General features: G+C 38.2%; 2 protein-coding genes and 2 long non-coding RNA genes across 7 annotated transcripts in view; 1 reads left to right on the top strand and 3 right to left on the bottom strand.

The window, feature by feature from the left end:
- Positions 1–34867: 34867 nt before the first annotated feature.
- Positions 34868–38377, bottom strand: LOC133538030 (uncharacterized). Its single transcript, XR_009802918.1, has 3 exons — positions 38271–38377; positions 38015–38171; positions 34868–37847 (listed from the first exon to the last, which is right to left on the bottom strand). It is a non-coding gene; the product is annotated as an uncharacterized LOC133538030 (long non-coding RNA).
- LOC133538031 (uncharacterized) lies at positions 38121–50665 on the top strand. Its single transcript, XR_009802919.1, has 3 exons — positions 38121–38391; positions 49670–49793; positions 49869–50665. It is a non-coding gene; the product is annotated as an uncharacterized LOC133538031 (long non-coding RNA).
- On the bottom strand, positions 44600–58944 carry LOC133538028 (junctional adhesion molecule 2A-like). 4 transcript variants are annotated; one of them, XM_061879271.1, is made up of 10 exons: positions 58789–58944; positions 56720–56785; positions 53251–53361; positions 53021–53170; positions 50059–50240; positions 49837–49945; positions 49662–49769; positions 47600–47621; positions 47479–47527; positions 44600–47406 (listed from the first exon to the last, which is right to left on the bottom strand). In XM_061879271.1, exons 1-10 carry the CDS (start codon positions 58841–58843, stop codon positions 47368–47370), a joined length of 891 nt encoding a protein of 296 aa, XP_061735255.1. In that variant the 5' UTR covers positions 58844–58944; the 3' UTR covers positions 44600–47367. The 4 variants fall into 4 exon arrangements, with proteins under 4 accessions (XP_061735255.1, XP_061735257.1, XP_061735256.1 ...); XM_061879273.1 differs by having other exon boundaries at positions 47479–47524; XM_061879272.1 differs by having other exon boundaries at positions 47600–47618.
- A 10826-nt stretch (positions 58945–69770) lies between these two features.
- The window catches only part of grk1a (G protein-coupled receptor kinase 1 a), an 18000-nt gene continuing 15681 nt past the window's right edge, over positions 69771–72089 (bottom strand). Inside the window, exon 7 of the mRNA XM_061879263.1 lies at positions 69771–71386. Within this exon, the coding sequence (XP_061735247.1) occupies positions 71097–71386 (290 nt within the window). The 3' untranslated portion in view covers positions 69771–71096. The remainder of the gene's footprint in view (positions 71387–72089) is intronic.

The raw sequence follows: 72089 nt of genomic DNA, 5'->3' as shown, positions 1-72089 counted from the left end.
AATTTTATGCTTTTACTTGTAATTGTATTGAGTTTGTGGACCCCAGGAAGACTAGTGGGTTGTTGTGGCAACCAGCTAATGGGGATCCTTAATAAAAATCAAAAATCAACAAATGTAACCCTAACCCTAACCCTTATATGTTCCCCTAGTGTCCAAATAAGTCTTAATTAAGTATTTGTTACTTGGAAAATGTTCCCCATACTAAATTGTTACCCACATTTCAATTGTGATTCAATCAAGGTTAATTTGGAGATTAGTTTCTCCTACATATCTCAGAAAAGCATCCCACAGTTCTTGAAACTTTCCAGAACAACCATTCAATGTCAGCCTAGTCTTCAACATGAAAATATAGAACATCTTTAATCCAGCGGTTGTGGCAAGGAGGCGCTGTCACCTTTTAATTTAACAGAATGAGTCTTCTAGCCAACAAAGTAGTGAAGGCTACAATATTATTTTTGGATTTGCTCAGGGTAGATGACTGAGGTTCTACCCCAAATAGTCCACTTAGAGGATTTGGTTGAATCCTTTCGCTGGTGACCACAGACAAAGTGCCAAAAGTCTCCGTCCAATAGCTGTTCAGAGATGGACAGAGCCAAAACATATGTATTTAATTAGCTGGAGCCTGTTGATACTGATCACATAACACAGATATTCCATCATATATCTTCCCCAATCAGACCTTGGTCTTAACAAGTGTGATGTATTAGCTTGCATTGGATGAGGCTGGGTCCAGCACAAATAGAAAACTTATGAACCCGACTTTTAAGATAGTCACTCCAAAATCCTGCTCTCATTGTGACGTACTTGAATTTAGGGATTCAGGATGTAAAAGAAAAATGTGGTTTTAAATGTGTGTAATTGATCCCTTTAAAGTTGAACGCGGTGTCAAAAACACATCTAAAACTGTGTCAGTGGGTAAATCTGAAAACCTAGGGAACGTATTATGGACAAAACTGCGTATCTGTAGATATCTAAAAAAGTGTGGCTCTGGGAGTGAAAATATATCACAAAGTTGAGGGTAAGAAGCAAAATGATTGTCAGTGTATAAATATTTATTGTTGTTGATCCCTAGACATGACCACCTTAAAAAGGTACTATCAACAATAGAGGTAAGGAACGCATGGTTAGCAGTGATGGGTGCAATTATAAAAAATAGTCTGTGAACCAAAATAGAGCTTGAACTGAAGTCATAGTATGAATTAAGTTTTTAACGATTAGATTTTTCGTAGAAGCTGAAGTAGAAGATTGGATGAGAGAGTGAACCAGAGCCCTAAGATATATGTCCTGGGTCTTCCCCGTGGCCTCCTACCGGTTGGACGTGCCCTAAACACCTCCCTCGGGAGGCGTTCGGGTGGCATCCTGACCAGATGACTCCTCTCTGAGCTGCCACCTTACCGTGGTAGAGGAGTTTGCGTGTCCCAATGATCCTAGGAGCTATGTTGTCTGGGGGCTTTAAGCCCCCTGGTAGGGTCTCCCAAGGCAAACTGGTCCTAGGTGAGGGACCAGACAAAGAACAGCTCGAAAACCTCTATGAAAAGTAAAAACAAAGGACCCAGATTTCCCTTGCCCGGACGCGGGTCACCGGGGTCCCCCTCTGGAGCCAGGCCCGGAGGTGGGGCACGATGGCGAGCGCCTGGTGGCCGGGCCTGTACCCATGAGGCCCGGCCGGGCACAGCCCGAAGAGGCAACGTGGGTCCCCCCTCCAATGGGCTCACCACCCATAGCAGGGGCCATAGAGGTCGGGTGCAATGTGAGCTGGGCGGCAGCCGAAGGCAGGGCACTTGGCGGTCCGATCCTCGGCTACATAAGCTCGCTCTTGGGACATTTACAATAACTAATAAAAAAAATCTTGTACGTGGAGGCTAAAAAGGGAAGTGAAAGTGTTTTATTGTAAAAGGTGATGCACTGACTTGTATAAAAAAAGTTGCTGTGAGGTTAACAGAATAGACAGATGTTCCTAACATCGTTTTGCTCTTTGCTTTTTTTTAGTTTGAGTGAATGTGTATTATTTGACTGAGTTAAAAATATTTAAACAAAAGTAGTTACTATTGGCCCAGTGTGGGAGAGTTTGCCATTAAAAAAAAAGAATATATAAAAATAAATATACATCAAATAAAAAATAACATTTGCCCTAAGTAATATATAAAAGGAAATATATGTAACTTAAAATAATATTTTCATTTAGGAATATATAAAAGAACATTTCCATAACATAAAAATAAACATTTTCATTATGGAGTATATCAAAGGACATATATACAGTATATAAACATTTACAAAAACTAATGAAAAGAAACACCTTGTAAGTGGAGGCTGAAAACAGGAAGTGAAAGTGATTTTTTGTGAAATTTGATGCACTGACTTGTTTTTAAAAAAGTTGCTACAAGGTTAAACCAGGACAGAAAAGACAGACGTTCCTAACACCATTTTGCTCTTTGCTCAAACGGAAGTTCAACCACTGCAGCGTCAAAACTAAACTCATTTGCTGTTTGTGTTCACGTTACATGACTACATGAAGTGTTTGTGGCATCTTCTGGAAGAATCTAACTTTAATATATGAATCACTTTCTTTCTGTATTCCTTATTGCTGTCATAAAATGATTTATATGCTTGTTTAGTCGTAACATTACAAACATCCATCCATCCATCCATTTTCTACCGCTTATTCCCTTTCGGGGTCGCGGGGGCGCTGGCGCCTATCTCAGCTACAATCGGGCGGAAGGCAGGGTACACCCTGGACAAGTCGCCACCTCATCGCAGACAAACAAAAGTTCTATTTTATTTTTCATAAAACTGTTGTACAGGTCCCTTGTAAACTTAAACAAAACACACGTAATATTACAACTCAAGTTTCCAAAATGTATTTTTTTTCTCATATAATTAGAACTCGAGTCTCGTAAACTTGTGTCCATAATACAAAAACTCTATTGTCAGACAATTTTAACAATTTTTTCATAATATTAAAACTTTATATATGAACTCTATTTTTAATTTTTTGTGGTCTAGTTCACAGAAAATGTTTTCCATAACATTAAAACTTGTCGTAAAATATTTTGCTTTTTTCCCCTCTAATTAATACAAAAAAAACATAATAAAATACCGTTTCTCTATTCTTGTAAAAAGTAACCTTTTGTCCTTTAATGATAAAAAATGTTTATAAACTTTTAATCTATTTTTGAAAAATGTATACTTTTTTGTAATATCAAATATCCATCCATCCATCCATTTTCTACCGCTTATTCCCTTTCTTTGGGGTCGCGGGGGGCGCTGGCGCCTATCTCAGCTACAATCGGGCGGAAGGCGGGGTACACCCTGGACAAGTCGCCACCTCATCGCAGGGCCAACACAGATAGACAGACAACATTCACACTCACATTCACACACTAGGGCCAATTTAGTGTTGCCAATCAACCTATCCCCAGGTGCATGTCTTTGGAAGTGGGAGGAAGCCGGAGTACCCGGAGGGAACCCACGCATTCACGGGGAGAACATGCAAACTCCACACAGAAAGATCCCGAGCCTGGATTTGAACCCAGGACTGCAGGACCTTCGTATTGTGAGGCAGACGCACTAACCCCTCTTCCACCGTGAAGCCCCAATATCAATATCAAATATATATTTTGTAAAATATAAAAAAATCTTTACAATAATAAAACTTTTGTCTTGTAAAAATAATAATATGAAATCTCTAATCTCTTTAAATGTTCTATTTGTTTCCCGTATAACAACAATACTATTCTTGTAAAAAAAAATGTTTTAAATATCCCAAACCTCTTCTCCAAAGCTCCATGTTCATCAATAATAAAACTGATATTACAGACTCCTCAAAAAACGTCTACTTTTATTCGTAATTAATTGGGCTTCTCTGAAAATATAAACTTTTTTCGTAATAGTACAGACTTCTTATAAAATAGTATTTTGACTTGCATATCAGTAAGACTTTTCTTATAATAGTACGGGTCTGTTTTCGTAAAATGTGAAAAAATCCAAAATCTAATTATTTTATTGGATTTTTTTTAAAATCTGTCTATTCTCTGAAAATGTAAAAAAATATATATAATATCACATCTCTAATCGTTTCAAATTTCTCCTTTTTCTGTAATATAAGAACATTATTCTTGTAAAAAAAATATTTTATTTATTCATTTATTGAATATTTCCAACCTCTCCAAAGTTTAATTTTGATCAACAATAAGAATGATATTACAGACTCTTCCAAAAATGTCTACTTCATTCATAATGAAATAGGCTCTTTTTAAAATATTTACTTATTTTGTAACATTAAAGACTTCTTATGAAATAGCATTTTTACTCTCATATAAATAAGACTTTTTCTTGTACTATTACGGGTTTATCATCCAATAATTTTATGACAGTCTTATTACAAATTGAAGTTTTATTTGATAAAATGGCTTTCGCTTCGCAAAATAGAGTGTTAACTTGCACTTACAGATGAAGCAATAAACTGTTGTTAATGACAGTGGTTTTCTGAAGTGTTCCTGAGCCCATATGGTGATATCCTTTACACACTGTTGTCGCTTGTTGATGCAGTGCCGCCTGAGGGATCGAAGGTCACGGGCATGCTGCTTACAGGCAGTTATTACCTCAGATTATCTGAACCGTTTGATGATATTACGGACCATTGATGATGAAATCCCTAAATGCCTTGCAATAGGTAGTTGAGAAATGTTGTTCTTAAACTGTTCGACAATTTGCTCACGCATTTGCTTCCAAATTGGTGACCCTCGCCCCATCCTTGTTTGTGAATGACTGAGCATTTCATGGAAACTGCTTTTATACCCAATCATGGCACCCACCTGTTCCCAGTTAGCCTGTTCACCTGTGGGTTGTTCCAAATAAGTGTTTGATGAGCATTCCTCAACTTACTCAGTCTTTTTTGCCAATTGTGTAAGCTTTTTTGAAACATGCTGCAGGCATCAAATGAGCTAATATTTGCAAAAAATAATAAAGTTTCTCAGTTTGAACGTTAAGTATATTGTCTCTGCTGTCTATTTAATTGAATATAGGTTAAAAAGGATTTGCAAATCATTGTATTCTGTTTTTATTTACGATTTAGGCAACGGGACAACTTCCCTGGTTGTGGGGTTTATATTACACCATGATTCTTTAAAACATTTGTATATTTTCTTTTACACTTAGAAACAGGAAGTGAACAAACGATCACTGATTGCTGAGACACAGAGAAGGATTAATAAGATTTGCTTCTACCTACTCCTTTTTAGACATGTTGAATATGTGTGTTGTTCTAATCTCGACTGTTATTTAGCTGTTGATTGAATGAAGACTGTCAGACCCGCCATTGATCTTGTCTCCATCGCACATCTCTGTTTACGTTGTCTGGCACAAAGTGTGTCACATGGTCATACATCACTACTGGCCTCCACGCCCCCAAGCTGTTCAACACTTTCTTACGCCCCCCACTCCACATCTTCTCCAGGCAACACCGCTGCCCTCCTCCTTCCAGAACCCCCCACAAGGCAAATTTGTTACGCTTGTCATTGGCTCAGCCCAAGGCCAGGAAGTCACTAAAAGAATTCCGTTAGGTGACTTTTTTTTTTTTTTTCCATAGGGCGGAAACTGGACAGAGGAAGACCATGTTTGGGTTGAGTCCAGATGCGAATCATTACTTGGTACTTCTGTTATACAAAGCAGTTTCATAGTTTCTACCATCAGAGATAACAAGGCAAAATGATCATAGTATGATAGCATCAACCATTTAGTTCTGTTTTACATTGGTACCACTCTGATAATAATGGTTACATTGGTATCACTCTAATACTGTTTACATTCATATCACTTTGATACTAATGGTTACATTGGTATGGTATTCTTTTGATTGATTGATTGATTGATTGATTGATTGATTGATTGATACTTTTATTAGTAGATTGCACAGTACAGTACATATTCCGTACAATTGACCACTAAATGGTAACACCCGAATAAGTTTTTCAACTTGTTTAAGTCGGGGTCCACGTTAATCAATTCATGGTACAAATATATACTATCAACATAATACAGTCATCACACAAGTTAATCATCATAGTATGTACATTGAATTATTTACATTATTTACAATCCGGGGGGTGGGATGAGGAGCTTTGGTTGATATCAGAACTTCAGTCATCAACGATTGCATCAACAGAGAAATGTGGACATTGAAACAGTGTAGGTCTTACAGTAGGATATGTACAGCCAGCAGAGAACATAGTGAGTTCACATAGCATAAGAACAAGTATATACATTAGAAGTATATTTGAGTTGTTTATAATCCGGGGAGATGGGATGTGAATGGAGGAGGCTATTAGTAAAGTGTTGAAGTTGCCTGGAGGTGTTGTTTTAGAGCGGTTTTGAAGGAGGATAGAGATGCACTTACTTCCTTCTGATACTAATCTTTACATTAGTATCACTCTGATACTAATGTTTAAATTGGTATCCATCTGATATAAGGGTTGAAATTGATGAAGTTAATGAATACATCTATCTGGGGCAGAGATTTAGCCTGAAAGAAAAGAGTCAAGATCAGGAGATAGGGGGGAGAATCAGATTGGGCTGGTGCCAATATGGAAAACTGAGCAACATCATGAGAGGAGAAATACCGTTAAGCCTAAAAAGAAAGGTCTTTAATCAATGTGTGTTACCAACCATGACATATGGAGCTGAAACCTGGGCATTGTCAAATAAAATGGGAAAAAAAAATAGCAGCAGCACAACACAACATGGAAAGAAATATGCACGGAATCACATATAAAGACAGAAAAACAAATGAATGGGTGAGAAAACAAACGCAAGTCCAAGACATTATGAGAACGATCAAATTAAGTAAGTGGAAGTGGGCTGGACATATCAGTAGGAGAACAGATAATAGATGGACTTCCCTAATGACATCATGGAGACCCATGGATGGGAGCAGAAATAGAGGAAGACAGAGAGTGAGATGGCGAGATGAAATATTGGGGAACAGTGCAGTGGCAGAGAGCAGCTAGAAATCCTTCACTATGGCAGAAACATGCTGAGGCTTTCGTCCAGCAGTGGACTGACAACGGCTGATGATGACGATGATGTATGATTAAGTCTTAAAATATATAATTCAAATAGATGTATTTTGTAATATTTTAATCATGCTATGTGTTATCTTTATTATTATTAATTAAAATAATGCAAATATTGTGATTATCTTGTCACTTCATGTCTGGTTATGTTCCCTCAGTTGGTGTTAATTTCCTGTCAGTGCTCTTATTTTTTGTACGCCTGGTTGCAGTTGCCAATCAGGCTGCTATTTATGTCTGCCTCGCCTGTTCGTCAGTGCTCGAGGGTTGATTATGTTGAGGACTTTTTGCCGCATGCATGACTGCTCCTCCTATGTTGGGTACAATAAAAGACTCTTACCTGCACGTCGTCTTCCTGTTTCCTGCATCTCGGGTCACAATTACCGCAGCCATGTGACATCCTGACAAATATAGAATAGTGTACAATAAACCCTGTTTAAATAATTTTTGCGCAAATAAACATTATCCCTTTTTGTATGACCCCGTTATAAGATTTGCCTTAAAATTTTGCATATTTTTTGCACTTATGTTTTAGAACACATTTTTAAATTTGCCATTTTTAAATTAAACATGTTTTATTAATATTGATATTATACAAATAACAAATTGGACATTATGTTGTATGTTTGTAAATCTTTTAAATGCCAGGTCACTTTACACAATACAATAAATATACTAATTGTTACAATATTAATAATCATAATTATGCATAGTAAACAGTGCTAAAATAATACTGTATATAAATATAGTCAAATACAATACAACATCATGCTAGCTTTTAGCACTCTAGTAACCAGCCAATGACTAGTGGAGTAGTTGCCAGCTCGTGATTAGTGTTGTAGTTACCAGCGAGTGATCAATGCAGTAGTTGGCAGCTAGTGACTAGCGATCTAGTTGCCAGCTAGTGATGTGCACATTAGCTGCCAGCTAGCAATTAGCAGACTAGTTGCCAACGAGCGATTAGCGGACTAGTTGCCAGCTAGCGATTAGCGCTCTAGTTGCCAGCTAGTGATGTGCAAATTAGCTGCCAGCTAGCAATTAGCAGACTAGTTGCCAACGAGCGATTAGCGGACTAGTTGCCAGCTAGTGATTAGCGCTCTAGTTGCCAGCTAGTGATGTACACACTAGCTGCCAGCTAGCAATTAGCGGACTAGTTGCCAACGAGCGATTAGCACTCTAGTTGCCAGCTAGTGATTAGCGCTCTAGTTGCCAGCTAGTGATGGGCACCCTAGCTGCCAGCTAGCAATTAGCGGACTAGTTGCCAACGAGCGATTAGCAGACCAGTTGCCAGCTAGTGATGTGCACACTAGCTGCCAGCTAGCAATTAGTGGACTAGTTTCCAACGAGCGATTAGCGGACTAGTTGCCAGCTAGCGATTAGCACTCTAGTTGCCAGCTAGTGATGTGCAGACTAGCTGCCAGCTAGCAATAAGCGGACTAGTTGACAACGAGCGATTAGTGGACTAGATGCCAGCTAGTGAGCAACACTCTAGTTGCCAGCTAGTGATGTGCACACTAGCTGACAGCGAGCAATTAACGGACTAGTTGCCAACTAGCGATTATTGGACTAGTTTTCAGCTATCGATTAGTGCTGTAGTTCTCAATTTGTGATTAGTGCGCTAGTTTTGCGCTAGCGATTACTGCCTTGGCTGCCAGCTAGCGATTTGTATAGTGGCCAGCTAGCGATTTGCGGTCTATTCGCTAACTAGCAATTAGCATACTAGTTGCGAGCTATTAATTAGTGCGCCAGTTGCCAGTTAGATATTAATGCATTATTTGCTATAGACTGGGTATGTATGTATGTAAATATATATATATGTATCAATTTTCTACCGCCTGTCCCAAGTCTCCACCTCATCACAGGACTCTTGCGACTGTGTTGTGGATTGAACTTTCACAGTATCATGTTAGACCCGCTCGACATCCATTGCTTTCCTCCTCTCTAAGGTTCTCATAGTCATTATTGTCACCGACGTCCCACTAGGTCATTATTGTCACCGATGTCCCACTGGGTGTGAGTTTTCCTTGCCCTTATGTGGGCCTACCGAGGATGTCGTGGTGGTTTGTGCAGCCCTTTGAGACACTAGTGATTTAGGGCTATATAAGTAAACATTGATTGATTGATTGATATATATATATATATATATATATATATATATATATATATATATATATATATATATATATATATATATATATATATATAGTGCTATATCTTTTTTTTTACACATTTAATATATTTCATTTTCAGTCAATCATGATTATTATTGATATTATGTAAATGTAATGAGTGATATGGTTGCTTAAGTAGGACAAAGTTTATAAAGCTTGCGCACACACACACAAACAGCAGTTTTTGATGACCAGTGCAAACTTTGTGCTGACGTGTGTCCTATCTTAACAGGAAGTTGTGTATGTTTTTTTGGTGAGAAACATTCCTCCGACTGAGAAGATGAGATAGGAGAAGCCAGTGAAGCATGTCAGGTAAATGAAGTGGAACAAATCCATGCATGCACGCACACATGGGGGGGCATAAACAGCACCTAAAGGAACAGAGCAGGGGGGGGTCAGTGCCGCAGACGAGCATGAAGACCTTGAGGTTTTGTTTGTGTCTTTTATTCCACCAGCATGGTCCCTCTGCTGTGTCTGCAGGTGTGTGATCATGTTCCTGAGGGAATGTTCATTTCATCCACTTGCTGAACTTTGTGTCTTTCTCTCAAGGTGACTGCAGATATAAAGTGTAGCAAAGTAGTCTGCCGGCCGTGAGTGCCTTAGAGACATGCGGGAGCAAGAAAACCCAGTAGAGTTCTTGTGTTGCACCTTCCATCATTCACTACTACTATCTTCTTCTTCTTCTTCTTCTTTCTCTTCTTCTTCTTGACAGCGCATCACCTTGACTGCTTCTCTAGGACAAAGTTGACGTACTGACTTTTTAATGTCTAACCGACTGCTGCCCTTTATCAGGAAAGTCACTAAAGTCTCTTTATATATATTCATATTAATGGTAAAAATAAAAATAAATTATATCTGGGAAAATGAATTGAATGCATTATGAGACCCTAATTATATTAATTTAGTAAGAATAATCATTTCCATATTATATAACACAAATAGTTTATATTTTTCAAATACTGTTCACAGATGCCAACTATAGCAGCTTAATGGTACCAATTTTCTGTACTTTGCGTATAAATGTTAATTGTTTTTAATAGTAAAATCTAGTTTTAATGCAAAATTTAAAAAAAAAAGCAGATTATGTTCACTGGTGTCCAGTTGTTATTTATTGTTTCATTATCACATCTCTCAGTCTTAATTACAATTGCAAGTCCAAGACGCTAAATGGCGTTAGTGTATAGTTTAGGGTGTGTTGGCTCGTCAGTTTGGTCTTTGCTGTTTAGTCTTTTGCTGCGCCCTTAAAAGTGTTAATACTGTAAGTATCATATTTACTATTCTGAATATGCACCATCCGTCAGACCGTAATGTGCATCTTAGTTTTAGTTTTCTTTAACACATTTGGGGGGTTTGAAATTGCCTTGTAAAATACTAATGCTAATTCGTAGCACGTCAATATCAAAGCCAATGTACATTAGCATCAAGCTGGCGCACTTTTACTTATCTTACATTGTAGCGCTTTTGGTGTCAATTTCTTTGTTGGCGGTTAAAAATTAATACATTATCTAGAGGTAGTTTGGCTGAGTCCACTCTCAGTGCTGCTGGAGTGATCCGCAGGTGCCGAAGTTGGGCGCACTTTTACTTATCTTACATTGTAGCGCTTTTGGTGTCAATTTCTTTGTTGGCGGTTAAAAATTAATACATTATCTAGAGGTAGTTTGGCTGAGTCCACTCTCAGTGCTGCTGGAGTGATCCGCAGGTGCCGAAGTTGGCAACTGGGTGTGACGTCATGCAGCACCCAGGTACCCTAGTGTACCTAAGGTACACTGTTGGATTTTACATGAATCAGTGCCCATAAAACCGGTGCCAGAAAAAAAGTACCAGATTCAGTACCAATCCCTAGAGGTTACACAATAATGTTGGTTGGTTTAATTTTAATGACCAGAAAAGGTTGTTTTGTTTCTATAGCTTAGGGTAGGGGTCTCCAAACTATGGTCCACGGGCCGGATCCGGCCTGCCAGCGTCCAAAATCCGGCCTGCAGGAAGTACCAAGTGTCCTTTCTAATCCATTTTCTACTGCTTGTTACTCTTAGTGTCTCCTCGCCGCTCAGGTAAATCATATTATCTAAAAATGGTGACATAATCACGCTCGGAATATATATATATATATATATATATATATATATATATATATATATATATATATATATATATATGCTTAATAACGTATAGTCTGCTCTACCCCGGTAAGTCAGGAAAAAACACAAGCCTGTTTCTCAGGTTTCCCTGGTCTTGTTATTGTAATATCCCTTGAAGGGCAGGGAAACATGCAAAACAAGCTTGTAGGGATGAAAAAAACCTCTAATATATATACAGTATATACATGCAGTGGGGCAAAAAAGTATTCAGTCAGCCACCGATTGTGCAAGTTCCCCCACTTAAAATGATGACAGAGGTCTGTAATTTTCATCATAGGTACACTTCAACTGTGAGAGACAGATTGAGAAAAAAAAGCTCTATTTTGGTTTCATCTGACCACATGACATTCTCCCAATCCTCTGCTGTATCATCCATGTATCCATTTTGGTATAAACTCAACTCGTCGTGTTTGGCGGAAGAAGAATACTGAGTTGCATCCCAAGAACACCATACCTACTGTGAAGCATGGGGGTGGAAACATCATGCTTTGGGGCTGTTTTTCTGCTAAGGGGACAGGACGATTGATTCGTGTTAAGGAAAGAATGAATGGGGCCATGTATCGTGACATTTTGAGCCAAAACCTCCTTCCATCAGTGAGAGCTTTGAATGGTTGACCAAATACTTATTTTCCACCATAATTTACAAATAAGTTCTTTAAAATTCCTACAATGTGAATTCCTGGAATTTTTTTTCACATTCTGTCTCTCAGAGTTGAAGTGTACCTATGATGAAAATTACAGACCTCTGTCATCATTTTAAGTGGGAGAACTTGCACAATCGGTGGCTGACTAAATACTTTTTTGCCCCACTTTATTTATATATATATATATATATATATATATATATATATATATATATATATATCTACATACATACATACCCCGGCCAGCTTTTTTTAACCCAATGCGGCCCCTGAGTCAAAAAGTTTGGGGACCCCTGCCTTAGGGCGATTAAAACATTCAAGCAGGGAATATAATGTTTTTTTTGTGTGCTATAAAGTCAATCCTTTGGTTGGCATGAGAAAAAAACGATTTTAACCCTAACCCTAACCGTTTTGAGTCATTCCATTTGAAATATTCCACTCAGTCCATTGTGGCCTACGCTTGTTGTGTTTATTACTAATTGCAGATAAGCTCGGGAATGCAAATAAATCCATTCAAGTGAAGTCTGCAGGGAACCGTGCATATTTATCTCTAAACATCGTCTGCAGACTTTCCCCCCGGTGAGCCAGAAAACCACATAAACGAAGAGGGGAAGCTGTACGACGACACGAAGGAAACAAAGCAAGAATACAATGTGAAGGCGTCACAGCAGGTGGCGCTGGATGATGGATGCTTTGAGGCGCACGTGGCAGGAAAAGGTTTGGGAACTGGTTGCCGCCAGCAATGGAAGGATGATGAACGTCCTCCATTCGGAGGAGGAATATTTCCTTACGAAAACTTTCCCTGTGGGCTTCAACCTCTTCTGGAGCTCCATTTGTGAGTGGTGGGAAGAACTGGTTTGCATGTGCACTACTCTAAGAATACGAAACGGCCTGTCTTTTCCAGAAGTCTAATATTTACGGACAATACAGAATGCACATGCTCAGATCCGCAGCAGGTTGAGAAAAATAAACAACTTTTATGTGACGTTCAATAAAAGTGTGACCTCCCCATGAGTCAGATTGGCATAAAATTTCTCACACAGTTCACAAAGCCTCCCGAGAACCTGTCTCCTCTGCAATAAATGCTTGTTTTTGGTCTAAGCATTTTTCTTTATCAGAGTTACAAACTACAGGAAAAAAATAGCCATGTTATGCAAAACACAAACGTCCACTGCAGTGGACAAACAACCAACCCGCTGTGACTTTCAGTATGCTTTTTCCAATCAGTACTAAAACTACACCGTAAAAGGCAGCTACGGCTGCCAAAGGAAAACCATAAAATTAAAGTTAAACATTGTAAACCAAATAATGATCAAAAACATTATATTTACAGAAGTTTTCATGAAACGTTTTGCGGAAAAAATATCGTAATTTTACAGATTTCTACCAAATTATTAAGATCAACTACCTTTAATAAACTGACAATGCTGGCAGATCCACAGAAAAATACCATTATTTTACAGATTTCTTCTGAATTGTTAAGATCCTTTTTAAGATTAACACAACTTCGAAAGTAATTTAAGAAAACAGAAAATGCTACGTATAATTAATTTGTTGTTTTTCTGTAAAAAAAAAATTGAAATATACATAGTTTGTCATTACTGGCATATTACTTAAAATAATGTCTTCAATTCTACAGTTTTATAACCTATTTAGAAAAAAAGGAAAAATTACAATATAAATTTAGAGTAAATTAACCATAAAAATAGTTTTGTTTTGTTTTTACAGTGTATTACGCACCTTTAGGGGACTGCTGAGCATGTGTGTAAAATTTTAGCTAAATCGGCTAAAAAAACAAAAAAAACGTGGTCCCCATCAAGCATGTTGTCTTTGTAACTACAATAATTACCCATAAGTCATTGACTATTTATCTAATTATTATAAAACTATGACGGCTGCAATAATAACCAGCAACCTTTATAGTGGACATTGTTTTTTGGTCTATTTCTTTTGTCAGAGTAATTACACGTTACGGGGAAAAATAGTTCTGTTATGCAACACATAAATGTCCACTGCAGTACTAATCAATTAAAACGGCACTATACTGCCTCTGTAAAATACCGGTACATTTTTTTTTTTTTACGGACATGGCAGAGGAGCATGTTCGGCAACGCACATGCATGGACTACTTACAAGCAGTCACAACGTGGAGACAAAATGGACACATTTTGGCTTAAAAACTAACAATAAAGGGAACACTTTAAACACCGAAGCACCACTCAGCAGGAAGTACTTTAAAGCATGGCTAGTTAGCTAACGGCTAACGTCCATCCGCAGTCTGCGGTGTTTTACCTGTTTCGAAATCACTCATCCTCGCCTCCATGGCAACAAATAAAGTAAGTTTCTTACAAGTATCATCCCTGCAGGACAAGGAATAGCTAAACATGCTTCACTAAGCACCATAGGAGGATACAATAGCTAACCACTAACAGCAGGATTCTAATGTAAACAAATGCCATTGGTGGAGAGTCTTTAAAGTATGCAGCTTTAACTGAAATAGAGACTTTTGTCGAAGCTGGAACCAATTATTCATGCCTACATTGATTCGTAGGGGAAACTCTGCTTTACTAAACAAACTTTTCGGTATACGAACCATGTTCAGGAACCAATTATTTGTATTCCATGTTTGCTAGCTGTCAGGTTTAAACACTGATGACATCTATCAAACAGACAAAGAAGGAAGGAATTAAATAGAGACAGAATTCAATTTAGCTCAATTGAGGAGAAACGCTGGGCTGTACTCTTGTACAGTCTCCCACGACGCTCTGACGAAAGATTGTACGCCTCCTCTTTTATTTGGTCTTTCCCTGATTACAAGGCAACAATTATTTCTAAGGGAGTGGAGTCGTAAACAGACGCTGCCTTTGGTCACAAAACAGTTCAAAGAAAAGGTGCCTGGAGAAAACTAACACCTTCATGTCGCTCCCCATCCTACACAGTGGAGTTTTACAAGCATTTTGCTTGGTAAGATCAAAGACAGCTTTTGTCCTCTCGCCGGGAACTCATTGAAACACAAAGTTTTGTGACAACTTAGATACAATTATTCTGACACTAGCATGTCTGAAAAAGCAGCACATAAGCAGGGGTGGGCAAACTACGGCTCACGGGCCACAACTGGCCCGCCAAATATCAAAACAGAATTAACCAAAGATTTGTTTTCAGAATTATCACAACAAAACTGATAGTAGGGTGATCAACAACACTGCTCTTTGTTTCAACAGGCATGATATGCTTTAAAGTGCATCATGTGCTCGCTCGGTAAGTCTGTCAAATTTCAAAAGCCAAAGAGTTTTTCCACCCCTGCCATAGAGAGTGCCATGTAATAGTGAATTATTAATGTGATATTTTATAAGTACAGTATTTTGTAATATACTTTGTTCAGATAGCCTGGCATACAACCATCCTGGGAGGCAGCATTTGTTTTTCAGTGTATTCCTTTTGTCGGAGTCACACATTTTGAGGAAAAAAATAGCTGTTAAGCTCAACACAAATGTCCACTGCAGTGGACGTTATGGCTTTGACTGAAATAAATGAACATTGCCTTTCATTTTGTTTTTTTAAATCTATATTTATCTGTATATATAAGTCCTTAGATTCCCTTTTTTCAAGCCTTCAAACATGGTTAAAGGTTTCAAAGTGTTTTCATCCACGGCTAATTTACCACAGTCCAGCTTGCACACATCACACTTGCAGAGCTGCTGCAGCCTTTTCTTCTGCAGCCATCCTGTTCTATTATTTATTCCCGCAGACACCCGCTTGTTGTTTGCTTCTTTCTTTACTCAAACGCGCCCTCTTTCATCATGCGCACCGTGCAAAGTATCATCAATAAGATCTCAGCCCGCCAAGGGTGGATTCGGTTTTTATTCCCTTTGCAGCTTTTGGGATGAATCGGGCAAAAGGTAATTCCCCATCCACCGGGCTAGCATTCATTTTGTCGACGTTATATGCCGCTTCCACTGTGTATCTTCCTCGTTCAGACGGATTCTAGCGGCCGCCTCGTAAGTGTGGAAGTGCAATCAGACAGATATTCTTGAAGACGTCGCCATATGTGCCTGCCTGAGGGCCACCCATTTGTTTTATAAACACAAGCTCAGGAATGATACACACAACTATATTTTGTGTCATCGCCACCTAGAGGATTGGAGAGGAAGAGGCATATAGGTGGGAATCATCAACATGTGTATAAACACACACACACACACACACATATACATATATATATATATATATATATATATATATATATATATACACATGTATATATGTATATATATATATATATATATATATATATATATATATATATATATACATATATATATATACACACATACATAAAAACCCCGTTTCCATATGAGTTGGGAAATACACACAAACACACATCTTCATTAGGGAACTCTCCTGAAAGAATCAATAAAGTACCATCTATATATCTATATATATTCTGTGTTATGTATATTACTAGCTTTTTGCACTCTAGTTTCCAGCCAGCGACTAACCCAGCAGTTGCCAGCTAGTGACAAGTGATCTAGTTGCCAGCTTGCGAGTAACACACGGGTTGTCAGCTTGTGATGTGCGCACGAGTTGCCAGCTACCGATTAGTGCTCTCGTTGCCAGTTTATTATTAGTGCGCTAGTAGTCAGCTTGTCATTGACACACATTTTGCCAGCTAGCAATTAGTGCTTTAGTTGCCAGCTAATGACTGGCGGTCTAGTTGCCAGTTAGCGATTAGCTCCCTAGTTGCCAGCTAGCTCTTAGCTCTCTATTTGCCAGCTAGCGATTAGCGGTCTCATTGCAGGCTAGCGATTAGCGTGTTAGTTTCAAGCTAGCGATTAGTGCACCAGTAGCTAGTTAAATGTTTGCACATTATTTGCTAATGCTGTTATTTGAATATCTTAGAAATGCACAATAACAAGGTACCTTTCTGACCATTTCAGTATAAACAACATTTTTACAAGATATATAATTAGGGGGTCTCTGATCCATTGGTCCATCAGTTTAGGGGTCCTTGGCCTGGACAATGTTGAAGACCCCTCTCTGCCTTAGGAGACAAATCAGTTTGAATTTACAGGCATTTGTAAACAGACTATGATGACAGTATGTGAAATGAAAGGATTTTGTGATTTTGACGGCCATTTGTTGTAATGTGTGGGTACATTTTGATTACAGTAGTTTACTGTGGATGAAATACTGTTCCGTGCTGTGGTAAATATTTACAGCGTACGTCTGGCTCTGATCTCCCGCCAAGGTCGCCTTAGTGGAGGAACGATGACAACACGGCTCGACAATCAGGGAAGATAACAAGCTGTAATCACGTAGACCTTGGCGGGAGGGAGAAGATGATAGGCTTGGAAAAGGTTCTATAACAAAATGAAAAAGATCGTGTTTGGACAACATTGGGAAATGAGGCCGAATGGGGAAGAGTCCCTTGCTGCTTTTCTGCAATGACTGACTTTTTCCTCGAGGATTTTAATAAGCTGGAGGTTAGAAGCAAACTCTTAACCCTAAACGCTCCAACAGCCTTCATATTGTCTTCATGTGGATCACAGGTCTGAGAGAAGACTTGTCTGAAAGAAGGGCTGATTCAGACAGACTTTGTGGGGACATTTGGATTGGTCCATGTAACTGAAATACCATGATCACCATAATAACCGTCTGTATGTTTTATGAAGCCTCAGTAGATCAAACAGAAATATATACATTAGAAACAAAGAGAGGTAGCTAACAGAGAGGTAATAGACTGATATCATCCATTGCTGTATGGCGAGTGATTATACAGCTGGATGGAGTGCGGAATGAAGGAGTTCTTGAACCGAACACTTGTGGGAACGAAGCTGAAGGATCCTGTTGGAGTATGAGCTCCGCTGTCCCTCAATTGTCTGGTGGAGTGGGTGGGCAGGATTGTCCATGATGGTGAGCAGTTTGACCAGTGTCCTCCTGTCCCTCACTGACACAAACGCCTCCAACTGCGTGCCAATAGTTAGGCCGACTTTCCGGATAAGTTTGTCAATCCGGTTTAAGTCCCTTTTGCTGGTGCTGCTCTTCCAACAAACCACTGCAAAGTACAGGACACTGGCCACAACAGACTGATAAAAGATCTCCAACAGATTGCTGCAGACATTAAAGGACCTAAGCTTCCTCAGGAAAAAGAGTTTGCTCATGCCCTTCTTGTATACAGCTTTGCTGTTGTCCTGCCAGTCCAGTCTGCTGTTCAAGTGGACTTCCAGGTACTTGTACTGCCCCACTACTGCCACTTCCCGGCCCTGGATGTTGATAGGCTCCAGAGGGGTCATTTCTAATTTTATAACGTTTCCTAGCATTGACCTGTTGGCGGATACGTAATTTAATGCAGCTTTTTTAAGATCGTGTGAGTAATTAATCGTATTTGGAATTAAATACACACAATCATTTAATTCATTAGTGATGTCATGATTTTATGGTGTGATTTTTTTTATTTTATGATTTGAAATATTGACCAGCAACTAGCGACAAAGTACAAGTATATCTGCCAAAAGACATCCTACGTTCCAGTGTTGGGACCAAAGCAAAGCTTGGCCTAAATCCGTGTTAGCCCCGCCCATTGATTTTGACGGATAAAATACAATAATAAAGCGCTGACAAGGGGCAAGTGAAACCAAATTAAACAAATAAATAAATCATTTATCAATCATTGCTTAAATGTGTCATTAATACATTAAATAAATCATGAAATCAATAGAACAATGTGAAATAGCATTTTTAAATAAATGATTAAATAAATGTAATTTTAAATTAAATACATTAATGACACATTTAATAATACTAATTTACCTTTATTTAATTTTAGATATAATTAATGACACATTTTGTTAATTTTTAAAAAGATTTATGTATTTATTGGATTTTGACTCTCTGTATAGGCTAACTTACAATTTATAGCTACAAATATCGACAGTGACAATGCCAAGTACAGTATTAGTATATGGTTGATACAACAATGATTAGATGGATTTTTTATTATTATTTTCACAAAAATCTCATTTTTCTGATGTGGACAAAAATACATATATAAATCATTCATCAATTAATACCCAAAATGTGCTAGGAATTCATTCATTGGTCAAAATCAACAATTTCATTGTGAAATACTTATATGATTAATTAAATTATAATATATATGGGATTGGTAACACTTTAGTATGGGGAACATATTCACCATTAATTAATTGCATATTAACATGCAAATTAGTAACATATTAGCTCTTAACTAGTCATTATTATGTACTTATTAATGCCTTATACTGCATGGCCTTATTATACAACCTGTAAGCCATTAACTAAGAGTCTTCCCTCTATAACCTCAGAATTATTGCTTATTAGTACTAAATAAGGAAGTTGTTGTATATGATTCTCCCTTTAATACCACTTAATGAACATGGTCTGTTCTTACATAACAAAACACAAAACTGTCATGTCTATATGATCATGTTTTGTTTTAGTCATGTTCGGTTTTGTTTTTGGACTCTTTGTGCAGTTTTATTTTTTGTCACCATAGCAACCCATTAGTTTTCACCTGTCCTCATGTCACACACCTGTCCCACGTTTTGCACTCGCACACCTTTCACTAACCACCAGAGCATTATTTAAACCTGCAGTTGCCAGATAGTCAGCCTGGCGACTTTACCTCATTCACGTCATGCCATGTTACCTTCACTTTGCTTCATACTGTCCATAGTTTCCCTCCTACCCATGCCACGTAAGTTTTTGGTTTGTTTAATGCCACAGTTAATGTCTGTTGTTTTTTTGTCCAAAGTTCTGCTTTGTGCTAGTTTTGTTTTTATAGCCAAGTTTTGGACTTCCGCCCTCGTGCATGCCTTTTGTTTATTCCTTTTATGAGTAAAATAAAATATGTACATACATTCACGCCTTGCTCGCGTTAACTTTCCTTTGCTTTCTGGAAAAACAAACCCCACAGTCCACGTATTGACAAAAACTATAATGACCCTAACCCTAACCCTTAAGTCTTTGTTACTTAGAATATGTTCCCCTAGTGTCCAAAAAACTCTAAATTAAGTCGTTTTTACTTAGACTATGTTCCCCATACTTAAGTGTCACCAAATATACTTCAATAAAACCTCTGTCATATTTTAATGGAATCGTAGGTCTTCTAGGCGACTGTATTTTAATTTGTTCATTATGGTGGTACTTGGAGAGCCAAGTTTTTTCTGAGGTGGTCCTTGATGAAAAGAGTTGGAGATCCACTGGATTAAATTGATATGTTTATGCTATATGTATAAATACATGAGTATACTGTTTGTGACAACCAAATGTTTTGCGAGCATCAAAGCTAACAACTGTAAAAGCAACCCGTCCATCCATTTCCTACCACTTGTCCCTTTTGAGGTCACGGGGGGTGCTGGAGCCTATCTCAGCTGCTTTCGGGTGGAAGGCGGCGTACACCCTGGACAAGTCGCCACCTCATCGCAGGGCCAACACAGACAGACAGACAACATTCACACTCACATTCACACACTAGGGCCAATTTAGTGTTGCCAATCAACCTATCCTGTTTTGTTGAAGACAAATGTGTGATGTGAATGTATGATCGTTAAATTTCCACTTAGCTATGTTTGCATACCAATTGTAACACACAAAAGCATCAGCTAATTTGAATATAAACAAACAATAATTGGGTAATATCAACCACAAAATGCAATTTGCTTTAAATTGTGTGCACATGTAGGCTGAGCCATTACATAGCAGAAATATCCAAGAAAGAACAAGCGGAAGAAAATGGATGGATGGATGGATGGATGGATGGATGGATGGATGGATGGATGGATAGACGGACGGACGGACGGATGGAAGAAATTAACTAACATCACAGCCAATCACAGCAGTCATCCTATATTAAAGGCCTACTGAAATGAGATTTTCTTATTTAAACGGGGATAGCAGGTCCATTCTATGTGTCATACTTGATCATTTCGCGATATTGCCATATTTTTGCTGAAAGGATTTAGTAGAGAACATCGACGATAAAGTTCGCAACTTTTGACCGCTAATAAAAAAGCCTTGCCTTTACCGGAAGTAACAGACGATGACTCACATCCTCACATTGTTTATAATGTAAGCCTCCAAGAGCAAGAGCTATTCGGACCGAGAAAACTAAAATTTCCCCATTAATTTGAGCAAGGATGAAAGATTTGTGGCTGAGGATATTGATAGCGAAGGACTAGAAAAAAAATAAAATAAAAAAATAAAGGTGATTGCATTTGTCGCGATTCAGATGTTTTTAGACACATTTACTAGGATAATTCTGGGAAATCCCTTATCTTTCTATTGTGTTGCTAGTGTTTTAGTGAGTTAAATAGTACCTGATAGTCGGAGGGGTATGTCCACGGGTGTGTTGACGCCAGTGTCTGAGGAAAATCACGGCAGCTGCATGGACGGCGCAAGCTCCGCAGACCTCCAGTAAGAGGCGACTTTTTACCACAATTTTCTCACCAAAACTTGCCGGTTGACAAGTGGTCGGGAACCATGTTCGCTTGACCGCTCTGATCCATAGTAAATCTTCATCTTCGGGAATTTTAAACAAGGAAACATCCGCCGTGTTTGTGTGGCTAAAGGCTAAAAGCTTCCCACCTCCATCTTTCTACTTTGACTTCTCCATTATTAATTGAACAAATTGCAAAAGATTCAGCAACACAGATGTCCAGAATACTGTGTAATTGCGCGATGAAAAGAGACGACTTTTAGCCACAAGTGGTGCTGCGCTATTATGTCCCCTCCAACTCGAGACGTCACGCGCACGCGTCATCATAAGCGTCATCATTCCGCGACGTTTTCAACAAGAAACTCCGCGGGAAATTTAGAATTGCAATTCAGTAAACTAAAAAGGCCGTATTGGCATGTGTTGCAATGTTAATATTTCATCATTGATATATAAACTATCAGACTGTGTGGTCGGTAGTAGTGGGTTTCAGTAGGCCTTTAAATAATAGACAAATCCCACCCCGACACCCTCATTGCTCTGAATCTAATCCATCTTCCTGTAAAATTGACTGTGTCAAAATAGAGATGGTTTTGTAGACAAACACACAATTCTGTGATTTTTTTTTTAAAATAACACTTCAACATTTGGTATTAGTTCATTTTGACTATCATTTGTCAGCCATCAGTGGTAATAATGCTGACTTTGCAGTTTGCTCCTAACGATTGCTGCATAATACTTGTTTGTAAATGATGAATCATGTGGTTTCCTTTTCGCTTTCTCATGCACTCCATATCATCATCAAAGCTGTTTTATGTACTACATTGTCACATTTTGGAAAAAAAGTGCCAAAATTATTGCTTCATTGTAATTACCGGCCTTTTTATGTAAATGAGTGCCTCGGCTATAATTATTCATGAACGTTTGCATGTTTTTTGTTCATTAGTAATCCGTTCCAAAAGAGCCAATGACAAACCAAAGGTGTGAAAAGAGGGCATCCAAAAAAAACACACTATAGTACTGCATATGAATACATATTCAACCATCTTCAACAACTCAATAAGGAGATTTTTGTTTGGCCCGGGGGGAGGTCTGTGCTCCACTGTCCTACTTTCTGACCACGTGTCCGGAAGACTTTGAGCCGGCCGTGTTAGCGTGATGAATAAATTGTTTCCCCAGGCTTTTTATAGCTTTGATAAATATTCATCTCTCCGATGCGGCGCAAAAGCTATTGATGAGCCGAGTGGGCGCCAGGACGCTGGAATCACGCTAGCAATCACAGGCCTCATCGCACTGCCGACGGCCAACGCCGCCTCGATGATTTCTCCAGCTGAACGATGGCGCTACTTGTCCTCTCCTCACACTTGACACATTGACAAGTCTCATGCCGCAGTACGCAAAGTACACACAGTACACGATATTAACAGTATACTACATTACAGTAGCAATATGATACCTTACATTAGCAGTACACTACATTACAGTATCAGCATACAACATTACAGTAGCACTACACTACATCACCTTATCAGTTTAGTACATTACATTAGCAGTACACTAAATTACGGCATCAGCTTTTCTTTTAACAACACTCAATAAACGTTTGGGAACTGGGGAAACTAATTGTTGAAGCTTTGAAAGTGGAATTCTTTCCCATTCTTGGTTTATGTAGAGCTTCAGTCGTTCAACAGTCCGGGGTCTCCGCTGTCGTATTTTACGCTCCATAATGCGCCACACATTTTCGATGGGAGAGAGGTCTGGACTGCAGGCGGGCCAGGAAAGTACCCGCACTCTTTTTTTACGAAGCCACGCTGTTGTAACACGTGCTGGATGTGGCTTGGCATTGTCATGCTGAAAAAAGCAGGGGCGTCCATGAAAAAGACAACGCTTAGATGGCAGCATATGTTGTTACAAAATCTGTATGAACCTTTTAGCATTAATGGTGCCCTCACAGATGTGTAAGTTACCCTTGCCTTGGGCACTAATGCACCCCCATACCATCACAGATACTGGCTTTTGAACTTTGCGTCGATAACAGTCTGGATGGTTCGCTTCCCCTTTGGTCCGGATGACACGATGTCGAATATTACCAAAAACAATTTTAAATGTGGACTCATCAGACCACAGAACACTTTTCCACTTTGCATCAGTCCATTTTAGATGATCTCGGGCCCAGAGAAGTTGGCGGAGTTTCTGGATGTTGTTGATAAATGGCTTTCGCTTTGCATAGTAGAGCTTTAACTTGCACTTACAGATGTATCGACAAACTGTATTTAGTGACAGTGGTTTTCTGAAGGGTTCCTGAGCCAATGTGGTGATATCCTTTAGAGATTGATGTGTCGGTTTTTGATACAGTGCCGTCTGAGGGATCGAAGGTCACGGTCATTCAATGTCTGTTTCCGGCCATGCCGCTTAAGTGGAGTGATTTCTCCAGATTCTCTGAACCTTTTGATGATATTATGGACCTTAGATGTTGAAATCCCTAAATTGCTTGCAATTGCACTTTGATAAACATTGTTTTTAAACTGTTTAACTATTTGCTCATGCAGTTGTGGACAAAGGGGTGTACCTCGCCCCATCCTTTCTTGTGAAAGACTGATCATTTTTTGGGAAGCTGTTTTTATACCCAATCATGGCACCCACCTGTTCCCAATTAGCCTGCACACCTGTGGGATGTTCCAAATAAGTGAATGGTAAATGGTAAATGGGTTGTATTTGTATAGCGCTTTTCTAACCATTGTTAAGGAGCCCAAAGCGCTTTGACAGTGTTTGCACATCAGCCCATTCACACACACATTCACACCCTGATGGCGGGAGCTGCCATGCATGCCAAGTGTTTGATGAGCATTCCTCAACTTTATCAGTATTTATTGCCACCTTTCCCAACTTCTTTGTCACGTGTTACTGGCATCAAATTCTAAAGTTAATGATTATTTGCAACAAAAAAAATGTTAATCAGTTTGAACATCAAATATGTTGTCTTTGTAGCATATTCAACTGAATATGGGTTGAAATTTATTTGCAAATCATTGTATTCCATTTATATTTACATCCAACACAATTTCCAACTCCTATGGAAACTGGGTTTGTACATTACATTAGCAGTATACTACATTTCATTAGTAGTATACTACATTTAATTAGCAGTATCTTACAATACAGTAGCAGTATACTTCATTAATTTAGCAGTATACATTACATTAACAGAATACTACATTACAGTAGCAGTATACTACTGTAATGTATCAGTTTACTACATTGCATTTGCAGTACACTACATTACAGTATCAGCATGCAACATTACAGTATCAGTATACTACATCACCTTATACCTTTAATACATTACATTAGCAGTATACTACTGTAATGTATCACTTTACTACATTGCATTAGCAGTACACTACATTACAATATCAGCAAGCAACATTACAGTATCAGTATACTACATCACCTTATCAGTTTACTACATTACATTAGCAATATACTACATTTCAATAGCAGCATACTTCATTTTAATTAGTAGTATACTACATTTCATTAGCAGTATCCTGCAATACAGTATCAGTGTACTTCATTAATTTAGCAGCATACATTACAGTAGCAATATGCTACATCAGTTTAGTAGTATACAACATTACAGTAGCGGTATACTACATTACATTAGTAGTATACAACATTACAGTATTGGTGTACTACATACATTACGGTAGCAGTATACTACATTACAGAAGCAGAATACTACATTACAGTAGCAGTATACTACATTAAATAAGTAGTATGCTACATTGCATTAACGTATACTGTATTACAGTGTCCTATAATATATTAAATTAGCAGTGTACAGCATTACAGTATCTGTATACTACATACTTTAGCAATATAAAACATTACATTAGAAGTATACTGCATTACAGTAGCAGTATACTACATTAAAGTAGCAGTATACGTAAGTAGTATACTACATTGCATTAACGGTATACTATGTTACAGTATCCGACCTATACCACATTACATTAGCATTATAATACATAACAGTATCCGTATACTACATTACATTAACAGTATACTAATTACATTAACAGTATACTACGTTCAGGGTTTTCCTTAGATCACCGCTATAAATGTGGCGGTGGGGGCGTGGCCCGGGGCATGGTCAATATAACATATGTATTTTAATTTTCTTTAAAAAGGCTAAACAAATGTTTTATGTGTATATACAAACAAATATTAGTGTTATTTATTAATATTACAATTAATATAATATTAATATAATACAACAATCAACTCGCTGTAAAAACTAACCTCACTAAATAAAGTACACACATATATATATATATACATATATATATATATGTGTGTGTGTATACATATATATATATATATATATATATATATATATATATATATATATATATATATATATATATATGTGTGTGTGTGTGTAGAAAGTGTAGGAATCGCGTTAGATTAATAATATCATTTGGTAGAAACAGAAACAAACAATACAATTATGCAGGATGAAGGTTGAGCTAGAAGTCTGAGCTTCCCTGCTTAGGCTGCTGCCCCCGCGACCCGACCTCGGATGGGCGGAGGAAGATGGATGGATGAAGGTTGAGCTAGCTTAATGCTAACGTTCAATGGATTTCCCTATACACAAGCTAACTCAAATTAGCATGGCCAATAGTAGGCACATATACTGTATATAAACAATCCTTCACACTAACATTCGTGTCTATGGACAATTTGCCGTGTCCAATGAAGCTAACATACATATTTTCCGAATGTGGGAGGAAACTAGAGTGCCTGGAGAAAACACACACGCACACAACGATGTCCAGAGGATCGAAGACACACACAGCGTGAAGTTAGACGTAATTGTCGGTATTAATGTCAAAAGATTTAAGTCAATTTACACTGGCTTGAACATGAAATGCATTAGTTAGCTTAAATTACCTTTCTCTTCATATTTCTCTCACTTTTGTCGAGTGTCAACTTGTTTAGGTGGCGACCACCAGCTGACGATCTTCTAACAGGTGATTGAGATGCACGTTTTGTTTTTTGTTTTTTCAAAATAAAGCTCTGAGGAACGTTTTTCTGATAATTGAGCTGTTTTTCAAACTTTTTATAGCCATTAGTATGCAGAATGTATATTACGCGGGTATATCTATTCAAACAATATATCAATTAAATTTTTTTCCATGTATTAAAAAAGTGTTTAAAACAAAAACACTTATTTTGAAGGTGTGGTTGCCAGGGGCGCCGAAAAGGGGGGGTAAAGGAGAAGGATTCTAGGGGCCCATGATGAAGGGGGGCCCAGACAGGCCCCTAATGATGAATAAATTATAATACAGAGGGGTCCTGTAAAGATACAGGGGCCCTGTAAATATTATTTTCATGGGGCCCAAAATCCCCTGGTGATGGCCCTACTCTTGCTGTGGCATTGCGCCAAGATCGATTACATGAAGGGGAAACCCTTACTTTATAGTAGCAGTGTACTACATTACATTAGCAGTATACCACATTACAGTCTCAGTATATTACGGTACATTACGTTACTTTCTATTCTCTTCTCTCTATTCTATTAGCAGTATACTGCATTACAGTATCAGTAAACTACATTATAGTATCAATATACCACATTACATTAGCAGTATACTAAATTACAGTAGCACTATACTACATAACAGTAGCATTATACTACTTTACCATATCAGTATACATAATAATAATAATAACAATAATAATAATAATGGATTAGATTTAAATAGCGCTGTTCTATTATTATATAATCAAAGCGCTCACAGAGAAGTGAGAAGCCATCATTCATTCACACCTGGTGGTGGTAAGCTACATTTGTAGCCACAGCTGCCCTGGGGTAGACTGACGGAAGGGAGGCTGCCAGTTTGCGCCTACTGCCTCTCCGACCACCACCCATCATTCATTCATCATTCATTCACCGGTGTGAGCGGCAAGGGTGAAGTGTCCTGCCCAAGGACACAACGGCAGCAATTAACATAACATAACATTAGCAGTATATTGCATTACAGTATCAGTATACTACATTACATTAGCAGTATACTACATTACATTAGCAATATACTACATTATAGTATCAGTATACTACATTACAGTAGCAGTATACCACATTACCATATCAGTATTCTACATAACATTAGCAGTATACTAGATTACAGTATCAGTATACTACATTACAATAGCAGTATACTACATTACAATAGCAGTATACTACATTACAGTATCAATATACTACATTACAGTATCAGTATACTACATTACATACTCAGTATACTACATTACAGTATTAGTATACTACATTACATTACCAGTATACTACATTACAGTATCAGTATACTACATAACATTAGTTGTATACTACATTACAATGTCAGCATAACACAGTATAGTATTAGTATACTACATTACATTAGCAGTATACTACACTATAGTATCAGTATACTACATTACAATAGGAGTATACTACACTACAGTATCAGTATACTACATTACATTAGCAGTATACTACACTATAGTATCAGTATACGTTACATTAGTAGTATACTACACTACAGTATCAGTATACTACATTACATTACCAGTATACTACACTATAGTACCAGTATACTACATAATATTAGCAGTATACTACATTACAATAGCAGTATAACACAGTATATTATCAGTATACTACATTAAATTAGCAGTATACCACACTATAGTATCCGTATACTACACTACAGTATCAGTATACTACATTACAGTAGGAGTATACTAAACTACAGTATCAGTATACAACATTACATTAGCAGTATACTACACTATAGTATCAGTATACGTTACATTAGTAGTATACTACACTATAGTATCAGTATACTACATTACATTACCAGTATACTACATTATAGTATCAGTATACTACATAATATTAGCAGTATACTACATTACAATAGTAGTATAACACAGTATATTATCAGTATACTACATTAAATTAGCAGTATACCACACTATAGTATCCGTATACTACACTACAGTATCAGTATACTACATTACATTAGCAGTATACTACATTACATTAGCAATATGCTACACTATAGTATCAGTATACTACATTAACAATATACTACACTATAGTATCAGTATACTAGATTACATTAGCAGTATACTACACTATAGTATCAGTATACTACATTACATTAGCAGTATACTACACTACAGTATCAATATACTACATTACAGTATCAGTATACTAAATTACAGTAGCAGTATACTACACTACAGTATCAGTATACTACATTAGCCGTATACTACATTACAGTATCAGTATACTACATTACATTATCATTATCCTACATTACATAAGCAGTATACTACATTGCATTAGCAGTGTACTACATTACATACATTACGGTATTCTGGCTGAAAAGAAAGATGACAGAAATCCAAGCTTTACGTTTTCATCTTGTGAAATTTTCCCTCCTTTCCCGAAGGCATCCTTCTGTTTCTCCTGCTCGCCTCCCCCCGTCTCTCCAGGGGAAGGAGTTAAAGGCATAATACTAGATGTACTTCAGCATGGAGGATTCCTCTTGAATGCTAAGCAGCGTTGTCAAGTATCTGACTGCAGCACACAGACTACACTTTCACAAGGTAATACGCGTCACATGTATCACATAACTACACACCAACAGTAACAAACGTTGGCAACGCGAGCATAACCATGTTAGCTACATGCTACGTTTGTACATGCGTCCAGGATTTCACAGGCTTATTATTTTTTGCCGACATGTAAAATAACTCAATTCACTGACGGGTTTTCATAAAGCTGCGGCGAATGTTGTCATGTTTTGAGGCTTATTTTTTTAATAACTTTTATGAATTTGTTGTCAATATTTTAAGTGTTCCTTGTAACTTAAAGGCCTATTGAAACCCACTACTACCGACCACGCAGTCTGATAGTTTATGTATCAATGATGAAATATTAACATTGCAACACATGCCAATACGGCCTTTTTACTTTACTAAATTGCAATTCTAAATTTCCCGCGAAGTGTCCTGTTGAAAACGTCGCGGAATGCTGACGTGTACGTGTGACGTCACGGACTGTTAGGAAATATTAGCGCTGCGCAAACACACAGCTAAAAGTCGTCTGCTTTAACGGCATAATTACACAGTATTTTGGAGCTCTGTGTTGCTGAATATTTTGCAATTTGTTCAATTAATAATGGAGATGTCAAAGTAGAGAGATGGAGTTGGGAAGCTTTAGCCTTTAGCCACACAAACACACGGTGATTCCTTGTTTAAAATTCCCGGAGGTGAAACTTTACTATGGATCAGAGCGGTCAAGCGAACATAGATCCCTACCAAATGTCAACCAGCAGTTTTCGGTGAGAAAATTGTGGTAAAAAGTCACCACTCACCGCAGATCAGCTGAGCTTGTGCCGTCCGTACAGCTGCCGTCGACTTCCATCAGACACTGGCCTCAAGACACCCGTGGATACACCCTTCCGACTATCAGGTACTATTAAACTCACTAAAACGATAGCAACACAGTAGAAAGATAAGGGATTTCCCAGAATTATCCTAGTAAATGTGTCTAAAAACATTTGAATCCGTCCCAATGCAATCGCGTTTTTTTTTTTTCTCTAGTCTGTCGCTATCAATATCCTCAAACACGAATCTTTCATCCTCGCTCAAATTAATGGGGAAGTTGTCGTTTTCTCGGTCCGAATAGCTCTTTTTGTTGGAGGCTGCCATTAAAAACAATGAGATGATGTGAGGAGCCATCAACATGTGACGTCATCGTCTGCGACTTCCAGTAAAGGCAGGGCTTTTTTGTTGGCGACCAAAAGTTGCGAACTTTATCGTGGATGTTCTCTACTAAATCCATCCATCCATCCATCCATTTTCTACCGCTTATTCCCTTTCGGGGTCGCGGGGGGCGCTGGCGCCTATCTCAGCTACAATCGGGCGGAAGGCAGGGTACACCCTGGACAAGTCGCCACCTCATCGCAGGGCCAACACAGATGTGAATGTTGTCTACTAAATCCTTTCAGCAAAAATATGGCAATATCGCGAAATGATCAAGTATGACACATAGAATGGACCTGCTATCCCCGTTTAAATAAGAAAATCTCATTTCAGTAGGCCTTTAAAATTAGAACTCACAGGATTTTAACAAAATAAATTGGAAGACAAACACCGCATTGATGTTTTACTCATTTTATCCCGCACAGACTTTAAAGTAGATGGCGGTAAAGTACATATTCAGAGTTCATTGTCAATGTATTGCACTGTTTTAAATCATTGGAATTAACAATAGTAATTAACTATCATTACAGAAAGAAACATCACCAAAGGCTTCCATATTGCCGTCCACAAGTTTCAAGCATTCTCTGTGTATGTTTTACGCTTAAAATGTGTTTGAGCTTCACAGGAGGATGGCAAGTGTGTTGTCTGAGCAATACAGTTGATATTGTCTCACACATTGCTATTCCTGCGTCGTTTACACAAGATACAAACAATTTTTGATTAGACAATTGATGTGCGCGTTGAGACACATTTATTTTGGCTAAAAGAAAGTTGCGCGAACTCACATTTTAACAGCAGCAACAAAGTAAGCTTCTTCGCCGAAGAAAAACCAAGTACCGTATTTCCTTGAATTGCCGCAGGGTATATAGTATGCACCTGCCTTGAATTACTGCCGGGTCAAACTCACTTCCCAAAATAATTAGCGCATGCTTAGTTTTACCGCCTGGTCGAACTCGTGACGTCACGAGTGAAACTTCCCCTGTCGTCATTTTTAAAATGGAGGAGGCTGATTTCAATACCGGTAATTTGAAATCGCAAAAAAAGAAGAAGATTAAGAGCTATTTAGTAGGACTTAAGGTCCCAGCTTACATCACACTCAAATGTTTACTGCATGCCTTTGGTAAGTGCCGGAGTGAGAAGAGGTTTTAAAATAATTAGCGCATGCTTACTTTTACCGCATGGCTTTGGTAAGCGCAGGACTGAGAAGAGGTTTTAAATTAATTAGCGCCCCGGCGGCAATTCAAGGAAATACGGTAACTGGAACTTACAGCTTCCCAAGTCTGTAGCCGATAGTTGGCACGGCTCTATTTTAAGATGCGTTGCAAAGCCTGCTGTTTTACAAATCTGTCCTCCATGAAGAGGAGGCTTATCACTCAAAATTGGAGAAAGCAGTTAAGGGAGGTCAGAGATTAATTCCCGCAGAATTGCTGCCAGGTGACACACCAGCAAATAAAATACACAAATGTACAACAAATGAATGTCCATCCATCCATCCATTTTCTACTGCTTATTCCCTTTTGGGGTCGCGGGGGGCACTGGCACCTATCTCAGCTACAATCGGGCGGAAGGCGGGGTACACCCTGGACAAGTCGCCACCTCATCGCAGGGCCAACACAGATAGACAGACAACATTCACACTCACATTCAAACACTAGGGCCAATTTAGTGTTGCCAATCAACCTATCCCCAGGTGCATGTCTTTGGAAGTGGGAGGAAGCCGGAGTACCTGGAGGGAACCCACGCATTCACGGGGAGAACATGCAAACTCCACACAGAAAGATCCCGAGCCTGGATTTGATCCCAGGACTGCAGGACCTTCGTATTGTGAGGCAGACGCACTAACCCCTCTTCCACCGTGAACCCCTCAAATGAATGTATCCTCCACATTTTATTGTAACCCATATTTAATAAATACATTTTAAAAAATTCACGTAAAATCCTAAGATGCCATGATACGATTGATACCTGTGTTGCACGTGACCGGCCCTTTGACCCTTGCCGATCACTCCAGCAGCACTGAGAGCGGACTCAGTCAAACTACCTGTAGGTAATGTTGCAATGTTTATTGTCAACAAAGGAATTGATTTAAAAAAAACATCCAACTTAAATTAAGTAAGGCGGCACTTTTCAAAAGACGCTCGCTCAGTGGTAATTTACATTAGATTTGTCCGGGGCGTGCTACTGGTTAGCAATAGCAATTTTATGGGCGATTTCGACACTGCCATATTTGTTAATGAAAACTACAACCAAGATGCACGTTACAATCAAACAGCTGGTGCGTTACAGTACTTATAGCAGTGACGTGCGGTGAGGTTCATGGCTGGTGGGGCACTGGTGTTCACAGTCAGATTTATAAAAATATGAACCCTAAAGAGTATCTTATTCACCATTTGGTTGGCAGCAGTTAACGGGTTATGTTTAAAAGCTCATACCAGCAGTCTTTACACATACAAACAGTAGCACACAAAAAAGCACATTTAATTAAAAAAAACGTTATTATGGTCTTACCTTTACTTATAAATGAAGTCCAGGCTCCGCTCCTTCTGAACAAAAGCATCGATAACTTGTTTGTAGAAATATTCTTTATCCATCCATCCATTTTCAACCGCGTATTCCCTTTTTAGGGTCGCGGGGGGCGCTGGCGCCTATCTCAGCTACAATCGGGCGGAAGGCGGCGTACACCCTGGACAAGTCGCTACCTCATCGCAGGGCACTATTCCTTATCTTTTTTCGGTTTTAAAAGTCTCTCTGTCTTGATGGCGATCACTGTCTGAAGCAAACCTTTTAGCTCCGGCGTTGGTCTTCCTTTAATTATTACCTCCTGCTTCGATTGAAAGTCCAGTTTAGAAAACCGTTTTTTTTAGATATGGATTCAGTCGGCGTGGCGCAGTGGAAGAGTGGCCGTCCGCAACCCGAGGGTCCCTGGTTCAATCCCCCACCTAGTACCAACCTTGAGCAAGACACTTCACCCTTGCTCCTGATGGGTGCTGGTTAGCGCCTTGCATGGCAGCTCCCTCCATCAGTGTGTGAATGTGTGTGTGAATGGGTAAATGTGGAAGTAGTGTCAAAGCGCTTTGAGTACCTTGAAGGTAGAAAAGCGCTATACAAGTACAACCCATTTATTTATTTATCCATGTTAAAAGAGGACAAAATAAACAATTGCTGCCGCTGCACTTGACTTGCTAACTGTAGCTTGTTGTCACTTATTCTGCAGCCTAGTATTCGCAAGAATGGTCCCTGGGATCACTAGCGCCCTCTACCACCAGGAGGCAGGAGAACAGGTGCCTCACACAGTGCGTCTTTGCAGCCGTTTTATGATTGCCCAACAAAAGAAATACGTTACACACATACAGTTGTTGACAAAATACACTGTACATTATATACCTCAGCTAACTAAACTATGGAAATGTATAATATAATTCATATAGCAATACAGTCTCACTGTACAGCAGCCAGCAGTTAGCCGAGTCATTGCGCAATCCATGGGAAGGCTCAACTGGCTGCAAGTCTCTTCTCAGTATTTGAAACGCAAATGTGAAAATTTAGCGATTTTGAATAAAAATGATCTAAAACTGGTGAAGTTAAATGGAAAATAACTGTATAAAGTATAATCACTAGATATATATAACAATTGAATATATTATTTTTATTTTTACATTCTTTTTCTTCCCATGATGGCACATGAGGCCCCGCCTCACCTGCCTCCCCCGACTGCACGTCACTGACTTTGGTATTAACACTTTTCAGGGCGCAACAAGAGACTTGACTGTAAAAACTGAGCTGACTCGCCATCTAACAGCTTGGATTTGCAACTGTCATTGCAACCTAATGTACAACCTGCAGATGACTCATAAATGACATAATACAACTAAATATAACAAATGGACAGCAGTCGTGATCAGCTAAATTTTAAATGTTGCAATAAAAACTTTGATTTAATTATCAAAAACAATTCATATTTATGAACACATTCAAAAGTACTGAATATTGAAGGTACCAGGAATTGGTAGTGTAGCAGTTCAAATGTGAACGGTACTTTGAAAACAACAACAATTTAGTTAAAATTCTAATTAATGGTCTCACTGGTTTTTCACTCAGTCCTCTTACACCTTCTGAAAAAGTCACAAGGTGTACAGGAAGTTCAATCATTCAGCCACGAGAAGGCCAAAGGTTCACTCATTTATTTTTCTGTATATTGTTTTAACTCTATCTGGAGGGCTTAAACTTTCAACGCAGTCCTTTTACCTCAATTATCATTTTGATGTTGGTCATTTTTACATAAAATACAATTATTGAATCACTGTGTCACTGTATTATTCACGTATTTGCTAACGACTCACTCCTGTCACTTTCAGTCCTGTTACTCAGGCTCCTATTCACTTTAAAAGGTTGTACAAACACAACGTTGCCTGAGATGGATCAGTTCACATTTGGAGGAGTTCAATATGTTGTAAATGTGAAAATAAATGTTACCAAAATAAGTAGCTTCAGCCATTTCAATGCTGTAAAAGTTGCTCTCACAAGGGGAAAAAAAACCTTTCCTCGGCCAATTTGCCGCCCCCTGGTGGTGGCCGATGCATTGTACTGCATGTTGTTTTATGAGCCTAGGACGGGGTCAGCAACCTGTAGCTCTTGAGTCTCATACCCCAGTGGCTCCCAGGCGCATTTTTATTCCAAAAAAAAGGATTGAAAATGGAAAAAGATAGGAGAAAAATATTCTTTTGTTTTAGTATGCTTTTTATTTTAAAGACAAACATGACACAAACCTTCCCAATTGTTAGAACGCCCACTGTTTCATATGTTTGTGTTTATGCTTCGCTGATTGGAGTATTTGTGGAACATCGTTTTGTCCTACTAATTTTTGGCGGTTCTTGAACTCATCATAGTGTGGACTGTGACACAACAGTTTGTTTACATGTAAAATCTTCCATTGATTGATTGATTGAAACTTTTATTAGTAGATTGCACAGTACAGTACATATTCCGTACAATTGACCGCTAAATGTTAACACCCGAATTAGTTTTTCAACTTTCTTAAGTCGGGGTCCACTCCTTGTTTTGTCCACCAAAAGTTTTATGCTGTGCGTAAAGGCAAATTGGTGCACTTTGTTGATGTTATTGACTTGTTGGGGTGCGAATTAGCCATATTTGGTTAGTGCATGACTGCTAGCTAATCAATGCTAATATGCTATTTAGGCTAGCTGTATGTATATATTGCATCATTATGCCTCATTTGTAGATCCACTATTTTGCCAACAGTATATGGCCACCTGCCTTTACTCACATATGAACTTGAAGTGCCATCCCATGGAATTGTCCAAAATGTTTTGGTATCCTGGAGCATTCAAAGTTCCTTTCACAGGAACTGAGGGGACAAGCCCAACATCTGAAAAACAACCCCACACCATAATTCCTCCTCCACCAAATTTCACACTCGGCACGATGCAGTCCCAAATGTACCGTTCTCCATGCAACCTCAAAACCCAGACTCGTCCATCAGATTGCCAGATGTAAAAGCGTGATTCATCACTCTAGAGAAGGCGTCTCCACTGCTCTAGAGTCCAGTGGCGACGTGCTTTACATCACTGCAACCCATGGTTTGCATTGGACTTAGTAATGTATGACTTAGATGCAGCTGTCCGGCCATGGAAACCCATTCCATGAAGCTCTCTGCGTACTTAATGTGGGCTAATTGGAAGGTCACATGAAGTTTAGAGCTCTGTAGCAACTGACTGCGCAGAAAGTCTTTGCACTATGCGCTTCAGCATCTGCTGACCCCTCTCTGTCAGTTTACATGGCCTACCACTTGGTGGCTGACTTGCTGTTGTTCCCAAATTCTTCACTTCTCTTATAGTAAAGTTGACTTTGGAATATTTAGGAGCGAGGAAATTTCACGACTTGATTTTTTGCACAGGTGGCATCCTATGATGACAGCTCCACGCTGGAAATCACTGAGAGCGGCCCATTCTTCCACAAATGTTTGTAGAAACAGTCTTCATGCCTAAGTGCTTGATTTTATACACCTGTGATTAGGACAGCTGATTCTCATCATTTAGATGGGTGGCCAAATACTTTTGGCAACAAGTATATTTGCGCTTATCTAATATCCTTCACTTTAATCCCTCTTTGTATACAATTTAGTTGTGCATGTCTCATTGGAGCAGTATAGCTTGGTTGGTAGAGCGGCCGTGCCAGCAACTTGAGAGATGCAGGTTCGAACCCCGCTTCCGCCATCCTAGTCAGTGCTTTTGTGTTCTTGGGCAAGATCTTTTACCCACCTGCTCCCAGTGCCAACCACACTGGTTTGAATGTAAAAATTAGATATTGGTTTTCACTATGTAAAGCGCTTTGAGTCACTAGAGAAAAAGCGCCATATAAATATAATTCACTTCACTTCACTCATGACACATTATCTGTATGTAATATTGGCTGTATTTCTGATAGTTGTTTGTGTGCCATGTTGTTCCAGACCACAGCAAACGTTACCCAGCTTGCCAAAGAGTGTAATAAATCTATTAAAAGAAGACAGCCTGCCTTTCCTTTGACTTGGACACAAACATCTATACCTTTGGCCATTAAAAGCCTGTGATTTCCAGGAGTTATTTCACCTTTTGAGTAGCTTATGATTTACTAATAGTTTCTAATGTTGTAAAAATGTGTAGAATAAATATCAAATTTCAACAAGTCTGTCAATGAAGATTTGCTTCAGCCTGCGGCACATAGTCATTTTGATAGTAGGCTATTATAACTAATATAGACACCTACGTCATGTGTTGTCTTCATGATAAGACTTATATACGGCTTTTAATTCTTTGCGGCTCCAAACTGATTTGTTTTTTTGTATTTTTGGTCCAATATGGCTCTTTCGACATTTTGGGTTGTCCACCTCTGCCCTAAGAACTTAAATACAAGTGGTTGTATTATTAAATCGAGAGGAGCCAGATGAGGTGGTTCGGGCATCTGGCCAGAACGCCACCCGAACGCATCCCTATGGAGGTGTTTAGGAAACGTCTAACCGGTAGGAGGCCACAGGTAAGACCCAGGACATGTTGGGAAGACTATGTCGCCTGGCTGTCCTAGGAAAGCCTTGGGATCCCCTAGGAAGAGCTGGACGAAGTGGGTGGGGAGGGGAAAGTCTGGGGATCCCTGCTTAGGCTGCTGCCCCCGCGACCCGACCTTGGATAAGCGAAAGAAAATGGATGGATGGAGTATTAATAAAGTTTTTTTTTTAAGTCACAACTCCCACCTCCAAAGACATGCACCTGGGGATAGGTTGATTGGCAACACTAAATTGGCCCTAGTGTGTGAATGTGAGTGTGAATGTTGTCTATCTGTGTTGGCCCTGCGATGAGGTGGCGACTTGTCCAGGGTGTAGCCCGCCTTCCGCCTGAATGCAGCTGAGATAGGCTCCAGCACCCCCCACGACCCCAAAAAGGGACAAGCGGTAGGAAGTGGATGGATGGTTCTTAAAGAGATGCATATTTTTGTTGAAACATCCTTAAAAAGTCACTTTTGCATAATCAGGGGCCCTGAAAGGACAAATTAAGAGAGGATTATCATGTTGTTGTTATGCAACAGCTGTATTTAATACACGCTAATAATACTCATTTGATTCACGGGCACTTTTAGAAGCCTTGGCTGTTTAAACGTGAGCCAAATGTGAACACTCCTCTGGGGTTTACAAAGTGTGACAAACCTGCTTGGCTGCCATGACTCGGGCCTTTTCCAAAATCCCAGCTTTCGCTGACACTCAAACGCACCATTTTCTGAGCGCTTCCAGTCAATTGCTACAAAGTTGTGGTTGGATTGCACAAAAACAGACGAGTCAGCAGAACGCAGTCACACTTTGCGGCCTGTTGGCACAGTGACAGAACCTCCGCATAAACATTTCATCAAACCGGAGGGGACGCCGTCTGCCAGCTCTTAAATCTTTAAATGTTGCTATTTCTTACCATAAGGGCAGGAAGCCGACGTTTCCCGTGGCGATCCCCGCCGTGTCGCTGGCCTACTTCCTGTTGGCCCCCGACCGCGGTTCTCTCCCCCAGGCATGGACGACGTCGATGTCAGTGTGATGTAAGTATAACACCACACGGGCTCAAACTGCGGTCTGACCTTTAGGAGCCACAAACTGAAGCAAACAATGAACTTGTTGCCAGCACTAGCTGCTGTTTTTTGTTTTTTTTAATTGAAACTTTTATTAGTAGATTCCACAGTTCAGTACATATTCCGTAAAATTGATCGCTAAACGGTAACACCTGAATACGTTTTTCAACTTGTTTAAGTCGGGATCCATCCATCCATCCATTTTCTACCGCTTATTCCCTTTTGGGGTCGCGGGGGGCGCTGGCGCCTATCTCAGCTACAATCGGGCGGAAGGCGGGGTACACCCTGGACAAGTCGCCAGCTCATCGCAGTCGGGGTCCATCCATCCATCCATTTTCTACCGCTTATTCCCTCTGGGGTCGCTGGTGCCTATCTCAGCTACAATCGGGCGGAAGGCGGTGTACACCCTGGACAAGTCGCCATCTCATTACAGTAAGTCGGGGTCCACGTTAATCAATTCACTGGCTAACATCAAAAATTGCCCTAAAATCACACTTCTGTGACGCTGAAAGTGAAACATGTGAGCAGGCGCATAACGGATGTTTGTTGCAGGCATATTTTTGTTAATATTATGTCAAAATGTCCTTATATCCTCCCGAGAACCCGCGTCGACTGCAGTGGACGTTTGTTTCTTGTCAATTATTATTATTATTATTATTTTCGGTTACACATTTTACCCTCTTTGTCATGATCCGCTACTTGGATCATGTCATGTTGTGGTTTGGTTCTGTTTCTCTATCGTATCTTGTTAGTATTTTGTCTTCCTTAGTTCCTGGTGGCACTCCCTGTTTTGTTATGTTGTCATAGTTACGTATTTGTGTCACCTGCCTTTTGTTTTTGACGCGCACCTGCCTCCTAATTACTGTCCTTATATAAGCCTGCCTTTTACGTTACTCAGTCTCGCAGTCTAGTTTGCTGTCCGATGCAACAGATGACGTCGCTATCCATGAATTGATTAACGTGGACCCCAACTTAAACAAGTTGTAAAACTTATTTGGGTGTTACCATTTAGTTGTCAATTGTACGGAATATGTACTGAACTGTGCAATCTACTAATAAAAGTATCAATCAATCAATCAATCAACCAATCCCCGATTGTGGTAAAGAACTTTTTGTATTTGTTAGCTTCCACACTATTCCTCTGTTTGTTTACATAGCTCACATGCTAGCGCTTTCAGTTCTTTCTAGCTCCCATGCTAGTTCTGTTTGTTTTGTCTTTAGTGCCTAGTGCAAGTGTTTTCTGTTCATAGTCTGTTTTTGTAGCGTTACATAAATCATCATTCCTTACCTTCACGCTGTGTTCTTATCCGACTGCTTCAACGAGAGAACCCACCCGCATCACCACAATGCCAGCAAAACGTCACACTCTTAAGGTCCAAGCTGTTTGTTTACATGCTTTTTTTTATTTATCTTTGCTATTTGGGCTTATTGTACCCTAATTAAAATAAAAACTAAAAATCATCTCTTAATATGATACACTTAGTCCATAAGTACACATACATGTACTTCATGTGTATTGACATGCAAATGTTTATTTTTACACATATTTTTTCAAAATTCCATTCTATGTTATACTCTTCTGACACCAGCAAGTAGCAGTACAAGTGTCCACATAAGCGGCATAAGACCCCAATTCAGTATTGTACACAATTTTGGAAATAAGAGCAAAAAGGTGCTGTCCACGCATGTGGCCACTAAGCCTTTAGACTGGTTAAGGGAAAACTAGCCTCCTGAAGCAAAAGACAAATATCCACTGCAGTGGACGTTTGTTTCTGGTAGTGTTGTCCCGATACCGATATTTTGGTACCAGAACCAAAATTATTTTGATACTTTTTGGTATTTTTCTAAATAAATGTTTTTTATTGCAAGTTTGTCCTTGAAAAAATATACAAGACAACTTGTCTTTTAGTAGTAAGTAAGCACACAAAGGCTCCTAATTAAGCTGCTGACGTATGCAGTAACATATTATGTCATTTTCCATTATATTATTTTGTCAACATTATCAAGGACAAGTGGTAGAAAATGAATTATTAATCTACTTGTTCATTTACTGTTAATATCTGCTTACTTTCTCTTTGAACATGTTCTATCTACACTTCTGTTAAAATGTAATAATCACTTATTCTTCTGTTGTTTGATACTTTACATTAGTTTTGGATGATACCAATAATTTGGGTATCAATCTGATAACAAGTTGTTACAGGATCATACATTGGTCATATTCAAAGTCCTCAGGTGTCCAGGGACATATTTCCTGAGTTTATAAACATAATATAAATAAAAAAATAAATAAAAGAATATGTTGTGATGCCCAAAAATATTGACGTAATCATAGTAGTATCAACTAGAGACGCTCCTGTACTTGCTATCATTACAGTGGATGTCAGGTGTAGATCCACCAATGGAGTTTGTTTACATTTTGACGCTGGTGAGCTACGGTGTGTAGTGAAACATGTTTAGCTATTCCTCATCCTGCAGAGAAAATACTTGTGAGAAACTTACTTTATTTTTAGATGAGTGATTTAGAAATAGCTAAAACACTGCTGGCTGCTCTTTAGCCATGTCTTGAAGCACCTCTTCCTGAGGGCGTTTCAGTCTTTTAACTTCACCTTTATCGTTACTTTTTAAGCCAAAATGCGTCCGTTCCCCCTTTTCTGTCTACACACTGTTTCTGCTTCTAAGTACTCTGTGATTGTGCGCTGCCGAACATGCTCATCTGCTCGTAAACCAGCAATGACACGACGTGACGAGGACAGATGCGCGGGGGTGTGGGGGACTGGTAATTTTCAGAGGCAGTATAGTACCGAATATGATTCACTAAAATCGCGGTATTACACTAATACCGGTATACCGTACAACCCTAGGTTTTTGGTGTGGTATAGCTCGGTTGGTGGAGTGGCCGTGCCAGCAACTTGAGGGTTCCAGGTTCGATCCCTGCTTCCGCCATCCTAGTCACTGCCGTTGTGTCCTTGGGCAAGACACTTTACCCACCTGCTCCCATTGCCACCCACACTGGTTTAAATGTAACATAGATATTGGGTTTCACTATGTCAAAGCGCTTTGAGTCACTAGAGAAAAGCGCTATCCATCCATCCATTTTCTACCGCTTATTCCCTTTCGGGGTCGCGGGGGGCGCTGGCGCCTATCTCAGCTACAATCGGGCGGCAGGCGGGGTACACCCTGGACAAGTCGCCACCTCATTGCAGGGCCAACATAGATAGACAGACAACATTCACACTCACATTCACACACTGGGGCCAATTTAGTGTTGTCAATCAACCTATGCCCAGGTGCATGTCTTTGGAAGTGGGAGGAAGCCGGAGAAAAGCGCTATATAAATATAATTCACTTCACTTATCAGTTACACATTTTATGTTCGAAAACTAGCCTCGTGAAGCTAAAGACTAATGTCCACTGCTTCTCAGGAATGGAGGCTGCCTCACTTTCCCCCCACATCGTGTTATGTTACAGTTTTAGTCCATAATGGAAAACATTAGTTTTTGTCCCCAAAATTCTACAGACAATACTTCATGACAATATGAAAAGGTTATTAAAAAAAAAAGGTGCAACTGTTTATTTCACACCTGCAATAATAGCCATCTGAAAACCAACGTCCTGTGTAGTGGACATTTGTTTCTGGTCGATTTCGTTTGTCAGTTACATTTGGGTTTTATTTATTTATTTATTTTTTGGGGGGGGAGGGTGTAGTAAAGATTTTGCCCTATTATGCAAAGGACAAATGTCCACTGCATGGTTCTCAGGAGTGGTTACATAACTTTGTCCACATTGTGTTATGATGCAGCCTTAGTCCAAAATGGAATAAATTATTTGTAGTCCTCAAAATTCTACAGACAATACTAAATTATGACGATGTGAAAAGATTTTTAAAAAATACATGTGCACATTTATTAAAGATTAAAAATCAGATGACTTTTTTTCCACATATTCACACCTGCAATCACCGCCTGACAACCAGAGTCCTCTGTAGTGGACATTTACTCTTTTCTATTTCTTTTGTCGGTTACAATCTTTTTTTGTTTGTTTGTTTATTTGTTTTTATTTTGGGTGGGGTGAATTTTGCGCCATTATGCAAAAGACAAATGTCCACTGCAATGTTTCTATTCTATTTATTTTGTCAGTTACACATCTTGGGGGTGGGGGTGAATTTTTTAGCCCCACTAAGCAAAAAAGAACTACTCAGTGGCCTAGTGGTCCACCCTGAGATCGGTAGGTTGGGAGTTCAAACCCTGGCCGAGTCATACCAAAGACTATAACAAAATGGGACCCATTGCCTCCCCGCTTGGCACTCAGCATCAAGGGTTGGAATTGGGGGTTAAATCACCAGAAATGATTCCCGGACGCCTCACCGCTGCTGCCCACTGCTCCCCTCACTTCCCAGGGGGTGAACAAGGGGATGCGTCAAATGCAGAGGAAAATTTTCACCACACCTAATGTATGTGTGACAATCATTGGTACTTTAACTTATCAAAAGACAAACGTCCACTGCAGTGGTCGTTTATTTCTGGTTTATTTATTTCGTTAAGAGTTACACATTTTGGAGAGCGAAATGTCTGATCTATTTCTGTCATTTACACGTTACTTTTTATGGGGTGGGGTATTTATTTATTTATTTCTTAGCCCGCATCGTGCGAAACTCAAACGTCCACTTCAGTGGTCTATTTCTATCCTGGTCTATTTCTTTGGTGAGAGTTACACACTTTGATGTTGCAAAAGGGAAACATCCACTGGTTTTCGGGATTGGATGTTGACGTTTTTGACTTGAGTAAGGGTCTGGGGTGCATGAGAAAGTACAAAAGGAAGACGTAGGGCATATATCTCTAATGAAGTGCCTGAGAGGCAGAAAAATAAACGTTTGTCGTTTCAAATCATCGTCTTGGGTGCGTTTGTTTACTTTTCATGCGCTCTTAGATGCGATCATGCTTCCATCCACATGTGTTTCACTGTTTTGAAGGGAGGAAAAAAACAATATAATAAATAATGGGATATTGCGGGCTTCACGGTGGCAGAGGGGTTAGTGCGTCTGCCTCACAATACGAAGGTCCTGCAGTCCTGGGTTCAAATCCAGGCTCGGGATCTTTCTGTGTGGAGTTTGCATGTTCTCCCCGTGAATACGTGGGTTCCCTCCGGGTGCTCCGGCTTCCTCCCACTTCCAAAGACATGCACCTGGGGATAGGTTGATTGGCAACACTAAATTGGCCCTAGTGTGTGAATGTGAGTGTGAATGTTGTCTGTCTATCTGTGTTGGCCCTGCGATGAGGTGGCGACTTGTCCAGGGTGTACCCCGCCTTCCGCCCGATTGTAGCTGAGATAGGCGCCAGCGACCCCAAAAGGGAACAAGCGGTAGAAAATGGATGGATGGATGTAATATTGCACCTAAACATTGAAAACTATCACTTGACTTTTCTCGGTTTTGGTATTTTGGCATTTTGTGAATATTTTTCCACACTTTTATCATTTACGTGATTATTTTTGGTTGCACAGCTGGTGCATTTGTGTGCAGCAGTTGACTTCTTTTTACACTTGTAAGACAAGTATGAATGTTAGCTAAAAAACTTAAATCAGTCCAAAGTTGTCGGCCAGTTTGCGGCGTCGTGACACTATCGAATATCGTATTAGCAATTCCTCTTTGACTCCCAACACGCGCATCCAAGTTTACGAGGGCGTCCAACTCCCTGAAGGTGCTGTGACTGACAGGGCTTCTACCGGGTGGCAAAGATGGAGGCGACTTTTGAGGCCTAATCTACCATCTAGTAGTGTCTTAATAAAATAGATTTCACTTGACAGCCAGCACCCACTCAGTCTCTCTCTGTCGTTAAATCACTTTTATTTTCACATGGCCAAACCCCTTTGTCGGCAGATAGTCTCACACACACACACAGACTAAAATAGAATGTAAAAAGCTCCTAAAGAGCCCTGCGATGAGGTGGCGACTTATCCAGGGTGTACCCTGGCCTTCCGCCCGATTGTAGCTGAGATAAGCACCAGCGCTCCCCGCGACGCTAAAGGGAATAAGCGGTAGAAAATGGATGGGATGGATGGAAGCTCCTTAAAGAGAGTTCAAGACTGGTTTAATGTAACAGGAAGTAGTCCCGTCTAATGATTTGTTGCATGTGTAAAAAAAAAAAGAAAAAAAAGAATCAATATTACAAGACATAAATGCATTTCAAAACCTTTATGTGGACAGCAACATAAAATCACGAAGCCAAACAAAACCAAAACTGATGTTCATCCACGCAAAATCATTCAAATGAGACCACGAAGGCCTTCTGCTGTTTACAGTGCAATGCCTCCCTCTAGTGGCCATGCCAAGTATTACAGCACTCATCTCGGTGGTCTGCTCGTTTGTTGCATTAAAATATAAAAATACTCATTTCAACATGCAATATAATATGTACATATGTAAGTCTTACTAGCTAGGCGTGGAAGCATGCTCATTTCATAATGCAGCGTGACATTTACAAGTCATGCTTTGGTTTTGCTCTTTCAACTCGAGTACAATTGAAAAAAAATTAATTTCTATCATATAGGTTATTATGGGCTTGTTATACTAATATTATGTTTATTAATATTAGGTCTTGAGATGGGTGAATGATTAGCAGTAACATTTATTGTCATGCATTTCTATTTATTTTTTTACGATGCCCGATTTAAAAAAAGAAAAAAAGGAACACTCAAGGTCCAAAGGACAAATACATGTATTGCTGTAAAAATAGTACATTTTAATATTTCTTAAATTTTGATTGAGTTAATCTATCAAAACTACAATTCAGCCGTAAATATACATAAAGTATTATTTATATTTGGGGGACTTGAACTCTTTTAGGGACAGTATAACTACCCTTATTCAATTGGAGGAAAAAAATGTGCACTATATGCATTATTAGTAGTATGTGACTATTAGTATTATTATTATTATTATGAGGCCCTGTAATGGGTCAATTATCGGCAATGTTCATGCATTTTATTTCTACCAAATTTTCCAACAGTGTTTATTTAAAACAAAATCTCACACTTACTTGGGGCCCCTGAGCCAGAAAATGTCTAATTGTCAAAACATGCTGTAAAAATATGACCCTCATATTTTTTACACTTTGAGTTACTGCTTGAAATATAAAGTATTGTATGAAGGATATTTTTTTATTTTATTTACATAAATCCACTGTTAAGTTAGTTGTTTGTTTTTTACTTACAATCTGCTATAAAAACTCACATTTATTTGACGAGTAAGGCACCCTTGCAGTAAAATTGAAACAAAAAATGTTACTGTGTGCTTTAAAAGGGGGGGGGAAAAATCATCTTTGTGGACAAAACCAGAAGTCCAGAATGAAATGAAAAATAATTGAATTGCAAAAAAAACTTGGTCGTGAGTAACAAATGTGTCGCTTTTTGTGTAGCTTTATCATTTTAGGTTTTGCGTAAAGGAATAAAATAATAATAAAAAAAATGATGTCAGGTTAAATGGAAGTATTTCATTTGTTTTCATTCAGTGTTGGCAGACACCCGTTCATTTCTTCACGCTTTTTAAAATACAAACACACACAAAGCTCAAAGAGAGTAAGTGCAGCACTCATAGTCTCATTTGCACACGCTGATAAAATAGAGTATTTGAACACGGTAAAGAGAAAAATAAAGCTTCTGTGTATCGAAACATAGACTGAACATGGTGGTGAACAATAATACCGTATTTCCTTGAATTGCCGCCGGGGCGCTAATTAATTTAAAACCTCTTCTCACTCTTGCGTTTACCAAAGGCATGCGGTAAAAGTAAGCATGCGATTATTATTTTAAAACCTCTTCTCACTCCGGCACTTACCAAAGGTAAAAATTTGAGTGTGATGTAAGCTTGGACCTTAAATCCTACTGAATAGCTCTTAATCTTCTTCCCTTTATGCGACTTCAAATGACCGGTATTGAAATCAGCCTCCTCCATTTTGAAAATGATGACAGGGGAAGTGTCACTTGTGTCTTCACGAGTTTGACCAGGCGGTAATACTAAGCACGCGCTAATTATTTTGGGAAGCGAGTTTGATTAATTCAAGGCAGGCGCATACTATATGCCCTGCGGAAATTCAAAGAATTACGGTAGTAATAATAATAATAAAAATTATTCCTTAGCAGGCACAAAATTAAAAGACAGAAAAAGCCCTTCTTTTTTTTTTTAAGTTATCTTGTCTGGCAATGCCCAGGGCTATTTTCAGCCTGCAGAGCAGTCTTTTTTTTTTTTTTTTGGCCCTCTGCATTTTATTATGAAGATTCAAGTAATTCATTGTTAATGTGATGTATTATTAAATAGTACACTCATTTGCTAGATATTTTTTTTTTTTTTTTTGAATAGCTTAGCTCGAACTGTGGCACGAGCTCCATCTAGTGGTGCGCCAAAGAATGACATAATTAATAATTATTTGATTTGATTAATTATTAAAGTACAGTGTTTTATTTTCCTATTTTCAAACACAGTGTTACTGTTCGAACTGTGTGTAATGTTACAGTGGCCAAAAATATGAAATAGACATCTGCCTGGTTTTTAATGCATACTTGGGCCCACTACGCTACTGTGTTTTAATGTTGGTCATTATGGCGGTACTTGGAGAGCCAAGAGTTTTCTGAGGTCAAAAAATTTTGAGAACCACTGGCTTAGCTTATATCATCCTGAGAACCAGTGTCCTCTGCAGTGGAATTTTTTTTTTATCTTCTTCAAAAATGTGTAAAAAGGACAAAATAAATCAAACGTCCACTCCAGAGGACGCAGGTTCTTTTCGAGCTCCATTCGATTTGTCGAAGCATCTGTAATGCCCAAAGTCTGTACGGCAACCAGCGAGGGTTTGACGAGAATCGGCTGAGTTTTGGTCTTTGAAGAAAATACCAGCGAGGGCAACAACATTCCAGCTGTGAGACACGTTGGGATTTTGGATGTTGGGACATCGGTCAGATCATGAAAGACTGAGTTTGTTTGTAGTTCATGAGCTGCAGGCAAAGAGATAGAGACGTGTAAACAAACACGTTCAATTAGCCCGAGTTATCGCGCCAAACACTCACGTTGTGGATGGGAGGAGGAGGCGGAGGAGGAGGGCTGTAGGACTTGCTGCTGGGAGACAAAGTGGACATCTTTGGTTCAAAGTCTTCTAACAGGAAGTGATGTCACTGAAGGAACACTCACCTTTTGGCCTTCTTCTCTTCTGCTTGGAGAAGGAAACACGGGAGATCGGTTAGGCAGTACAGACCATCCTAGGTTACACTTTCCCGCTATTAGGTGTAGGATGTTCCCAAGTTCTTTAAGCACTACCTGTTTTTCAGTATGGGCCACATCCTGTAGTCCTCAGTACCCAGCAGGTACAGTGGGGCAAAAAAGGTATTTAGTCCGCCACCGATTGTGCAAGTTCTCCCACTTAAAATGATGACAGAGGTCTGTAATTTTCATCATAGGTACACTTAAATGTGAAAAAAAAATCCAGGAATTCACATTGTAGGAATTTTAAATAATTTATTTGTAAATTATGGTGGAAAATAAGTATTTGGTCACTTCAAACAGGAAGATCTCTGGCTCTCACAGACCTGTAACTTCTTATTTCAGAAGCTCTTCTGTCCTCCACTCGTTACCTGTATTAATAGCACTTGTTTGAACTCGTTATCTGTATAAAAGACACCTGTCAACAGCCTCAAACAGTCAGACTCCAAACAAAAAGCTGTCGAAGGACACCAGGAAAATAATTGTAGACCTGCACCAGACTGGGAAGAGTGAATCTACAATAGGCAAGCAGCTTGGTGCGAAAAAATCAACTGTGGGAGCAATTATCAGAAAACGGGAGACATACAAGACCACAAATAATCTCCCTCGATCTGGGGCTCCACGCAAGATCTCATCCCGTGGAGTCAAAATGATCATAAGAACGGTGAGCAAAAATCCCTTAACCACATGAGGGGACCTGGTGAATGACCTGCAGAGAGCTGGGACCAAAGTAACAAAGGTTGCCATCAGTAACACACTACGCTGACAGGGATTCAAATCCTGCAGTGGTAGACGTGTCCCCTTGCTTAAGCCAGTACATGTCCAGGCCCGTCTGAAGTTTGCCAGAGAGCACATGGATGATACAGCAGATGGTTAGGAGAATGTCATGTGGTCAGATGAAACCACAATAGAACTTTTTGGTATAAACTCAACTCATCGTGTTTGGAGGAAGAAGAATACTGAGTTGCATCCCAAGAACACCATACCTACTGTGAAGCATGGGGGTGGAAACATCATGCTTTAGGGCTGTTTTTCTGCTAAGGGGACAGGACGACTGATCCGTGTTAAGGAAAGAATGAATGGGGCCATGTATCGTGAGATTTTGAGCCAAAACCTCCTTCCATCAGTGAGAGCTTTGAAGATGAAACGTTGCTGGGTCTTCCAGCATGACAATGATCCTAAACACACCGCCCAGGCAACAAAGGAGTGGCTCCGTAAGAAGCATTTGAAAGTCCTGGAGTGGCCTAGCCAGTCTCCAGACCTCAAACCCATAGAAAATCTGTGGAGGGAGTTGAAAGTCCGTGTTGATCGGCGACAGCCCCAAACATCACAGGAATGGGCCAAAATACTGTGTGTGCAAACCTGGTAAAGACCTATAGTTATCGTTTGACCTCTGTTATTGCCAACACAGGTTATATAACAAAGTTTTGAGTTGAATTTTTGTTATTGACCAAATACTTATTTTTCACCATAATTTACAAATAAATTCTTTAAAATTCCTACTATGTGAATTCCTGGATTTTTTTTTCACATTCTGTCTCTCACAGTTGAAGTGTACCGATGATAAAAATTATAGACCTCGGTCATCATTTTAAGTGGGAGAACTTGCACAATCGGTGGCTGACTAAATACTTTTTTGCCCCACTGTAGAACGTGCTAAACGTTTACCCAACAATCCGTCACTCCTGATCAATTTTCATAGGTACGGAAGTAGTAGCAGGTAGCATCTTTTTTTTTCTTCACAATGCACTTCTGCCATGACCCGCCCCCACCCATTTTTTATTGGTATATGTCTAGTCTCTTACGTGAATGAGATAAATAATATTATTTGATATTTAACGGTACTGTGTTAATAATTTCACACATGAGTCGCTCCGGAGTATAAGTTGCATCCCCAAACTATGAAAAAAACTGCGACTTATAATCCGAAAAATACGGTAGTACGTGTGAATGTTCCATAGAACTACGGTAAGTGTGCTAATAATATACTCACTGTTGCAGCATCCTCGACGGTAGCAAACACAGACGCAGATGCAGCAGAGCAGCATGACAACCACAAACGTTGCACCTCCGGCTATCAAAACGGCCGCATCTGCTTGATCTACAAGAAGAGTCCTCAAGTCAGGTGAGAATATGTAGTACTATACTAAGAATGGATAAAAACTCACGGTCGATAACTTTTAATTGTTGTGCCACGCAGCTCTTGGGCGCCCCCACACTGTTGGAGGACTCACAGCGATACATCCCCGAGTCCACTTTGGAAACACTTTTCAACTTCTGTTCCAGGACACAAGAAGAGGAACAGCTGTGTCTGCACTTGTGCTTTCTGCGTGAGGTCACAGCAGCGCACACGTGCGGGCATCTGTTAGCACGTGTTAGTTAGCGCTCACCAGCGTTCCTTTGTGAGAGTCCATGCTGTACGCCATGTTGCTGGAGGACATCAGGACCTTGTTGTCTTTGTACCAGCTGTACTTGGCGGGGGGGACACTCTGCTGGTCTTTGCACAGAAGCTCCAAGTCAGAGCCCACAAACACGGACTGGGGAACCTCGCATGAAGGGATGTGAGGAGGCACTGCTTGGCGGGAAGGACATCGATCTTACTAACGGCCAAAAGGAGCAGTGACACAAAGTGTGTCCCCGCTTCTTCCATGCAAATCCTATTTTGTTTGTATTGAACACACAGTGTCCATCCATTTTTCTACCGCTTATTCCCTTTGGGGTTGCGGGGGGAGCTGGTGCCTATCTTAGCTATAATCGGGCAGAAGGCGGTGTACACCCTGGACAAGTCGCCACCTCATCGCAGGGCCAACACAGATAGACAGACAACATTCACACTCACATTCACACACTAGGGCCAATTAAGTGTTGCCAATCAACCTATCCCCAGGTGCATGTTTTTGGAAGTGGAAGCCAGAGTACCCGGAGGGAAGCCATGCAGTCACTTGGAGGACATGCAAACTCCATATACATATTTATATATATATATATATATATATATATATACAGTGGGGCAAAAAAGTATTTAGTCAGCCACCGATTGTGCAAGTTCTCCCACTTAAAATGATGACAGAGGTCTGTAATTTTCATCATAGGTACACTTCAACTGTGAGAGACAGAATGTGAAAAAAAATCCAGGAATTTACATTGTAGGAATTTTAAAGAATTTATTTGTAAATTATGGTGGAAAAGAAGTATTTGGTCAACCATTCAAAGCTCTCACTGATGGAAGGAGGTTTTGGCTCAAAATCTCACGATACATGGCCCCATTCATTCTTTCCTTAACATGGATCAATCGTCCCTTAGCAAAAAAAACAGCCCCAAAGCGTGATGTTTCCACCCCCATGCTTCACAGTAGGTGTGGTGTTCTTGGGATGCAACTCAGTATTCTTCTTCCTTCAAACACGACGAGTTGAGTTTATACCAAAATGGATACATGGATGATACAGCAGAGGATTGAAGAATGTCATGTAGTCAGATGAAACCAAAATAGAACTTTTTGTTATAAACTCAACTTGTCGTGTTTGGAGGAAGAAGAATACTGAGTTGCATCCCAAGAACACCACACCTACTGTGAAGCATGGGGGTGGAAACATCATGCTTTGGGGCTGTTTTTCTGCTAAGGGGACAGGACGATTGATCCGTGTTAAGGAAAGAATGAATGGGGCCATGTATTGTGAGATATTGAGCCAAAAACCTCCTTCCATCAGTGACAGCTTTGAATAGTTGACCAAATACTTCTTTTCCACCATAATTTACAAATAAATTCTTTAAAATTCCTCCAATGTGATTTCCTAGATTATTTTTTTCACATTCTGTCTCTCACAGTTGAATTGTACCTATGATGAAAATTACAGACCTCTGTCATCATTTTAAGTGGGAGAACTTGCTTAATCGGTGGCTGACTAAATACTTTTTGCCCCACTGTATATATATATATATATATATATATATATATATATATGTTCAAAACCTTTTACTTTACAATTAAGTAAGATGACAACTTTTTTCTCGTAAACTTATGAGCTTTTTCCTTATAAAATGATGCATTGTTTGTAAAAACTACACATTTTCTTTATAAACTTACAACTTTGTTTTTTCTGTAAAATTAACAAGTTTTTTAGAATCTTCCTGTAAAATTATTACTTATTAAAAAAATACATTCTCCTCATAAGTTTTTCTTGTAAAGTTACGACTTGTTTTTTGTAACGTTATTACACCCCACGCCGCCCCCCCACCCCCAAAATTAACATAATTTCTTTTTCTTAAAATTACATTTTCAAAATTTTTACTTTTTAAAAAAAATACTTTTGTGGGTAAAACTACAATTTCCTACTAAAATAATTATTTTCCTAATTACTAATGGACTTGTAGACATTTTCACTTTTAATTCATAAATTAATCTTTTTTTTCTTGTAAAATTACAATTTTTTTCTAGAATTTTTTGTAGAATGAATTTTTTTTCTGGAAAAACACGTTTTTCTCATACAATTGTTACTTTTTCACACATTTTTCTTCATAAAACTTTTTCGCCAAAAATTGCGAGATTTTTAAATAAATGACATTTGCTTCCTAAAATGAAGTCACTTTCTCATCAAATTATGTTATTTGAAATGCCAATGTCTTCAAAAAATCATTTTCTTTTCAAATAAAACAATATGAAAACATAGGATAGGATCCATAGAATTTTTTCTCATTTGAGAGGCATTTTTTAATGATCATTTTCACTCATTAGTTTTACTAGTACAAACTTTTTTTGGTCATCTGCAGGGATGTTTTGTTAATGGGGAACTGCACTTTTTTTTGGAATTTGACCTTTCATTCACAATCCTTTTGTAGGACAAGACCATATGTTTTCTTTCTTTTTTATTCTAATTTGTGGCTAACAATGCAGCTAGTATGAAGACACTATTCCGCCCATAAAACCCTCTTAAAACGCCAAAAATACTTACAAATTATTAAACAAGTATTAGCGATATCGTTGTTATAAGCGCTGACGCCGACATGTTGATCATGGAGCTTATGCTGTTGTATTGACATACAGAGCCAATGAGCTGCTGTATCACCTCTGAGCTGGTGAAAGTTTGCGGCACCTTTTTTTTTTTTTTTTTTTTCAACCCTTATGATTATGATTAATTCTTCATCTAAACGGAAAGATACAAACATCCCATCAGCTGGCATCCCACTGAGAGCAGACATTGTACAGTAAGGGATTGTTTTACTATGTACATAGTTTGTATATCTTGTTTAGCATTAACAATACCTGTTACATACATGACATAAATATTACATGTTATTATGCTCTATTTTGCAATCATTAATTTAGGAGTTAGAATGTATAAAAAAAGAAGGTACCAAGAACGTGAAGGTTGACGGTGACCTCTCCGAAGTTGACGTGGTCCTGGCTGGCGGTGACCTCACAGCGATACTCTCCCGAATCCTTCTGACTCACTGAGTGGATGGTCAGTGTGGCTCCCTCCATCTTGGCCCGGCCTGCGTAGGACGCTGGTTGCCACGGTAACAATGAGCATGGATAATGTTGGGAGGAAGCGAAACCAGGAAGGTCAAAGGATGTCGTCACTCACCAGTGAATTTGTTATTAAAGTAAACAAAAGTGACAGCGTTTCCCTTCTTCTTCCATTCGATGCGAGGGTCGGGATCCTTCTCAGTGCCGAACTCGCAGGACAGGACAGCGTCTGCCAGGACAGGACCAGAACTTTACAGTCCAGTTCGGACCAGACCTCATGACAACTAGTCTATTTTTTTCCTGAAGTCAGCTTGCTCGCTTCATGATTTCAATAAATATATTTTCATACTCAATTACCAGGGTTTTTTTTCTCAGATTTGCGGTAGAAAATGGATGGATGGATGGATGGATTTTCTCATAAATTTGCAACTTTTTTGTCATTAAATCCATCCATCCATTTTCCTACCGCTTATTCCCTTTGGGGTTGCGGGGGGCGCTGGTGCCTATCTCAGCTACAATCGGGCGGAAGGCGGTTTACACCCTGGACAAGTCGCTATCTCATCGCAGGGCTGTTATTAAATTAATTATTCAACAACTTTACACATAGGAAATTGATTTACAGATTTCTTTTGTGTAAAAGTAGAGCTTGTAAAAATCTTACAACTGCATTGACTTTTGTAGTGGAATTTCTGACCTGTATACCATATTTTGTGTCTTTTTTAGTCCAAAAAAATAAAGTCTATCTAAAAGCCTCTTAACCACTGTTGAGCACATGTAGGGGAAAGTTGAGTTTGTGGTCGCTCTGACCATTCTAAGAAATGTTTTGACTATTTGTTATGGCTAAGGGATCCACAGTTGTTGTGGAGCCACCAGTTGCAAAACAACAAGCCCTTGACACATGAGGGAAACATATAAAAAGCCAGGAAACCAATATTTGATATGATTTGCATGATTTTGTTTGATTCTGGATCCTTCGGAGGATGCTGTCTGCAATTCAATCCAACTTGTACTTTTGAATATGGGTAAATACACCTTTTGTACTAAAACCACTTTGTTTGCAGTTTAAGCTTCGGACCAATCCACCACACTTTCTCAAAAAAATACAACATTTTGTGTAAAATTATACCTTTTGCGTACATTACAACAACTTTTTTGTCATAAAATTAGGACTTTTTTCTCAGATAATAACAAAAACTATTGCGATATACAACTTTGTTGGAAAATTAAGACTTATTTCTCAGCTAAATACTAAAATATTGCAATATTACAACTTTGTTATACAAAACCGCAAAACCAGTGAAGTTGGCACATTGTGTAAATTGTAAAAAAAAAACAGAATACAATGATTTACAAATCTTTTTCAACCTATAATCAATTGAATAGACTGCAAAGACAAGATATTTAATGTTCGAACTAGTGAACTTTGTTATTTTTTGCAAATATTAGCTCATTTGGAGTTGGATGCGTGCGACATGTTTTGAAAAAGCTGGCACAAGTGGCAAAAAAGACTTTGAAAGTTGAGGAATGCTCATCAAACACTTATTTGGAACATCCCACAGGTGAACAGGCTAATTGGGAACAGGTGGGTGCCATGATTGGGTATAAAAGCAGCTTCCTTGAAATGCTCAGTCATTCACAAACAAGGACGGGGCGAGGGTCACAACTATGTGAAATAAATGCGTGAGCAAATTGTCGAACAGTTTAAGAACAACATTTCTCAACGAGCTACTGCAAGGCATTTAGGGATTTCACCATCTACGGTCTGTAATAACTTCAAAAGTTTCAGAGAATCTGGAGAAATCACTGCACGTAAGCAAAAATGGCCCTTCGATCCCTCAGGCGGTACTGCATCAACAAGTGACAACAGTGTGTAAAGGATATCACCATATGGGCTCAGGAACACTTCAGAAAACCACTGTCAGTAACTACAGTTTGTCACTACATCTGTAAGTGCAAGTTAAAACTCTACTATACAAAGCGAAAGCCATTTATCAACAACACTTTGGGCACGAGCTCATCTAAGATGGACTGATGCAAAGTGAAAAAGTGTTCTGTGGTCTGACGAGTCCACATTTCAAATTGTTTTTGAAAACTGTGGACGTCGTGTCCTCCGGAACAAAGAGGAAAAGAGCCATCCGGATTGTTATAGGCGCAAAGTTGAAAAGTCAGCATCTGTGTTGGTATGGGGGTGTATTAGTGCCCAAAGCATGGGTAACTTACACATCTGTGAAGGCACCATTAATGCTGAAAGGTACATACAGGTTTTAGAGTAACATATGTTACCCTCCAAGCAACATTATCGTGGACGCCCCTGCTTATTTCAGCAAGACAATGCAAAGGCACATGTTACAACAGCGTGGCTTCATAGTAAAAGAGTGCAGGTAGTAGACAGGCCTGCCTGTAGTCCAAACCTGTCTCCCATTGAAAATGTGTGGCGCAATATGAAGCATCAAATACGACAACGGACTGTTGAAAAACTTAAGCTGTGCATCAAGCAAGAATGGGAAATATTTACATTTGAAAAGGTTCAAAAATTTGTCTCCTCAGTTCCAAACGTTTACTGAGTGTTGTTAAAAGGAAAGGCCATGTAACACAGTGGTAAAAATGTGGTAAAAACTCTTTTGCAATGTGTTGCTGCCATTAAATTCTAAAAAATTAAGTTTCTCAGTTTGTACATTTAGTATATTGTCTAAGCTCGAACATTAAGTATCTTGTCTGTGGAGTCTATTCAATTGAATATAAGTTGAAAAGGATTTGCAAATCATTGTATTCTGTTTTTATTTACCATTTACACAACTTGCTAATTTTACTGGTTTGGGGTTTTGTAAAAGTGAAGTATATTTATATAGCGCTTTTCTCAAAGCTACTCAAAGCGCTTTACATAGTGAAACCCAATATCTAAGTTACATTTTTAAACCAGTGTGGTTGGCACTGGGAGCAGGTGGGTAAAGTGTCTTGCCCAAGGACACAACGGCAGTGACTAGGATGGCAGAAGCGGGAATCGAACCTGCAACCCTCAAGTTGCTGGCACACCCGCTCTACCAACCGAGCTATACTGCTATAACTAGGGCTTTTATTACAAAGATACATCTTTGTCACAAAATTGGACTTTATTCTTGTAGAAAAATGTAAAAAAAACAAACGGGAAAAAAAACACACAAAAAACTTGCTGGTAAACAACAACCTATTTCTTGTAATAATTACAACTCTGTTTTTATAAAATTATAAAAAAAAATGCCAAAAATGAATTCAATTGGTGAAAAATGAAAAGCTTTTTCTTGTCATTTTAAAATGTCGTCTTCATAAAATCCCATTTTTTTCAACTTGATTCTTGCACAATTCTGACATTTTTCTGTAAAAATTACAGCTGTATTGTTATGAAATTCTGACCTTAAAATTATAGCTTTTTGGGGTGGGGGTTAGCTTTTTTGTAATATTATAACTCATCTGTCATAAATGACGACTATTTAAAAATGATGACTTTTCTCGTAAAATCACAACTTTTCTTGTAATATTACAGGTTTGTCGTAAAAATTATGACTTTTTCGGGTGAAATTGCAACTTTTTTGGTCATAAAGCCAACTCACCTGTGTGCTCGTGGATTTCCACTTTGGCTTTTCTGGAGCTTACTGTCACTGACAAGCCGTCAGGACCTGCAGGAGCAAAATAATTACGTTTAAAAAAAAGCAATACGTCTTGATGAAATATTATGGTATGGGTAATTGTAAAGGTGTAAACATCAATTGTTTTGGGGGTATTTTGTACTTGTGTAACAAAAATAACTTTGTGGTTGCAAACAAAATGTTCAACTCAAATATGCAAATACGTGTGTGTGTGTGTGTGTGTGTGTGTGTAGCCTGGCGGTACCAGGAGCAGTGCCGCTAAAGAATGCAAGTGATGGATGACTTTCAGACGGGGGTCTTTATCTTGAATTGATAACCTCCTTTGTCAAGTCAAAAGAAATTGTTTAAACATGTAAGAAAAATGAATAATGGCAACCAATACAAAACCTGGTTCAGAAAAGGAGGGATTTAACAGCCAGTTATTATTTTGATTGCAGCATGTAATATAATAATATACAGTGGGGCAAAAAAGTGTTTAGTCAGTGACCGATTTTGCAAGTTCTCCCACTTAAAATGATGACAGAGGTCTGTAATTTTCATCATAGGTACACTTCAACTGTGAGAGACAGAATGTGGAAGAAAAAAAATACAGGAATTCACATTGTAGGAATTTTTAATAATTTATTTGTAAATTATGGTGGAAAATAAGTATTTGGTCAACCATTCAAAGCTCTCACTGATGGAAGGAGGTTTTGGCTCAAAATCTCACGATGCATGGCCCCATTCATTCTTTCCTTAACACGGATCAATCGTCCTGTCCCCTTAGCAGAAAAACAGCCCCAAAGCATGATGAGTTGAGTTCATACCAAAATGGATACATGGATGATACAGCAGAGGATTGGGAGAATGTCATGTGGTCAGATGAAACCAAAATATAACTTTTTGGTATAAACTCAACTCGTCGTGTTTGGAGGAAGAAGAATACTGAGTTGCATCCCAAGAACACCACACCTACTGTGAAGCATGGGGGTGGAAACATCATGCTTTGGGGCTGTTTTTCTGCTAAGGGGACAGGACGATTGATCCGTGTTAAGGAAAGAATGAATGGGGCCATGTACCGTGAGATTTTGAGCCAAAACCTTCCATCAGTGAGAGCTTTGAATGGTTGACCAAATAGTTATTTTCCACCAGTTTTTACAAATAAATTATTTAAAATTCCTACAATGTGAATTCCTGTATATTTTTTTTCACATTCTGTCTCTCACAGTGGAAGTGTACCTATGATGAAAATGACAGACCTCTGTCATCATTTTAAGTGGGAGAACTTGCACAATCGGTGGCTGACTAAATAATTTTTTGCCCCACTGTAATACAGATGTAATCACATTCATTTACAGCAGAAGGCCGTGATATGAAAGATATCGCACAGTATGGACGACAACATCAAAAATAAAATAAAAAACGGTGACATTAAAACTTGTCAGACAGCAACAATATACTTTCTTTAAAATGTTACTTTTTTTGGTACAAGTCTGGCATTGGCTGTCACATAATATTTTTGGCAGAAGGCACTCATGCTATAGAGGCCAACATCAAAAGTGTGTGTGTGTGTGTGTGGGGGGGGGTATCTGCCCGCTCATCAGGAAGCACATCTCGCCTTCAAACAGCATCCGAGCCAACTTGAGAGTAAACAAGCAAGCAGCATGTAAACACTCCTTGCCTGCTTTCCTGTACCATCTCAGGACCCTGAATGCATCACGCCTCTTTTTTTTTTTCAAAGGATAGTTACTTCAAATGACATCATCAATGCATGGATATCAATGTTGCTCAATGGTTTGTTGATATTCTGCACTTATAGAGATTAGCCAACAATCTATAACTGTACAAAAAGATGAGAAAGGATAGCTCGATGGAGCATTGTTGCACATTTTAAACGTTTCTGTTAGTTTGACAAATAAAAGTTTCATCCATCCATCCATTTTCTACTGCTTGCCCCTTTCAGGGTCGCTGGAGAATAACTCAGCTGCATTCGGGTTTCATTTGGAGCGTAAACAAGAATGCAAATAAAAGTTGAAATGCTTTTAAAGACTTACAGTGCATGCAGAGCAGAAGAAGAGGCGGCAGGAGTGGAAACAACATCTTCTTCATCTCGTCCAACACGCGTGGTTTGGCTTTCAGATCTTTCTCTGGTGTGTGTGTTTGAGTGGGAGTGGGAGTGGGAGTGTGTGTGTGCCCATTGGAGTTTCATGCAGGGGGAAAAAAGAGGGGGAAAAGCGCCTGTCGTGGAGCAAATGGCCACACGTGACCATGGCGACAATTTGTTTTGTTTGCTTCATCTCCATTCAATTATTACATTTTCTAATAAACATGTTGCTTTTTTTTATCAGACAAAATGCCTCATTTTGCAAGAAGTTTGGTCATTTTGCATAAAAAAACCAAGTGTTTCACTTTCTGAAAATTAAGTTGCAATGTTATTAGAAAGAAGTTATGTCTTTCCACAAATGAGGAAACAAATGATATCATAAGAAAAAATATAATCTTATGATTAAAAAGATGATAATTTTTTAAAAAAGATTTTTAGAAAATTGAAATGCGACATCGGTGATCGTGATGTCAGAAAATATTATTGTTATATTCAAGTGGCCATATTAACATAAAATTGTTTTTGAAAAAAAAAAGCATCAGTTTATACAAAAAAAAGTTTTAATAGTACTGTGTGAGGAAAAAGTTAGTTATGTCAGTTAAGAAAGTTGTAATATTACATTGAAAAAGTCAAAATATCACAAGAAAAAAATTAATTTTACAAAGGAAAAGGTGGTATTTTTTGTACAAAAAAATGTGTATATCTAATTGTGATATTGTAAAGATGCCTTCAGGAAATACATTTTGTGAGGTCAACATGTGATATGAGGGGGAAAAAATATTTTGTGAGAAAAAAAGTTGTATTAGAAGAAAAAAAATGTATTAAAATTTTCTGAAAAAAATCATTATTTTATATGCAAAAAAAAATAATTGTATTGTATAAGAACAAAAGTTGCAATACAACAAGAATAAAGTTATGATATAAGAAAGTCATTTCATGAGGAAAAAGATGCTGCTTTAAAAATGGGAAAAGGTCATGTGAATAAATTGCTATGATGAGCAAAGTTGTAATTTTACAAAAATAAAGTTAAAAATTACCATGAAAAAAAAAAAATTAGGAAAAAAATATTTTTTTTTGCTGTAGTGCTGAAATATTACAAGCAAAAAAATTTGTTTACTTAACAAGAATAAAGCTTCAAGTCTAAGTACTGAGTCCTAATATTACGGGGAGAAAGTAGTCATTTGTGAGGAAAGAGTGGCGATAAGAATAACAATAAAGTTGCGAAAAACGTCATTTTTCTATACAGTATTTATAAAAGTTTACATGACAGGAAAATAGGCGTACTTAAAAAATAGTTTTTAGTAGGGGAGTCCGATACAACTTTTTTATTTGTGAAACAATACCAATACAAGTATTGCTGACACCAATTTAATCCAACACGATATTAGCATGAATCATAGCACATTCTTTATATTATTTTGTGGTGTTGAATGTTGACAATTGCACTCCATGGCAATATTTGCCTTTACTCAATTGACTGACACATTTAAAAAAAAAATTTTTTTTATTTTAATATAATTTCTGTGGGTTAGTTGTTTGATGGAAAAAATAACATTTGGCATATGTTTAATTGTATCTCCGGACTGCATATGTAAAAAAAAAAAATCAATGAACAAAATGTTTAAAAAACCCAAAACAATGGTAGTTATGAAAAGCACTCACCTTAAGACAGATTTAATGATTTTTGAAATAAAATTTTAATTTGTTTTTGGTGACACCTTGTGGTCACAAGTTAGTTGAATTATGCGGACACTTTTGTTACTGAATACTTTTTAATATGCTTCTACCTGCAGACTTTGTATGTGTAAGTAGTATGCCACTATGATTATTTGATACTTGTTTATATTGACAAATGTCATGTTTTAAACTGCAATATTGTTCAATTGAGTACACTTACACATATGTCTAGCTTGTGTGCTATTGTGTGCTTAGCTGCCGTGTAGCTGCTAGTCCCTAGCAGCCTGTAGCCTACCATGTTTAGCCTTTATAAACACTTAACTAAAATACAAGTGGAAAAAAAACTATCTTGTGTGGCTATTGGAGGACATTAAATAAATAAACAAACTGTATCGGAGAGTTTACATGCAAGCCGATATCAACTGACACTTGCTTTTTTGTGCTGATATCAGGTGTCGGATCTGGACACCCCTAAAAAACATATACAGTACAAGTAAAAGTTGAAAATGTACCCATAAAAAAAGCCAGACTTATAGGAGAATAAATGTTAGTAGAGGCTAAAGGTGCAAGGTTACAGGGGAATATAAAACGGTATAAGAAAAGTTATGGGAAAAGGTCCTAATTTTTTTTTTATAGTTCTAATATCTCTAGAAAGATTTTGTGATAAAGCAGAAGGAAAAAACGACTTGAATAAGTGTCTTGCTGCCAAAGGTCACATCGGAATCGAGCCTGGAACCCTCAAATTGCTGGCGGAGATGGCGTCTGAGCCATACCATCCCATATAGAGCATATGCACAGGGCCTTTATTTCCAGTGCTTTTTTTTTTAATGGTGTACTTCCTGCACTAATAAATGTCCATAAAACATGCATGATGACATCATGTGTATGATTGAACGATGAATAAAGGGCTATATAACATGCATGATTACATCATTAAAATGATTGTATGAGAAATAAAGGCCTGTATAACACGCATAACATCACGTGTATGATTGTAATGACATATAAAGGTCTATATAACATCATTAATATGATTGTATGAGAAATAAAGCTGTATATAAGATGCATAACATGATGATGGTATGAGAAATAAAGGTCTATACAACATGCATGATAACATCCTTAATATGATTGTGTGAGACATAAAGGTCTCTATACATCAAAGATACCATCATTAATATGATTGTATGAGAAATAAAGGTGTATATAAGATGCATGATAACATGATTGTATGAGAAATAAAGGTGTATTTAAGATGCATGATAAGATGTTTGTATAAGAAATAAAAGTGTTTGAAATGCATGATAACATGATTTTATGAGAAACAAAGGGCTATATAACATGTATAACATCATTAATATGACTGTGTGAGAAATAAAGGTGTATATAAATGCATGATAACATGGTTGTGAGAGACATAAAGGCATATATAAGATGCATGATACCATGATTGTAAGAGACATAAAGGTATATATAAGATGCATGATACCATGATTGTAAGAGACATAAAGGTATATATAAGATGCATGATAACATGATTGTATGAGAAAAATAAAGGTGTATAAAAGATGTATGATACCATTATGATTGAATGAGAAATAAAGGTGTGTATAAGATGCATGACAACATGATGGTTGTATGAGACATAAAGGTGTGTATAAAATAAATGACAACATGATTGTATGACAAATAAATGTCTATATAATATGTATAAAATAATTGATTGTATGAGAAATAAAGGTGTGTATAAGATGCATGATAACATGATTGTATGAGAAATAAAGGTGTGTATAAGATGCATGATAACATGATTGTAAGAGACATAAAGGTATATATAAGATCAATCAATGTTTACTTATATAGCCCTAAATCACTAGTGTCTCAAAGGGCTGCACAACCCACAACACAAACCACCACAACATCCTCGGCAGGCCCACATAAGGGCAAGGAAAACTCACACCCAGTGGGACGTCGGTGACAATGATGACTATGAGAAACTTGGAGAGGAGGAAAACAATGGATGTCGAGCGGGTCTAACATGATACTGTGAAAGTTCAATCCATAATGGCTCCAACACAATCGCGAGAGTCCCGTTCACAGCGGAGCAAGCAGAAAACATCCCAAGCGGAGGCGGATCAACAGCGCAGAGATGTCCCCAGCCGATGAGAAATAAAGGTGTATATAAGATGCATGATAACATGTTTGTATGAGAAATAAAGGTGTATATAAGATGCATGATAACATGATTGTATGAGAAATAAAGGTGTGTATAAGATGCATGATAACATCACAAATATGATTGTGTGAGAAATAAATTCCTGTATAACATTTATAACATCACTAATATGATTGTATGATAAATAAAGGTATGTATAAGATGCATGATAACATGATTGTATGAGAAATAAAGGTGTGTATAAGATGCATGATAACATGATTGTATGACAAATAAAGGTGTATATAAGATGCATAACATTATTAGCGCTTTGAGTACCTTGATGGTAGAAAAGTGCTATACAAGTATAACCCATTTATTGTTGTATGAGGAATTAAGGTGTATATAAGATTCATAACATGATTGTATGAGAAATAAAGGTGTGGAAAAGATGCATGATAACGTCACAAATATGATTGTGTGAGAAATAAATTCCTGTATGACATTTATAACATCATTAATATGATTGTATGATAAGTAAAGGTATGTATAAGATGCATGATCTGCGATGAGGTGGCGACTTGTCCAGGGTGTGCCCCGCCTTCTTCCCGATTGTGGCTGAAATGGGCGCCAGCGCCCCCCGCCACCCCAAAAGAGAGTAAGCGGTAGAGAATGGATGGATGGATGGAAGATGCATGATAACATGATTGTATGAGAAATAAAGGTGTGTATAAGATGCATGATAACATGATTGTATGAGAAATAAAGGTGTGTATAAGATGCATGATAACATGATTGTATGAGAAATAAAGGTGTGGATAAAATGCATGATAACATGATTGTATGAGAAATAAAGGTACAGTATGTTTAAGATGCATGATAACAGGATTGTATGAGAAATAAAGGTACAGTATGTATAAGATGCATGATAACAGGATTGTATGAGAAATAAAGGTACATTATGTTTAAGATGCATGATAACATGATTGTATGAGAAATAAAGGTACAGTATGTTTAAGATGCATGATAACATGATTGTATGAGAAATAAAGGTACAGTATGTTTAAGATGCATGATAACATGATTGTATGAGAAATAAAGGTACAGTATGTTTAAGATGCATGATAACATGATTGTATGAGAAATAAAGGTACAGTATGTATAAGATGCATGATAACATGATTGTATGAGAAATAAAGGTACAGTATGTATAAGATGCATGATAACATTATTGTATGATAAATAAAGGTATGTATAAGATAGATAACATGATTGTATGAGGAAAAAAAGGTGTGTAAAAGATGCATAATAACATTATGAATGTATGATAAAGGTGTGTAAAAGATGCATAAAAACATTATGATTGTATGATAAAATTATGTATAAGATGCATGATAACATGATTGTATGAGAAATAAAGGTATATATAAGATGCATAACATGATTGTATGAGAAATAAAGGGGTGTATAAGATGCATGATAACATGATTGTATGAGAAATAAAGGTATATATAAGATGCATAACATGATTGTATGATAAATAAAGGTGTGTAAAAGATGCATGATAACATGTTTGTATGAGAAATAAAGGTATGTATAAGATGCACAATAACATGATCGTATGAGAAATAAAGGTATGTGTAAGATGCACAATAGCATGATAGTATGATAAAGGTGTGTAAAAGATGCATAATAATATTATGATTGTATGATAAAATTATGTATAAAATGCATGATAACATGATTGTATGAGAAATAAAGTTATGTATAAGATGCATGATAACCTGATTGTATGATGAATAAAAGTATGTACTGTATAAGATGCACAATAACATGATTGTATGATAAATAAAGGTATGTAAAAGATGCATATTAACATTATGATTGTATGATAAATAAAAGTATGTATAAGATGCACAACATGATAGTATGATAAATAAAGGTATGTATAAGATGCATGATAACATGATTGTATGAGAAATAAAGGTGTGTATAAGATCTATAATAACATGATTGTATGATAAATAAAGGTATGTATAAGATGCATGATAACATGAGTGTATGAGAAATAAAGGTGTGTATAAGATGCATGACAACATGAGTGTATGAGAAATAAAGGTGTGTATAAGATGCATGACAACATGAGTGTATGAGAAATAAAGGTGTGTATAAGATCCATGATAACATGATTGTATGATAAATAAAGGTATGTATAAGATGCATGATAACATGATTGTATGATGAATAAAGGTGTGTATAAGATCCATGATAACATGATTGTATGATAAATAAAGGTATGTATAAGATGCATGATAACATGAGTGTATGAGAAATAAAGGTGTGTATAAGATGCATGACAACATGATTGTATGAGAAATAAAGGTGTGTATAAGATGCATGATAACATGATTGTATGATAAATAAAGGTGTGTATAAGATCTATAATAACATGATTGTATGATAAATAAAGGTATGTATAAGATGCATGATAACATGAGTGTATGAGAAATAAAGGTGTGTATAAGATGCATGACAACATGAGTGTATGAGAAATAAAGGTGTGTATAAGATGCATGACAACATGAGTGTATGAGAAATAAAGGTGTGTATAAGATGCATGATAACTACATGTGTATGGCTGCATGAGAACATGACAAGACGAGCAGTTGGTCCCGCTGAGGCCTCCTGATGATTTGTGCGGACAAGCAGCAGCTGCAGGCTGATCTGCTCCGAGTGTGTCCTTGCAGATCAGCTTTCTATGCTCCACGGCCCACACAAGCACCCATTGTCGCTCCTTCTGCTTGCTTGCGACACATGCTTACGTTTGTGGACATATGCGTGCGCGCACACATGCACACACACACACACACACACACACACACACACACACACACACACACACACACACACACACACACACACACACACACACACACACACACACACACACACACACACACACACACACACACACACACACACACACACACACACACACACACACACACACACACACACACACACACACACACACACACACACACAAAATCTTCACGGGAGCACCTGTTCACGATCAACACTGTCAGCTGTCGCACTGTGACACACGTTAACACACACTTTATGTCATGACGCTTTACACCGGCGTGTTGTGCTGTGTTGTGTTGTGTTGTGTTGTGTTGTGTTGTGTTGTGTTGTGCACCCTCACGTTAATGAAGGCCGTTAATGAAGGAACATTAGGTACAGCTGCACAAACCAGCGACCTCGTTTCTTTGGTTGGCTTATTCAGACATGTCTCAAAGTGTGAAGGCTGCAGTAATTATTATATACAATTCAGGTTACTACATCACAACATGTTGAGAGGAATGTCTTAAGATGATGCAGTGTTGCCCTCTAGTGGCTGAGAAAAATATGAAAACGTTAGTAAGTGCTATGATCTTTCATTGTGTTTATGTTTGGTTTATGCAGTACACTAATTGCTATCCTTAAAAAAACTTGTTTATTATTTTAATTATTATAATTCATCAATAGTGCTCATTTCTATTGGTATTTCTATTGCTCCATTTGTAGTGCAATAATTCTCATTGTCATTTCTGTATTATTAATATTTATTTCATTAACTGCTTATTTGCTATCACTTTGACTATCATATTTGTACATATCCTATTTGCTGATGTTGTTATTGTTGTGTTTGCTTTTGTTATTGTCGCTCTGTCTTATCCCCCTCTTGTCCTCTCAATGTCCCCGTTTTCCTTCCCCCCCCTACCCCCCCCCCTCCTGCACCAAATAATAATATAAATAAATGTAATACATTCAAATACAAATAAGGCAACAAGAGAAGTATCCCACACTTATATTTTGTAAAGTAAATCTATACAGCCGAAAAGGGCATTTACATCAAGACTATATGATTTGCCTTAGCTGGACAGGACAAAAAATAAATACAATAAAAAATAAAAATGTATAAATAAAATATATGTATCCATCCATCCATTTCCTACCACTTCTTCCCTTTGGGGTCGCTGGTGCCTATCTCAGCTACAATCTTTTTTATTTTTTAGCAATGTTACTTCTTTTTCAAAATGACCTATCTTGTGTGGTATTTAATTATGAATAATATAATATATATATATTTTGCACTAATTATTACAATAAGTGATATTTATATCACTATTTGTCCATAGTTTTGCTATTTGTTGTATATCTACTATATTGGGAATGTAGCTGAGACCAAAAAATGTTTCCATGGATTATATTTTTCTATCCATTCATTTTCTACATCGCTTATCAGCAGTAATTATGTAAAACATTAAAAGAGAGGAAAAAAATGTCTTTTTCCAATGGTATTTGGTACACTGGAGGACTGAGCGCTTGTAACGGTTTCATTGTTCAATTTATTTGCATCTAGATTTAATTTAACATACTTGTTCAAATGTGCATAGTTTGCAAAACTATTTTTATTCCATATTAAAAAATATATATATTATTGTAAGTACCAAAAACGCTTAGGTCAATGTTAGTATCGATAAACGTGCAAGTAAAAACTATGTTAATGTTTTAAAGGTGAACATGCTAGAAATGTATTATAGGTAGGTGAGTACCGCTGTTGGACACAAGAGGGCAGCAGATTTCCCTTTAGAGGTTTTCTTCATATGATAGACATGTAGCATGAGTTAGAGGGAATGTAATTAATTAGTTAAAGGGAATGTAGCTAAATAAAGTCAAACCATTTCTATAAAATACTTTACAACCTTGAGTAAGTTTATATTATCAAACATAACAGTTAGTGTTCAGCCTAATGCAGGCTGTAAGTATGTGCTGTAATACATGTAACTACCCCTAATGGCCACTTGATGGCACTGTTGCGCAGCTGAGGATATCACAAAGGAGAGCAGATTTTATACATCAAAACAAGTTCTACAAGTTCTATTTTTATTTGAATCTACCTTTCCATATAATTTTAATATGTACATGTAACATTTAGCCTACATTAACATTTACTATACAAGATCGGCCATAAATTAAAGGTTTACAAAAAGGTCTTCGTAGGCTGCGTTCACACTTGTCGTTTGCTACTCTGGTCCAGGCCAAATATTTTAAAACATATTTTGTGCCCACATTGGTGTGGTTTACTTAGCATTCACATCGGTGTTTGTAATGGGACCAAAGGATGTGCAGTAAAGAAAACAATGAAAGCATAAAATTAAGGACTTGATTGGACAGCTTTTGTGACAAAATTCAAATATTCCAAATCAAAATATCATCTGCTAGGTTGAAAACCAAGCTTGTTTTTTAGAGTCTATTTTAAGTACCAGCTTAAGATTACACCAAAACTTCTAAAATATACTTTTAAAGAGCTTTCGTGACTTATTACCTGACGTAACTGAAATGTTCTAAACCAAAATGTCGTCTGATAAGTTGAAAACATAACTTTTTTTTTTTAGATTCTGCTTTAAATTCCATTTTAGATTTCATTAAAAGCTTCTAAAATAAACTCTCAAAGTGTTTTTACAACTTAGTGTGTGACATAATATTTCAAACCAAAATGTCATCTGCTAGGTTGAAACCGTTTCCATCTTCTGCCATGATTATGGGCATAGACTTTGCCATAAGCTTCTAAACATAATTTTAGAGAGCTTTTTGTGATTCATTACCTGATTCAACTGAAATATTCTAAACCGAAATGTCATTTGCTAGGTTTAAAACATAAATTGTTTTTTTTAGATTCTGCTATAATTATCATCTTAGATTTCAAAAGTGACTAAAATATACTTTTTAAGTGCTTTTGTGACATATTGTGTGACGTGATTGAAATAATCCAAATCCAAAATGTCATCTGCTTGGTTGAAAATTTAGCTTGTTTTTAGATTCTGCTATAATTACCGGCTTAGGATTTCACAAAAAGCTTCTAAAATATACTTTTAAAGAGCTTTTGTGATTTATTATGTGACATAACTCAAATTTTCCAAACCAACATCTCCTCTACTTGGTGAAAAGCATAACTACTTATTTGAGATTCTGCTATAATAATCAATTTAAGATTTCACCAAAAGCTTCTAAAATAAATGTTTAGAGAACTTTTGTGATTTATTATGTGAAATAACTAAAATATTCCAAACCAAAATGTCATCTACCAAGTTATAACCATAGCTTTAAGATTATGCTTGAATTTTTAACATATTTCATGTCCCCAAAAGCTTCTAAAATATACTTTTAAAGCACTTTCGTGACTTGTGTGACATAACTTTAATATTCCAAACTAAAATGCTGTCTGCTGGTTTAAATATGTAGCTTCAATTGTGTGTTCTGCTGCAATTACATCTTAGATTTTACAAAAAGCTTCCACAATATATTTTTAAAGACCGCCGTTGTCACACACACTCACGCACACACACATTCTTGCATTTGTTACCTTCTTGAGACCTCCGAAAAAATGCCTACCTCTTTAGGACCACCCTTCCTAAATATATAAAGATTTACAACATTAATAATATATACATACTATGCAAATATAAAAAAGATAAACTTTTAATACATTTTTTGGTTTGTTTTTTGTTTGGAATCTTCAATTTTTACTTTGTTATTACAGTATATCTCTATATACATATTTATTTATTTATTTTTAATTAATTCTGGCCAAAGGGGGCTCATTTCAATTTCTTACACACACTTGTTATGACATATGTTGACTAGCGTGGGAGCACTTCAAATTTTTTACACACACTTGTTATTTCATATGTTGACCTGAGCGTGAATACTTTTAAAAGCGACACACAGTCAATTTCAAAAATCCCACCTTTTTGGGACCACCCTCATTTTGATAGATTTCACCACGAGGGGTACTTAAGGCCGATGACAAACGAGTGACGGACCGCAGATGGCCCCTGTGCCACACTTTGGGCAACCCAGATATAGAAGCTAAATGTCAATGGCCACTATAGTCGTAGTACCGTAGTGCATTTTTTCATCCTATGGTCATATACAGGAAACGGGTTGTCTTACGTCGGCACCGGAAGTCGTAAAATCAGCTGTTCACCTGACGGATTTTTTCGAGGATGAATAGAATAGAATAGAGTTTTATTGTCATTATTGCAATGGACAGGTTCAAAGAACAACGAAATTGGAGCATAGGGAAGTCCTCCTTTAGCTGCTATCTTGTTTTATCATATATTGCTGCCTTTGCACTTGTCTATGTTTACTTTTGTATGCACATTAAATCAACCAAAAAATCCTGACTTTGGAGCAATGTTCACAGACTGTAGTATTTGGCTCTCTATTAGATCCAATGGTTTTCCGTAGTGGGACCATGATTTCGGTCCTAACTTGTTCACCGGGCCTCATATGAAAAGTACTTTTCCTTGTTGATGTCTCACGAACGGTAGACGCACGTATGCCTGCACACACACACACACACACACACACACACACAACACACACAACACAACACACAACACACTTGTAATTGTTACCTTCATGAGACTTCCGAAAACTGCCTACCTCTTTAGGACCACCCTTTCTAGATCTATAAAGTTTTGTATTCTAGGTGTGTTTTGTATTTTTTTTTTTTGCAATTGGTTTTTAACCTTTATTATTTACCTCAAGTTATTGCAGTATGTATCTATATACTTTTTTTTTTTTCATTAATTTTGGCCAAGGGGAGCGCATTCTAATTTCTTACACACACTTGTTATTTCATATGTTGACCAGAGGGGGAGCACGTTTAAAACAGTCACGCAGTCAATTTGAAAAATCCCTCCTTTTTGGGACCGCCCTAATTTTGATATATTTCACCACCATAGGTGCAAATGAGATATTCTCTATTAGATGCAATGGTTTTCCATATTGGGACCATGATTTCGGTCCTAACGTGTTCACCTGTCCTCATATTGACGGTACTTTTCCTTGACGTCTCAAGAAGGATAGAAATACAAGAGAGAGAGAGAGAGAGAGAGAAAGAGAGAGGGAAGGAGAAAGAACAAGAGCAAGAGAGAGAGAATACATATTCTCCTAGATGTGTTATCGCACCACTGGTCCATATCTTGGTCCGTATAGGACTCAATTTCGCCGAACCGCAGCAGAGTTTACTTGCAAGTGGTCTCGGTCCACTTGCTTAGTGCACATTAGGACTCAGATGAAGGAGTTCCTAATTTGCCAAATGAATAATGTCAGCAGCGCAAATACAGTGTTGTTACTGTTGTTGAACCAAAGCAAACGTGAAAGGTGTGAACGCAGCCTTCATAGTTGCAAAGAGTATAGTAAAGAGTACAGTAGAGGAATAACTAAGGAAAGTAAATATTTTACAGTAATGGGAAGAAGAAATTGGGAGAAATATTGAGAAGAAAGAGGAAAGGATAGCGGTGAGAGATGGGCCCTCCACGCCTCTCCTGCGATGCCCCAAAGTCCGAAGGCGGCGGTCCTGAGCGAGGTTATTAGGAGACGCAGCAGGTAGAGGACTTGGGCTGCTCTAGTATGGACTCCCTGCGCAGGTCGTTGGGGACGCTGCCTTCAGGGCCCCACAAGTTCAGCTCCCCGTAAATTCCCATCTCGATCATCTCCTCCTGCCAAGGGATGGGGATGTTGCCCGAGGAGAACTCGTCAAAAAAGCTCTTGTCCGGGTCCTCCAGGGCCACTCCCTTGACCGAGGAAAAGGCGCCGACGTCGTCCAGACTTTTAGCGTACACCACTTTGGGGTCAGGGACGAACGGAGGAGGTAGGATGCCTGGAGAAGGGCCGGGGGGGGGGCGTAATATTTGCATATAAGTTACGGCATAACGGGGGAGAGGGTGGAGGGGACCAGACCAGCATCCATTTTGGACAATTTCAACACACATTTAGTTTTAATAATAAACCATCATCGGAATAATAGATTTATTGGTAACACTTTACTATGAGGAACACATTCACCACTAATTAGTTGCTTATTAACGTGCAAATTAGTAACATATTGGCTCTTAATTAGTCATTATTAAGTACTTTTTGATGCCTTATTATGCATGGCCTTATTATACAACCAGTAAGGCATTAACTAAGAGTCTTCACTCTATAACCTCAGAATGATTGCTTATTAGTACTAAGTAAGGAAGTTGTTGTATATGTTTCTCCCTTTAATACAGTGGTTCTTAACCTGGGTTCGATCGAACCCCAGGGGTTCGGCAGAGGTCAAAACCCACCCGACTCATCGTCTCAATAAAAACTTCTCCCTATCGGCGTATTACGGATACGGCAACAGCAGAAGTCACACTGATTTGGAGGTGTGTAATTTGTTGTGCGTTTTTGCAGTCTAGTGTGACTTTAGTGTCGGTTTTGTTGTTAGAACAAGGTGATGTTCATGCACGGTTCATTTTGTGCACCAGTAAAAAAAACATGGTAACACTTTAGTATGGGGGACATATTCACCATTAATTAGTTGCTTATTAACGTGC

This window comes from Nerophis ophidion, linkage group LG19 (genome assembly GCF_033978795.1).
Source record: "Nerophis ophidion isolate RoL-2023_Sa linkage group LG19, RoL_Noph_v1.0, whole genome shotgun sequence".
In the NCBI taxonomy this organism is placed as follows: Eukaryota; Metazoa; Chordata; class Actinopteri; order Syngnathiformes; family Syngnathidae; genus Nerophis; species Nerophis ophidion.
The sequence above is the reverse complement of the archived record's forward strand: the minus strand, read 5'-3'. Positions and strand labels throughout refer to the sequence as shown.

Coding starts and splice junctions, on each gene's coding strand:
- LOC133538028 (XM_061879271.1), bottom strand. CDS start 58,843: ATGAAGAAGATGTTGTTTCCACTCCTGCCGCCTCTTCTTCTGCTCTGC. Junction 56,786..58,788: donor TCTTCTGCTCTGCATGCACT/GTAAGTCTTTAA, acceptor TTGCTCCTGCAG/GTCCTGACGGCTTGTCAGTG. Junction 53,362..56,719: donor GGAAATCCACGAGCACACAG/GTGAGTTGGCTT, acceptor CTGTCCTGGCAG/ACGCTGTCCTGTCCTGCGAG.